The following is a 72,089-nucleotide window of genomic DNA, read 5'->3' as shown; positions in this document are numbered from 1 at the left end:
GGTACATTTTGTGAAAACCGAAAATGGAACATGTAACAAATTAAGAAAGATTTTGAATGTTAATAACTCAGCTGTCCCTGGTCCAATTTCAATAATTTTATCACCAATCGATCAGAAATATGGCTACGCATCGATAACAATGCTTTCGAATGTTGATTTTCAACAAGAAACTATTGAAAAACTGGTAAATGTCCAGCATTGTCCAAAAACGTGGAATTAACTAACAAATCCACCAAATACCTACATGCATATGCTGCTTCCCCTCATAGCCTAGTCAGTAAAGATACGGTATTACCAAGCCGGAGGCGGCGGGATCGATTCCCGGTCCGGTCGAGGGAATCTTTCGTGTTGGAAATTTTCTCGACTTCCCTGGGCATAGAGTAGCATTGTGCTTGCCACACAATATACAAATTCATGCATTGGTATTGGCATCGAAAGCTCTCAATTAATAACTGTGGAAGTGCATTTAGAACACTAAGTTGAGAGCACGCAATAAGCTAATATGCGCTAAGCAATAAGCTTGAAATGCGAACAAGAAGAAGAAGTGGTCTCTCGTTATCGAGAGTGGCGCATAAGCCACTGTGTTTGCAGTAGTTCTTATAGAGGACGTTCTACGACGGTAACAAAATAAATAAAATTAGCTAAATTAAACAGTAGGGAAACAGTGGAAATAGACAGCACCATCTCCCATGCACTTTGGAGTACTCCTCATGCCCATATTAAATGAAAAAAAAGCCCCTCCTTAACAAGATTCCTGTGCACGCAAATGCTTGGCTTCAAGAGAAAGCTCTGTATAAATTATTGGATAACCGGGAAAAGGTTGAATAAGCTCCTTTCAAGTTCACACACAACTAAACAGCAGAATAACAGCTGTATTGGAACGTTAATAGATATGCAATAAGAACTGGCCACAACCGTCCTAACAGCCATACGTAGCTGACTAAGTTCACCAGATTTGCTTATATAGAGGTTGAGTAAAAATTGCCTCATTTCGTATAACGTTTGAATACAGCTTGAGGCTGTATACATGAAATGAGTAAAGCGTTTACATTGTGAAAATTGTTAATTGGGCGTAGTCCTACGTTACCGTTGCGTACAATCCCATAGGGCTGATCCTTGTAGTTTTTTTTTAGTCAAATACCACCCACAACCAGTGACTGACAACACTGAACTCTAGACTCTAATAACCATTACCTAAAATAGCAAACAAAGGTTATCTTCCATTTAATTCCACTTAATTAATTTTGGTATCCATGGCAGATACGTATTTCGACTACAATGCGCAGTCTTCATCAGTGTCTTCTTCTTCTTCTTCCCATTTCAAGCTTATTGCATATTTGCTTATAGCGTGCTCTCAACTTAGTGGATCTTCCACAGTTATTAATTTAGAGCTTTCGATGCCTGTACCATTTTTGCATTGGTTTAATTGTGTGGCAAGTCCAATCATACTTCTATGCCCAGGAAAGTCGAGAAATTTTCCAAACCGAAAAATTCCTAGACCGGACCGGGAATTGAACCCAGCCACCTCCAGCATGGTCTTGCTTTGTAGCTGCGCCTTTACCGACTGAGCGAAGGGAGGCCCCGTTAGTGTCATTCCCACTAAAGATCTAATCAAAATCTAACCCCCTTAAGTACTCATCCCCTAGGTAAAAAAGTCAAGATCACAGGTATAAAAATGAAACTACAATGTGTTGAATCGGATCCTACATAACTAATAAAAACCAAAGTTTCATTAAACTAAAACTCTAGTAAGGAAACCCATTAACTGCACGCCAGGTACACTGTCAACTGTCCGTTCGTGTTCCGAGGCACATATTCTTCTACTCATTATTTTTTTTTAAATTTAACACTTATTTAAAATTCAATCACTTCATTTCAAACAGCTATCTAACTCACGGAATCCAATTTACCTGCCCACAATGCTTCCGCTCGCAATTAACCTACCCGCCAAAACGCATCAATTACCCGCGCACTTGTCAACCGATTTGTGAACGGAGGGAACCACATAATTTATATCATCCAATTTCACAGAGTCATCTTGACATTCCAAGATGATTGCCTCCGAACCGGCCCGGACTGGCCCGCCCTGGCTCAATTAAATACCCATTGAATTATGTCTTATGCGAGTTGACTTGGACTATAATGTGTCCCGCTATCCGAATCTCGGCGAGAAACGATGGAATTTGTCATCATTATTATGATCTGTCTATTCAATGAAGCCACAACCTCTTCCATATGCCACCGATTAATCGCGTGCACTATATCATGTTCGTATCGTGTGCCGTGCCGGTTCAATCTAAATAGGCTCGTATCGGGCCTATTCGACGAGCGGAGATTGGGACGCAATTATGCGGTTTTGGCTCGTGCTTTTGCTGCGAGTAATTGGAGTGGATAATAATTTCGGTGAACCACAATAGCCGGTCCTCTCTTGGAATAATGCTTGATCTTGTACGTCATTGGATTGTACAAGCCCGAGTGGTTCGGAAGCGTAATATTTACATAATCAGAACATCGTAAAGTATGCATTGACCGAAAGGTATGCTTCGCCTTTATCGTTGCCATTTGAAGGGGATGCCATTTCAGTTATGTCATCACATTCATTCAGGCTCAATTCGACTCATGCTCTTCCATCTTATCATAATATTTCCAGTGTCCTCTGTTGCAGCATTGCATTGTTAGTTCAACCACTACTGGACTGCTGGGTGAAGCGGTTTTGGCGGAGTGGCCAGGGCGTGGTGAGCCAATTTATCGCTATCTATTCTTCTTCGATGATTGCCAACCGAAAGATGATAGAATAGCTGACTAAATAAAGCAACAGAATGGAATGTCGTCTCCCGGAGGAATTTTACAATTAGTTTTGATGGATGAGGCTATCCGAGATGGTTTGAGGGAGAAAATTAATGTACACTATTGTTTCGAACGTCGGTTACCATATTGTTTCCCGGGAAGGACTGAAATCTGGAAGGAATTCTTCTAACGTGCCGAGTTTTGCGTTGCGGTTCAAGCTCTATACAAATTGAATTGCGGTCCCATCGATGCACTTAAAGTTAGTGAAGTAGTTCTGCTGCAATTGGACGCGAACTTTTCAAAAACCGACTCAGAAACATGTTTCTTTCCAAAGAGTAGTACCCTTTTCGATCCGTATCGAGCTTTTTGCACATCCTGGAGTGTGGAGCGTCCGGTGAGAAACAGGAGAAAAGTGAATGATTGAACTTTCCAGCAAACTTGTTTCGATATTAATTGGATGTGGGAATAGATTTTATGAATTATGAATCACACTCCCCGTGCAATGTTTGCTCGCCTAGCGTCGTTGATTCGAATTGAACCAAAGTGTACCCATCAGGGGCTGTCCGTAGGCAACGTGGATAGTTTTTTTTATAACCCCTTCTCTAAACTGTCAACGAAAGTTATGGACAATCCCTTAGTCCTACAGCGATCCCACTACCATATTAGGTATATCCATGCGATGAATCATTTCCGAATGAATGAACATTAATTGGTGATGGTTTGTTGCGCAAAATCTTAAATCATAAAAGCAGTGCTGTGTTCCTAAAATTTGAGCTACGTAGTCGTACCCAACCCACCCTGCACCCTTGAAATATAAATCTGTCTAAAATACCGATGCGTCCACCTCTGACGTTGATGCCGTTGTTTCAAATAGTTGATATGGTACTTTGCAAAACATTTGCACTTTATCATTGCTGCACGATGAGCAGCACCATACTCTACAGGTGGCGAAGTTGGCATTTGGTTCCTTAAACATCTACAAAGTCCCTCTATCCTTCTTGAAATTATTCTTAATTTCTGAAAATTCCGTCAAATTTTCCAAGCACCATCTTTTCTGTTTTCATATTTATCCCATATCATACTCGTTTTTCTCCTAATTTCAGGAAAAACTAGATTCATTTAAAAAAAAAATCCGTGGGCAAAACAAAGTTCTGAGGAAAAACAACTACGAAAATCTTTAAAATAAACTCCAGAGATGTTTGTGATGTTACCGTTGGAAACCTTAATAGGCAATACGATTACTAATTTAGTGCCAGGTTTTTCCGTTTATATCGGGTTCTTGTTTCAGACGTTCCCAAGAGCTCATGGGAGTAGCCACTGTTTGGCATTACTGCCGAAAGTGTTATTTCAGTCCAAAAAATGTATCACTTTTGGAAGTGAGTCTATTCTTGGGGGATTCAATATTATAACAACTGAACTTAAGCTTTTCCAAAGTTATTAAGTATTGTGTGAGCTGAATACACGGATACAGTATTTCAAATCTTTTCCGAAGTGATTCAACACTTTTGCAAAGTTCAGTACAGTTCAAAGTGATTCTGTAGGTGTTAAGCTTTTCTGAAATGGTTCAGTACTTTTCAAAGTGATCCTAAGCCTTTCTCAAGTTATTCAGTACTTTCTGAAGTGATTCTGAACTTTTTCAAAGTGATTCTAAACTTTCCTAATGTAATGTAATGTAATGTAAGATAGATCTCGTTTTTGGAAACACAACTACAGTGCACTCTCTACAACTCGATATTGAAGGGGCCTTCGAATTATAGAATTTTTGAAAGATTTGATACAATACTTGCCGAGGTTTTGTGAAATGATTCTGTTCTTCCCAAAATGAATCAGTTCTTACGAAAGTGATCACAAGCTTTCAAGAAAGATTCAGTATTTTCCTATGAGATTCAGAAATTTTCTTAAGTCATTCAATATTATTGGAAGAATTTCCGAGCTTTTCTGAAGTGGTTCGGTACTTTCATAAGTGATATCAGACTTTTCAAAAGTATTCAGTTCTTTCCGAAGTAATTCAGTACTTGCTAAAGTGATTACAAACTATCTGCAATGATTCAGTACTTTCCAGAGTGATTCCAAACATTCCTGAAGTGATTCAGTATTTTTTGGAGTCATTCCGAATTTTTCGAAAGTGACTCAGTACTTTCTGAAATGATTCAGTAGTTCCGCAGTGATTTCGAGCATTGATTCAAGTAATTCAGTGCATTTCTTACTGATTTAGTTATTTTCGAAATGATGCTGTTCTTGAGGAAATGATTACAACATTTCTGGGATCATTCAGTACTTTCCGAAGTGAATCCGAAATTGTCAGTACTTTCTGAATTTATTTCTAAATTTCTACTTTTTGAAGAGATTCAGAATTTTTCTGAAATGGTTCAGTACTTTTCAAAGTGGCCATGAACTTTTCTGAAGCGTTTGAGTACTTCCAAAGTGATTCCGAACATTTCAGAAGCTATTCAGGTCGGAGAGGAATCAGCCTAGGGCTGAAAGTCTCCTTAATAAAGATAAAAAAAAAAGTTATTTTGTCTCTTCCGAAGTGATTCAATTATTTTCGAAGCTAACTTTCCGCAATGATTCAGTGCTTTCCAAAGTGATTTCGAATGTTTTTGAAGTGTTTTTGGTATTTTCTTAATTTTTTTATTTTTTTTTGCTTTATTATAGAGACTTTTAGCCTTTAGCTGTTTCTTCTCTTTTCCTGAAGTGATTCAGTACTTTCTTAAATGATTCCAAATCAATTAAGTACGTTCAAAAGTGATTCAGAACATTTCTAATACGTTCCAAAGTGATTCAATTGTTTCCGAAGTGATTGAAAACATTTCTCAAGTGATTCAGCATTTTCTGAAGTAAGTTAAAACTTTTCTGAAAAAATTCAGTCCTTTTAGAAGTGATTCCGAACTTTTTTGATACAATTATGTTTTCAAGCGATTCAGTGATTCGAAGTGATTCTAAACTGTAATGAAGTGATTCAGTACGTTTCTAAGAGATTTCGAACTATTATCAAGTGATTCAGTATCCGAAGTTATTTCGAGCTTTTTTTATATGATTAAAAACTTCTTTCCTATACCTCACCATGAAATAATTTTGAAAGCATCATCATGTAAAAATTTCTATATTTCTTCGCTAAGTCCGCCAATAAAAATTTTCACCGATACCTGATCAGAAGGACATAACAAAATTATAACACAATTATATCTATGGTTGATATTTATATCAACGTGTGTTAAAGCTTGATATATTTGTGAAAAGTGGTTCGTGCGAAGTTTCTCATCATACCAGAATTATAACAAAGTCAGTATACATAAAATATGTTGTAATGATTCCACAATATAAGTTTATTCACTATTTTCTGTTTCTAAGTGACGATCATTAGCGGCATCTGTGTAGTAAGAAATGATAAGATTTTCGAATGATTGTCAAAGATTGTTTAAATCATAAACGGCTTACATCGCGAATTTCTTCAGTAATAACCGGTGTCTCGTATTCGAGATAGCTGAGTATTTCAAAAAGATTATCTGATTTGCTGCTCTATAGGAAAAGTAACAAAAAAGTTCGTTTTAATTGATCCACAGTTTTCCACAGAGCATAGAGGTTCAGGTTGTGGAGCAGATTCATATCTTAAAATAAAATAGGTTGTTAGTGTGCTGTCATTATTGAACTCGAAGGCTCATGAAAAAAGATAGGATGTTCTCAGTCTGGTCTACTTTTGAATAAATATGATAATAAATACCGATCCGGAACATCGGTCATCGTATCCTTCGAAGAATTCTGCTTATTTAAAATCTTCTGATTTTTCCGATTCGTCATCGGAAAACTTTACCGACCGCGATCCGAAATAGATTGGCTGCCTACTGCTTCTGAACCAGATGATGAATGAAATTCCATGACCATAGGAATCTCATGATTTGATGGAAGATCCTCTAACAATCCATGTGGAAGACCACGAACGACGGCAACCAAGCATCGGGCTCAACTGCCACATAACACAATTAAACGCATTCTACTTGAGCCGGTTCCGTATATGTTGCTGAGCTGGCGGCAATACATTATACGCTAGAAACTACCGCCTCACTTTTACCAGATCACTAATTTATTTTTTCGGGTAGTCCCAGTTCTGTCGAGGCTATTCGCTCCACGAGGCCGGAAAAGCACTCCTCGTATTTTTTCATGGAAATACGAGAGCTTCATAGTGCTTTATCTTTAAGATCTTTTGTCATCACCTTTGCATGGGTCCCATCTCATTGCTCGAATCCGGGCAATGAGAAGGCGGATTCGCTTGCAAAGGTGGGCGCTATGGAAGGCGATATTTACGATCGACAAATCGCCTTTAATGATTTTTTCTTCATTTATCGTCAACAGTCGCTCGCCAGCTGGCAGAATAAATGGAATGAAGGGAGTTTGGGACGATGGCCATATTCGATCATCCCTAAGGTGTCGAAGAGTCCTTGGTTCAAAGGGTTGGAGGTGCGTCGAGACTTCATTCGTGTGATGTCTCGCCTCATGGCCAATCACTTTTGGCTAAGCGCTCACTTGTTCCGTGTTGGGCTGGGGACAGCAATCTTACAAGATTACCAGGATCCGGTGGTGTAGTGGTAAGCGTGATTGCCTCTCACCCCAACAGGCCTGGGTTCAATCTCAGTGGGTGCCGCCGGGATGTTCAGAGGCGTAACATCTCTGATCAAGCCTTCCTTCGGAAGAAAAGTAAAGCCGTTGGACCTCGGTTCATGAGTGTATGGGTCGATTGGTAGAGTCCGGGTGTGGGAGCTGTCTCCCTGGCGTTGGTAGCATTGGTGCTCAGCACGGAAAACAAGATCGACGAACAAATCAAGGAAAAAAAAGGTTACCAGGGCGCAGATCACATTATTTGGTCATGTGCTTGATGTACCTTACCTGCGCATTCAATATACCTTGCGCGTTCGAACAATATCATTTGAGTTGCGCAGCGGACAGGAATACGCGGATATTTCTCGGCACCAAACATTCATTGTCCGACTGGACTGACAACTCTTTAAAGCATCAAGTCGTTCTGGTATACGACAGACCAATAGAGGAGCTTTCCGGCGTGTGGGTAATTTGGTCGACGGTCGTTTCCCGAGTCGAAACCGTAAGTAGAGTGTGCGCTACGAATGAGCATTGGAAATTAGCGAGAAAAGTTGATTTGGAGCAAATATTTCGCCATTTTGCTCTATACGTTTTAGTGATTGGAGTGTGGGTAAAAAGCCTTTTCGCCTTTTATTTGAGTCAGCAAAAGTGCTCTAGAGTGGTCCTGGAACAAATATTTCTTATAATTGCAACAACAACAACAACAAAGATAAGTGTTTCAGCTTTGTTTTATTGTAATTGCATAATAGCATTTATTAAGAGTGTTTCTTTTTTCCTTTAAAACAAAGCAGAGTCAATTCCGGCAAGCCGGTGTGGAAACTGGCAAATTACATATTGGAGATACCGATTCTGGAAGCTTCTGCGATTGATAATACGGCTCGAAGGCACTCGGCAAGTTCACGGACCGTGCAAGTGATTCGTACGCGACAAAACAAAGGGTTTTATCCGCGGACAGTGGATCCGCCATCCGCCATCCGGATGGTGTGTCACAAGGCCTCATTCCTTGGTTCAAGTCATACTTTACAAATCGAGAGCTTTGCGTGAAAGAGGAAGCAAACTCTTTCGCCAATACATACGGTGTACCTCAAGGCAGCAACTTAGGGACCGTTGCTATTTTCAATCTTCATTAACGAGGTTGGATTGATGATTCTGGTTGGCTGTCGTTCTTTCTATGCCTTGCTGACTACTTACAGTTACAGCATATGATCGAAGACTTCGAGGATTGGTATTCCAGGAACTTCGTCACGTTGAGTATTCAAAAATGTAGCATCATCTCTTTTCATCGCAAGCAGAACCCGAGCAATGCTGGAGATCAAATTGAAATCAAAATTTGCTGTTATGATGTAACTTATTTTGAATACTCCAGTTGATCTCATTTTGGTTAACTTAACGGTTAACACAGCAAAAATGAGAGCAAAATTTTACACTGTTGAATCAAACGGAAAACTAATCTTGCTTTCAATGAAATCAATTTGATTACTGATTTTGCATTCATAATGTTTAACTGAATACGGACATGGCGTAAATGTTTAGTAAACATGCTTCTCACGCTGGAAGAGTTGAGCTCAAATCTCACCGCGGCAAGTCATGAATGACCTAAAATGTGTTAAACAAAACAAATAAACAATAATCATTAGACATAAACGACATATGAACTTAAATTAATTTTTAAACAAGACGTTAACAGCAAAACTTAAAGTTAAGTTGCTTTCATTTAAAAAGTTTTGACTGCAGACATCAGACTTATGTCGCGACAATTGAAATCAAAATGAGTTTTCATTATGATAGGAACTGCAAATTTTAATATCGATTTGCTTTCATTTTGTTAACGGACTTTGCTCGGGAAGCTAATCATGTTCAACTATACGATCAACAATGAACCTTTGCAACGAGTGCGCCCAAACCAAGGCTCAATCGCGTTAGCTTTACGGAGCCGATAATTCATTGTTCTTTGTTTGTAACAAAATTCACTTAATTCTATGTCTAGTAGGAGTTAGGCCGAATACTCGAAGTTAGAGGGAAGTGTCGAAGGATAGGACAAGGGGAAGAGCTTGGGGGTAGGGTGGGAGACTCATTGAGATAGGGGACAAGACAAACAAAAACTAATAAAGAGATACACAGCAAAAAAATAATTTTGATATCACGTCAAAGTGGATGCACAACAATCATGTCGAAAATATTGTGTAATATTACTTGCTAAAAAGGACAAAATTATCATTAATACAATGCATGAACTGACATTACGCTGCTTTTACTGCATTTGTTTATTTATGTGGTCATAAAAATTACATGAAATTTTCAACATGATTGTAGTGCATCCACTTTGATGTGATATCAAAATTATTTTTTTGCTGTGTACAAAAGACAAACGAATTAAATTCTTATACTAGACATTTGCAGAAACACATAAATCGACTGCATATAGCAGAGATCGCGGGTACCCAACATGTCTCTGATAGGGATAAAGGGGTTGTCTTCCTTGGGCCTCGAGGGTATTCAAAAGTCGCTCTCTGGCGGCGTCACTATCCGTACATTACCAAACTGCGTGATCGATGTCATCGTAACTGTTTCCACACCGACAGATGTTGCTGTCCACGAGTTTTTTTTTTATTAAGATGCGCATCTAGCGAGTACTGGTTGGACATAAGTCTACTCATGAGGCGAATGAAGTCATGACCCAAGCCCAAGTCTTTAAACCACGCTCTCGAAGAAACATTAGGAATAATTGAATGTAACCACCGTCCAAGATTTCCAGAGTCCCAATCGGTTTGCCAACTGCACGAGGGATGAACTGAACTGAAAATTGGAACAACTCGACGTACATTATGCAACAGTTTGCTTCCAATGATGGACCATGCCATTAACACATTTTTATGCTTTTGACTGCTATTGACATCATGTTTGTTGAATGTTATGTTCTTAATTTGTATTTTGTATTGTGCATTGTGCAAAGATGTGGGATTTTTACGCAATTCTGACTTTTTCCCATCATTTGATAAACTTCACACCACAGTCAAATTAGAAATTTTAAATAAATAAATAAATTAAAGGTTATTCTAATACAGCGTTTAGGTAAGAAAGTGAAGTGTTAGTGCTTTTCTAAAAAGGAAACGAAAGAAATCATTTCCATTATTTCAATATCTTTTTCCAATATTTTTCGAAAAATCATACGCGTCAGTAATTTTTTTTAGCGTTAGTCTTCCGTGGTAATCTGGTTGCTTTAAAGGTATTCAATTTAAGCGAATTATGTGACTGCTGTCACAAAGCCTGATTTTTGTACAAATTCTTCTCACCAGGAAAAAAAACGAAACTCATTGTAGTATGCAATGATTAAAAAAAAAAAGTTTTCTACCATCCATTCATTCCATACCATTCAAGTAGCAGCAGCTAGTCAGATCGGTATCACCTTCAACAACTGTGAATATAGTCCAACTCCTCCTCCTGTGGAGGCAGTTGAAAAAAAAAAACATTGAATGAAAAATCGCTCCCACAAATTGGAACATGTCGCTTGTAAAGTAAACATTTTTTTCATCATCCTCGCCATCCTCATGTTCACCATCGTCACATCGGCTGGCATCGCACACCGCAACTCTGGCATCAAAAGCTTCAATCACATCGCATACAATTTTCAGCCGAACTTTTTTTTCGTTTTATTATTTTTATTATTATTTTGCCGTTTGTGATCCCTTAGTTCCAGAATCGGGAAGCGAATCCGGAATATTGTACCACATTTTGAGTACACACGGTTTGTACATACTCACTCAGCAGTGCACAAACAAATGTTCACTTCATCACAACATTAATTGACTAAAGGCAGCGAGCGTGCAGGCAATGTGGGGTGACTTACGATGTGAATTTACTCGGAAAATAAGGTGGGATATTTATTCAGCGCTGGAACTGAATAATGTTTGGATGGTTCTTGTCAGGAAACACGACTATTTGTAACACACTTTTACTAGGGCGTACTCAGCCTTGGAAATCAAGGGTGGCTAAATTTGTCTGATGATTGGTCGTGAACATTTAGGAATTGTTTTCAGATCAAACGAGAACCCAACAGTCAATTTATGCTGATTAAAGGCTGAATAAGCAATTTTTTAGCTGCAGTAGCATATTTTTGCCTGAATAAGCTCTTATTCAGCTTCCAATGTTTGTTAGGAAATTCTTTCTAGATGTCACCGGGAGTTCGTTTTGGGTTGATTCCTCAATTTTTTTAAATTCTTATTGCTCATTTAATTATCATTAAATTTACAGAAAAATTAGGGTAAACGTTCCTATAGTTGCGGTACGTTACACGCTATGTCTGAAGGCACTTTTTTGCTACTTTCATGTACCTCAGTTTATGCTTCACAGGACGTTAGCATTGATCAAATCTGCGAAGGTTTTAAAATATTTCATATTGGTTTTTTTTTTAGAAAAAAGTGTTTTGAAGTTTACTTAGTATTTACAAAGGCGAATACGGACTATTTATGATGCAAAAGTGTTAAGGATCGAAAAAAATTCTGCTGAAAATGATTCAAAAGGGGATGAAAGCTGTCAAAATCAGGGATCGACTAAAAACTCAGAGTGGTGCAAAAAACACTGGTGCTACTCTAAAATAAGGGAGCGCGTCCCTTATATTTGGAAGGAGAAAGAGACTAAGGAGAGAGAGATTTCATATTTAGGAGAGAGTACTTGGACAGCTCAGGTGCTGCTTGCGTATAGCACAATCGAATAGTGCACGGTGTTATGACGGGAGTAGCACTTTTCAATCGGGAGAGACGTGACTTATGTCGTTTTCGTTTTTGCGGTGCAGCACTGGTGTAGTGTAAGCAGCAATAAGCGCGAGTCTTTGACAGCTCAACATCATTTGTTTGTAAACAAAGGTGCATCCTATATCTACAACATATTTCGGTGTACGGCAGTGTAGCACGGTGTAGCTACACGGCAAAAACGAAAACGACATTAGAGATTTACAAGAATGGCTGCATATTTTAGGCTGGGTGCAGAATATTTTTATACTCATATAATATATCCGGAGTGATTTGAAATTTGGGCGTAATTGCTTTTGTAAACAAACACGTCAATTACTGATTTCTCTTGAATGAAAGCTCAATCTCACAAACAAACTATACCAAATGATAGTGGAATAATTCCATAGTGTTATTACTTTTCGAGATTGAGCTTTTATTCGCGAGAAATCGGTGATTGACGTGTTTGTTCACAAATGCAATTACGCCCAAATCTCAAATCACTCCGGATATGTTGCAGAAGCTTAGGAAAATGCAAATTTTGATGCTTTTCCTTAAGAGGTGCTTTTAAGATCGATGTGTAATTTTCTTCACTAGGGGGTTAGCTCTGGTCGACATTCCGGCGAAAAATGTAAGCCGATACCAACCTGACTTCTATCAAACCCCAACCCGATGTTGACCTGACATTGACCCGACATAAACCCCAAATTGACCCGACAACCACACGACATTGGGTCGACATCGACCCTAAATTAGCCTTACATTGATCCGACATCGGGCTGACTTGTCTGTTCGTGACCATTTTGCTGGGTTTCTTCCACACTCCACTGTCGTACATCAAATGATATTGGGGGACTCAATTGACAGTGACAATGAGCTTCGAATGAGAGAGGGGCTCTTCAAATGATGGGCACGAGAGATTTTTTTCCTCTGAATCGATTTAATAGTTGTATTGGTTTATTGAAGATATCGAATGATATGAAAATTAACAGCACTGAGGCTAACTATCCTACAACGCTACAGTTATAGAGAAAGTACACTGTCGGAGAAATAAAGAGAGAGAGAAAGAGACTTAACACCGTTGGAGCGGCAGCTCTCCAACACAAGAAGAATGAAATGTGCTGCACGATTTAAAATGCTCTTTCACGTCTCTTTGGAAATGAAAGTGCAGTCTCGCAACAGCGTGTGTTTTACTCGCAAAAAATTGAGTAGCACCCGATCCCTGGTCAAAATACTTAGTTTCAATGGTATAGTAAGATTCCCTCTTCGGTACGTCAGATATTGTAACCATGTCATGATCTCATAATGTTTAAATTAATAAAAATAATTGAACAATGGTTTTAGCCTCTAAATTTACTATTATTGTGTCATTCCATTGCAAAACGATATAGTGGTTCTCAAAATTTTGTAAAAAATTGTATTAGGTTTCCTTATCACAAAATATTTTCTTTATTTTGTCATAGTTAGGGTAGTCCAAAAATCGTTTTTTTTTTCAAAATGACTTTTTTCCAAAATATTAAATGATATATGGATTGTATTAATGTATTATGGTTTTCTTGATTTGTAGATAGAGGGCGCAATGTGTTTTTATCTTTTTCCTTTTTACACGGGCTTTTTTTACACACCATATAGAAAAATCAGCGATGTGTTGTTTTTCATTAGCTGATGATCAAAATTTCATTCTTAAAAAACTACACGTTTATCAGGCAAAAGCGTTTATCAAGCACATACAATGGCAACCAGCCACCACATTGCGGTATTGGGGCCACTATCTTGGATTCAAAAATGGCGTAAGCCATCGATTTTTGGGACGTACGTCTCGTTCTTGTTACGAAAATACCCATATTGTAAGGTATTTGATAGTTTTTCCGAATCTGAGAGCCACCACCTTGGATTCCAAAATGGCACCACACATCGATTTTCGGCTTCTACATGTTATTCCGGTCTGAAAGTATCCATATCTTAAGACTCAACAGTTTTTCAGAAATCAATGGTCGCCATCTTGTATTATGAAATGCCGTCAGACATCTTTTTTTCGGGATGTACACGTCGAATCTGTTCCGAAAATAACCATATTTTAGGATATTGACAGTTTGTCTGAAACCCATAGCAGACACCTAGGATTCCAAAATGGCGTCGGACAACGATTTTCGACATCGTCGTCTCCGTTCCGAAAATACCCATCACTTGAAACGAAGAAATCATATCAAGAAGACTGACAACTTTAAGGAATCCAAGCGACAGATACAGTAACGCCAACCGGTGGACAGACAGACAGACAGACAGACAGACAGACAGACAGACAGACAGACAGACAGACAGACAGACAGACAGACAGACAGACAGACAGACAGACAGACAGACAGACAGACAGACAGACAGACAGACAGACAGACAGACAGACAGACAGACAGACAGACAGACAGACAGACAGACAGACAGACAGACAGACAGACAGACAGACAGACAGACAGACAGACAGACAGACAGACAGACAGACAGACAGACAGACAGACAGACAGACAGACAGACAGACAGACAGACAGACAGACAGACAGACAGACAGACAGACAGACAGACAGACAGACAGACAGACAGACAGACAGACAGACAGACAGACAGACAGACAGACAGACAGACAGACAGACAGACAGACAGACAGACAGACAGACAGACAGACAGACAGACAGACAGACAGACAGACAGACAGACAGACAGACAGACAGACAGACAGACAGACAGACAGACAGACAGACAGACAGACAGACAGACAGACAGACAGACAGACAGACAGACAGACAGACAGACAGACAGACAGACAGACAGACAGACAGACAGACAGACAGACAGACAGACAGACAGACAGACAGACAGACAGACAGACAGACAGACAGACAGACAGACAGACAGACAGACAGACAGACAGACAGACAGACAGACAGACAGACAGACAGACAGACAGACAGACAGACAGACAGACAGACAGACAGACAGACAGACAGACAGACAGACAGACAGACAGACAGACAGACAGACAGACAGACAGACAGACAGACAGACAGACAGACAGACAGACAGACAGACAGACAGACAGACAGACAGACAGACAGACAGACAGACAGACAGACAGACAGACAGACAGACAGACAGACAGACAGACAGACAGACAGACAGACAGACAGACAGACAGACAGACAGACAGACAGACAGACAGACAGACAGACAGACAGACAGACAGACAGACAGACAGACAGACAGACAGACAGACAGACAGACAGACAGACAGACTGGCCAAAGTTGACCGAATCGTTAGCGCGGGCATGCGACACAACCATGCTGAGGAAATCGGAGCCAAGGAACAGACGGTGCCCAGCTTACTGGTGGAACGAGGCACTTAGCACCCTCCGCACTAGTTGTCTCCGAACCAGAAGGCGCGTTCAGAGAGCAAGAACTGATGCAGACAGAGCGGAGCAAAGGGTGGTGTTTCGAGCAGCCAGGGCCGCTCTAAAACAGGAGATAAAGCTGAGCAAGTCAAATTGCTTCAAGGAACTATGCCGAGACCCTGGGGTGACGCATACCGAGTCGCGATGGCGAAGATTAGAGGTCCAACGACGCCCGTTGAATGTGCCCAGACAAACTGAAAGTCATCGTGGAGGGACTTTTCACGACCAAATGACCTGGCCACCCACACCGTACGACCAGGCAGAGGCAGACAACACCGAAGGTAGACAAGTCTCCAACGAGGAGCTCGTAGCAGTGTCTAAAGGGCTGAAGACGAAGAAGCTCCCGGTCCGAATAAAACAGCCGGAAAGCTATTGGAGAAGATCATCCTCAACAGGCTAACGAAATGCACGGAGAGTGAACACGGAGAGTGAACACGGATTATCGGTGAGGCAGTTCGGATTCCGGAAAGGGAGATCAACGGTGGATGCAATTCGGACAGTGGTCGAGAGTGCCGAGAAAGCGTCCAAACAGAAGCGGAGAGGAGATCGATGCTGCACCGTGATAACGATCGACGTGAAGAACGCATTCAACAGCGCCAGCTGGGAGGCCATCGCCAAAGCACTGCATGGAATGAGGGTTCCTGATTACCTGTGTAGCATTATAAGGAGTTACTTCCAGATCCGGATTCTAGTCTACGCGACGGACATGGGAGATAAATCAATCCTGATCACGGCGGGTGTGCCACAAGGCTCCATCCTTGGTCCAACGCTCTGGAACGCGATGTACAACGGCGTGCTGAAGCTGCCCAAAGGAGTCGAGATCGTAGGATTTACGGACGACGTCGTCTTGGCGGTAGTAGGTGAGACGTTGGAAGAGGTGGAAATGCTGGCTACCGAGGCGATCGACACGGTTTCCAACTGAATGCAAGGAGCGGAGCTGCAGATAGCCCACCACAAAACGGAAGAGCTATTGGTCAGTAACTGTAAAGCTGCTCAGCGGGCAGAAATTACCGTCGGGGAGAACGCCATAGCGTCAAAGCGCGTGCTGAAGTATCTTGGAGTGATACTCGATGACCGGCTAAACTTCAATAGCCACGTCGACTACGCATGTGAGAAGGCGGCGAAGGCCATCAATGCGATAGCTAGAATCATGCCAAACAACTCTGACTTGGACTTTGTTGTTTATTGTTGCCATATATCAACAGGCTGCAACGAAGCGCATCACGTGTGAGGTGAAAGTCGAATACATATGCGACTCTGTTGAACACACGCTGTAGTCCGCAAATCACACCATATGCCCCGTAATTCGTGCGACGCAGTGGCAGTCTCAGCATGAGGTTGTTACGGAGTGGTCGGGGTTGCACGTTTAGGTCAATTTGCCTTAGGATAGCCTCACAATCTATTCGTCCCTGTAGAGTGTCGGCGATAATCAAAGCTCTGTTGGTGTCCCTTCTAATCCGGAGAGGTTCAAGGTTTATCAGTTGGCAGCGACTCTCGTAGCTGGGCAGCCGAAGCGGATCTCTCCAGGGCAGTCTACGAAGCGCAAAACGAAGAAAGCGACGTTGAACAGATTCGATTCTCTCGGCACCATTGTTGTAATTCGGATTCCAAACCGCAGAACAATACTCAAGCGTCGATCGTACGAGGGAGCAGTAAAGAGATTTTAAGCAGTAGACATCGGTGAAATTCTTAGCTATCCTGAAGATGAATCCTAAAGTCCTAGACGACTTATTGATGACATAAGAAATGTGTTGCCTGAATGTTAGCTGTGAATCCAACACTCTGGACCAAGTAGCAGCAAGAGGCGTCTTCTGGCCAGTGTATCGTCGTCGATACTGAAGTATGGAGGTCCAGCCTGCGATACAGCGCTGAAACGAAGAAGAACCAAAGGAAATTGAGCAGTACGTTCCGGCTCATGGCCATGCGAGTCGGGAGTGCGTACAGAACTATTTCGACGGAAGCAGTATGCGTTATCGCCGGTATAATACCCATCATCATCACCTTGGCGGAGGACACCGAGTGCTATATGCAAAGAGATACCAGAGAAGTACGAAAAATGGTGAGAACGGTGTCGATGGCTAAGTGGCAGCAGGAGTGGGATGCAGCGGAGAGCTGTAGATCAACACACAGGTCGACGAAATACTCTAGGGAAGTTCCGGGGGGATAGTGGCTAGAGGCGAGTAAGGTTTTAGTGGCTAAGAGTCACACACTGTGCCAGAAGGAGAAACACACACGCAACACAGTGACAGGCCGGGCTTTTGAAGCTTTCCTTACTATAAAAAAAAGCCGGCAGACAAATAGACAGACAGACAGATAGACAGATAGGTAGAAATGGATAGATATAGATTGAATAAACTAAAAATTCCGTGCGTTTAGTGCACGAAAATACTTAATTCTGTCATCAGTAAACGAGGTGTTTTTGTGCTGGAAAAAGTGCTTTCCCTAACACAGTCGCCGAATATTGATACCGAGCACGTAATCCTTCGTCAAATCAACGGTCGTGCCTTGGATAGGATTGGGCGATCTTCAAAGACAGATCGATCTTGACGGATCGATCTTATATTTATCTCTAGAATCGATCCACTGATTAAATCGGTACCAAAGGATTTATCTTTGGTAGATCGATGTTTTGATTTTTTTTAATACGCTTGATTACGTTGTAACCCCGAACAAATCTTTTCTTTATAATATTTAACTAAATGTTGTCGTTTTAAATATTTGATTTTTATGTTCTCGGCTTGAACAAAAGGTTTGATTGTGTATTAAAAGAAGTATTTGAGAAATACCGTAGCTGGGGAAACAAATTAAACCGTAATAAACAAATACCATAAGCGAACGATAACCCAAATTGTCGAACTTTTCCACAAATGGTTTGGATTATACCCCAAACACGTCGTTAAGCAAAATAACCATACACATGTTATAAGGGAAACCTTAAGAAAAAATCCTTATTATTGTAAAGAGTGCTGGACTAATTAAAATTAAATTCAGTACGAAATATCGAAAACAACAACTGGTACTTGCCAAATACTCGAAACTGATAAATCATTAATGATTCAAATCTACACAACAATAGTTAAAATGTATTCTTCATTATGAGTTGTTCCGTTTTTCTCGAAAATGATTCAACTTGAATCATTAATGTATCATTCCGTTTCTCCGTGTAGACAAAATGTGACAGCAAGGAGCAATGAGCACAGGAGGGAGGTAGCGCAAACCTTCAAATATTGCTGTATTCGTAAATATCGGAAACGCAAATAGTAACATCTATCTTTTTTTTGACGTAGACTACGTATTACGGGAAGGTACTGGGGGTAAATCGAAAATCTAAAATTGCGACCGCCACGAAAAGGTGTAAGATTTTGAACGCTTATAACTTTGTCATTTATAGATGAAATTAAAATGCAAATACAACAATCGATAGGAAATAACTCTCGTAAGCCAATTAACCCCCCTTCTTTCTCGAAGCGTGTTTTGCAACACATCTAATACATGGCCGGTCCCAACTTCTGAAACCCCTCTCCTCCCTCAACTACTACGTTATTTATGAAAGTTCCCTAATCATTGGGCAACACTGAAAATCAGCAGCACACCACACAACACGGGTTGGACATTTATGTGACATTTCGGTATTGATCGTCAATATTTCGCTATCAGAACATTTTAGCTTGAAATCCCTCCATTTAATTCTCGGTACATCTTTAATCTATTGATTGAATTAAGAAAAATCTTAATATGGTTTTTTTTAGATTTCGTGCGTTTTGTGAACGCACATCCATTATTTAGCATAAGAAAATGGGAACGGGGTGTTTTTTTTAGTGATAAAAAGGATTTTCCTACACAGATTACAATTTTCTGTACCAAGCACTGACATTATCAGACGGTGCCTCTATTTATGCTTTTAGATTAGCTATGAAAGTCCTCCTACTTGGAAAATTTGGCTATAGAACAGTTTATACAACCCCAGTTTTTTTGTTGATGGGGGTGAGGCATAGCAAGCCGTTCGATTGGATAATTTTTCAAGTAGGAGGGACTTGCAATGCTTATCTCTTAGCATAAATAGAGGTGCAGTCGATTTTTTTTTCAGTGCTAGGTTCTGTAATTCTGTTTTCTGTTTACATCGCTACAGTTAAGCGAAACAATTCAAGCTGAACATTGCATTAGGTCCTAAGTAACACTGACAAGATTCTCTTCGTCGACCTTCTCCTTGAATCCACTCGGCCCAGGTATTTTCAGCACACATATCGATAAAAGAAGTTGAATATGTATTTGCATTTTTATGAGGTCCAGAATTTAACCAAGTTTTACTAAGTAGGAAATCCAAAATATGTACATAGGACCGAAATCATAGGTTATTTCTACTGTATTTTAAATCAATATCTAGAAAAAATGCACGAGAATTTTATTACACAGCTTATCGTAATCTACGTCAACCATGCGGTCGTGTCTTGTACACAACCCCATCATTTTTTTTTACCAGGGGGGCGGCTACGAGATTTCGAGCTCCCAGTTGAAGCCAGCGAGTCATCAGTTTCGTTACCATTGGAATGGTTGTCCTTGACCCACCCTTAGATTGTTGTGTGGGCAAAGTGGGGACTCTGGTTGGTTTTTTTGAAATTCCCTGGAGGTAACGGTTGTAGTACAACAATTGGTTGCTTGGGTACCACTACTGCTGCTGCCGCTGCTTTGGTTGCTGCTTGAGCTCGCGTGTTTGGAGCCGATGCACCAGAGATAGAAGTCGTTGACTTAGTGGCAGAGGTTGACGAAACTGACTGCTGGTGCTGCCAAGCTTGAATCCTTCTTTTGTCCAAGTTTGGGCTTTTGTTTGGTGGCTTTGGCATAGGATTGATGATTGGACTTGTCTGCAGACAGTTTTTGGATGAGCAGCTTCTTATTCTGCACGCAAGACGCCCCATTGTGAACGAACTTTTCGCAGTAACGACATGTCTGGTGTTGCCCATAGTAGGGAACGTACACACTTAGATTTTTTCGCCGAGATGGGCACCACCGAGCAGCTCGGCATTTTATTTTGCTGGTTCTCAGTGAAAAACTTGCCGAGATTCAGCTAACAAACGGGAATTTTGCCGAGATCTCAGCTAACAAACATATTTTTTGCTGAATTTTCAGCGAAATAAAATGCCGAGCTGCTCGGTGGTGCCCATCTCGGCAAAAAAATCTAAGTGTGTATGTGGTTTCTCCGTCAATCTTAATGTAAGACGGAACGTTTTCTTTGACTAACATTCGAGAGATCCAGACTCTCGTTGGTTTCCCTGGGAATCTGTATTTCCCGTCCCACGTTTGTTCATAGGTGTGCAGTATTTCACCATATGCACTGAGAAAATCCTCGATTTGTTGCTTTGCGATATTCTCGGTGAGGTCGTACAGCTTCACTTCCACTGCAACATCTTCCATACGAATTGGCAGTTTGTATGTCTTCCCATCGAGCACTATCTCATGCTGATTGTCGTGTTCTTCAACCACTCTTTGGGCCAGTTCAAGATCACACACTTTCACAAAGGCACAACTAGAGGTTCTGCTGCATTGAATACGCAAAACTTGTTCTTCGGTTAGGCCGAGTTGTTCTGCAATAAAAATATCCCTTTTCTTTTGCACTTAGGCGCCATGGCGGTAATAATTTTTTTTTTATCCAAATCGACTTCGAAGCAGATTACAGATTACTATCAGAATCTGAAGGATCGAAGAGGAATTTTCCAAGAAGGATTACCTCGGGTAGGGTCCAAACAAGTATCGAAAAGGAATAAGAGTCGAAAAAGGTAGTAAATTTACAGGTATATAGTAGCACTTCGTTCAGCAAAAAGAAAAATTGATCCGCACGGCAAGGGAGCACGATGCGGACTGATTCCTACATCAATAATGCGGTCATGTTTGGGACTCAACCCTTATTTTTTTTTAATCTGATCTTGAACAATTTTCAAAATCTGTCCACTTGAATATTCCTTTATGCTTAGCTTTTCTTAGCTTAGACTAACTAAGAATCAGTGAAATCTCACAATGAACCAAATTAATGGTGACCGTAAATTTAATCACCGCGAATGCAACGTGCCCACACATCATTTGTTCATCGATTTCAAATCCGCATACGACACAATCGATCGAGATCAGCTATGGCAGATTATGCACGAGTACGGAATTCCGGATAAACTGACGTGATGTGCGTTGTTCGAGTATCGGGGACACTCTCGAGTCGAGTGTCTACTGTTCAACATCGCGTTAGAAGGTGTGATCAGAAGAGCTGGGATAGACACGAGTGGCACGATATTCAGGAAGTCCATCCAGCTCCTTGGCTTCGCCGATGAAATTGACATTACGGCACGGAACTTTGAGATGATGGCAGAAACGTTCATCAGACTGAAGGCTGAAGCTAGGCGGATTGGACTTGCCATCAACGCATCAAAGACAAAATACATGAAAGATAGAGGTTCTAGGGAAGACAATGTTAGCCTACCACCCCGAGTTCAAATTGACGGGGACGAAATCGAGCTGGTCCATGAGTTCGTGTATTTGGGCTCACTGGTGTCTGCCGAAAATGATACCAGCAGAGAAATTCAAAGACGCATTATGGCAGGGAATCGTGCCTACTTTGGACTCCGGAGGACGCTCCGGTCGAATAAAATTCGCCGCCGCACGAAATTGACTGTCTACAAGACGCTGATTAGACCGGTGGTCCTCTACGGCCACGAGACCTGGACTATGCTCGTGGAGGACCAACGCGCCCTTGGTGTTTTCGCACGGAAGGTGTTGTGTACCATCTGCGGTGGAGTGCAGGTCGATGACGGAACGTGGAGGAGGCGAATGAACCACGAATTGCTCCAGCTACTGGGAGAAGCGTCCACCGTCCACATTGCAAAAATTGGTCGACTACGGTGGGCTGGGCACGTCGTAAAAATGCCGCACGACGACCCAGTGAAAATGGTTCTCGAAAGCGACCCAACAGGAACAAGAAGAAGAGGCGCACAGCGGGCAAGGTGGATCGACCAAGTAGAAGGCGACCTGCGGACCCTTCGCAGACTACGAGGCTGGCTAAGTGTGGCCATGGATCGAGTAGAGTGGAGACGACTTCTTCGGACAGCAGAGGACAACAAGGCCTTAGCCTGAATGGGATTGGATGGTCATATTAAATTAATAGTGACCGCCCATTCGCAATGTACAATTTTTTAAGAATGAGAGTAAATTTTAATGAAGCCATATCTTATGCTATAAACAATAATTTGATGGTTCTATTAGAAATATAAATGGTTTTCAGTTAAATTGTCGTAAATACATTTACTTTGATTAAAATTATTATTGTATTGAATCGCTGTTGCTCCATATATTTTCATCCTTTTGTCCCTTTCTACCTTTTTTTTCCTTTGGACCTATTGTCGTTTGCGACCTTTTGTCCCTTTCAACATTTTGTAATTTCGATCTTTTTGAATATTGACCTTCTAACCTTTAGACCTTTTGTCGCTAAGTAAAGTCGAAGGACAAAAAAAAAAGTGTGTTTTAGATACAACCTCTTCCTTTTTTTACATAGTTTATCGTCATGAGATTGACAATTCCCAAGCGGTGGATCCTAGAAAAGTTTGGTATTTGCCACTAGGTGTGCTCATCAATCCTTTAAAGCAAGGCAAACTCCGCATCTTCTATGACGCAGCCACAAAAGTGAATGCTCGATGGACATTTCAAAAGGTCCTATCTGCCTTGATCGATTCTCTTCATCGACTTCCTCTTTTGATAACCACGCCTACGCAAACGTATGCCGTGCTCTTTTTGCCACACAGCTTAGAACTTTGAACACAGCAAGGAATGCTTTTGAAATTGAGTTATTAACGAAAGAGATAGTCGATGAAGAGAACCGATGAATGCAGATAGAACCTTTTGAAATGTTTATCTAGAATGGTTTGAGCTTGAACACGATGCTGATTAAGGGGCCTGACCCGAGATGGGAAATGACAGGTGGGCAGGAACTCACGGTCTCCCAGTGTTGGTGAGTTCTTTGCCGTTAATGTTCACGAAAAGTTCACTATTTTGCCATACAGAAATTCAAAACAAAAATTTTCATCTGCGGATTTGGACAGTTTTTGACCTGTTTCATACGACCGGAAGATGTATGCTGGTCACAAATGCTGTGCCAAACTGATTTCCTACGCAATTAATCAATCTTTGGTGTGAATTTCGCTAATAAACACGAGGAGCATTTCTTATAGCAAACATGCCATAACAAAATGGGCATGGTTCATTTTAGTAAACAAACTAACACTTCTTCCGACTGTGTCACCTCTCTTACTTGCCTAGGGCCTGACCTGCTTGTACCCTTGAAGTCGGTTCTTACTGGTTTTAGAGAACGAAGAATAAAGGCCCACGCACATTAGATCCGGATCGGACGGGTTGCGGCAAAGTGACAGCTAAATCTATTGTCTAACTGTCAAATTTACGTCAAAGCAACGCAAACGGATCTAATGTGGGTGGCCCTTAACTGTTTGTACGGACGTGAAAGGAATGTTTCACCAGATGCTCATGCGAAGCGTAGATAAATAGGTCCAGTGAGATTTTACACCTTCTTTAAATCATCTCGTGAAGGTTTTATACGAAATAATGCATTTCGTACAGAACTATTTGTGCGGTGTACACGGCGAATGAGATCGACTCAAGTTTCAGTTCAGTTTACTCTTTCCAGGTTTATACAGGAAAAACATTCTGAATACAGGAAAAGTAAAGATTGGATTCTCTCAGCCTATTGGTACTACTCCAAGACTGAGTAAAGTTTTCGTCAATTTTCCTCATTTTCCGCCAGATTTTTTAGGTTTTCCACAGGCATGAGGCAAATTTACTCATCGCTGAGTTCCTGCACCTTTTACGATTATAATTCAACTGAACTCAAATTTGGGTTGAACTCATCGGCCGTGTAGTCTATTGTAATATCTACTATTAAATTAGTAGTATGAAACATAAGCAGAGGATGTAAGGTTGGACACCTTACGTTGGATGTAAGAGAAATTTGTTTTGCGTGTACCTTTCCAAACGCAGTTTTGCTGGCGAAAAATCTTTTCTCCGAGAAATCTAAAGCGTGTACCTTCTTGCAGTCCTTACTTTTACTAGTTTACCCCTAACCTGCTTTACAAGGTTGCTACTGCTGATGAATAGCCATCAGCAAATGGGTAAATATAACGCTGGCATCGGATTTCATCTCACGCACAGCAAATAATCAAGTCAACGGACTGCCACTGCTGCTGCTCCCGTTCCAACACGGCAGGTTGACACCAGGCTCTACTACCTAGCAGCTAGTATATCATCAAGACGAGAACGACACGAAACACCAACAACTTGGTTTGCTCGTTTCGTTTTGACGATGCCGTCGTTTGCAGAACCAACTCGAGCGAGTTAACCTTTTTCACTCTTTCTCGCGTCGCCTGGAAGCTGAACCAGAACCAGAACCAGAACCAGAAGTAGAACGTTCCGCTCGTCACAGTCTAACTTGCAATCATCGTACGACACGGCGATGACGGCGATGGCACCGTTAGTGCTGGGTGGATGGCTGGCTCGCGATCTTACGCTGGCTTCCCACGATGATACAATGTGGTGGTGGGTGGAAATTTCTCGGAAAATGAGTAGAACTTTCTTGAGTGCGTGTGTGAGTGTGTTGTGCGGATGGATATAATGGATAACGATACGGCTGGTTTCGACTGTTCGCTCGTTCGGTGACTTGGCGTGTATCAAAGTACGGCGACAAAGTTTCGGATGAAGTGGAGTCCTACCTACAAAGGGTTTCACATTGGCTGCTGCTGACTGGCTGACGGGTAGAGTGACGAGTGTAGCATGAAGTGATATACTCTTACGATTACGGATCACGGCAAGTTTTTCGAGCTGGTTGGGGCGTACGGGGGTTATGTATGGGGTGTTAATAAGAAATTACTTGGGATATTTATTATCTGGTTTATCATGATGAGCTGTTATTTTTTATATGCGTGATGGATCGTTTTTTGTCACGACTAAATCGTGTTAGCTTTACGGAACCGTAATTAAAATGATTTCTTGAGGTTTATTCGAGGAATTAAAAAAAAATCCAACCTCAATTTAAAATTATTGGAAAATTGGATGACCGCAGAGCTTCTTTTTTCCGCTTGACACAAACCAATTTGATCAAAATTTCATTTCACCCACTGACCGCACTTCCTGTCGACCGCTCTTACCAAAATGCCGCAAGCCATCCCGTTCAGTCCACCCTGATATCGAAATGCAAAATCATATATCTTCTTAAAGCTTGAAATTGAATTGCAAACACTGATAGCCGCTCGGTTAGAAAAGTGAAGATTTTCTTAAAGTCAACGACTGACTTGCGCTAATCAGATCGATGCTGTTTGCATGTGATAGAGCAATCGTTTCGCTCCGCTTCCTCCAGATGTCATCGATCGACCAGCAGCATACATTCACACGAGTGCGGTTACCGTTCAATTAGGCAGCGTGACACGTTCCATTTTAACAGTTCGGCAGACATCAACGTTTATCGCCCCCCCCCCTTCTGGACCACAACCAAAGCATGCACCAACTTTCTTTCAATCGAAAATCGTCTGCAGGTCTGTCATTGATGGGTGAAAAAAGAACATAGTGAGCAGCAATTTGGAGATTGTACGTGTCAGACGAGTTTAATGGGATTGCGAAATTGGTCGATAGGAACTTTAATCTACCTCTAAAGGTTCGTCGGTGACAAGATGAAATGACTTGAAAAAAGTGCGTCACATTTCGGTTAGTGGTTTTTCTGGGCAAATTAATTTCACAAATTGAAACCCGCCCGTCGTTTGCATTGATTGTGTTTGCTTTTTTTTTATCGGTACATTATGTTCACCAACGAAAGGTGCATCGGCAGCTTCCGAAAGCGAGGGAGCGAGTGGCAAAAACTGAAATTGGAAATGTAATTTTTTATATTATGAAAAGCTTCCGTGATCCGATGCGAATGGTGCATGGAATCAGGGATGCCAGGTGTATTAAAAAAAGCTTTGACATGTCTTTACCACTACTTTTATTATTTTTAGAGTAGGAGGAGAAGGTGTTTAATATTTCAGAACGATGTCTTTACTGACTTTCAGGGAATTTATTAGAAGTCATGAGTAATTTGTATAAGTTATGTAGCGTTTACATTTGGATGCCAAACTATGAGCATGGACATTATTTGTATAATAATTATGAGCACTATACAACAACTTTACAAAAACTTTACAAGTGTGACCAGGAATGTGCTCGTAATTTATTATACCGATAATGCTCATGTTCATAAATTGTCATACAAGTTTGTCAGCGGTGGCGTGAAAATGTTAATATCCTTCAGCGACGGTGCAAAGAAGTCGGAGATGGCAAAATCGCGAACTTAATTGAATTTTGTATAAACTATTTACTTAATCCAATCAGTGTCTTCAGAGGAATTGTTCACATAGGGTAGAGCACTACTTCGTCGTAATCGCCCATTTCCGTTCTATCGATCAGAAAAGATCAATAATATCAATGATTTCACCATGCACAAATCAATAAAAAGTTTGTTCCGATGCGCTAGTTCATTAGCTACAACATAAATCCTGTTAGAGCGCATTGTATGAATATTTACGCTCATTGCTCTCAAAACAAAAGAAGCGCTCCTAGCGAATTCCCTTTTTCTACGTTTATCCGTACGACGAAGAAAATCTAATGGCGTTTCAATGCGTTAGGACGGAATTGGAAACTCGTAGAACGAATTCAGAATCAAGAAGCAGTATTAGATTAATTACAATATCTCATCAATTTGTGACTCTTTATTAAATCCAACGGTACGTATGGAAAGGTGAATAAATTTAGAAGTAATCTTTGACAGAAATATTCCATTTTTCGTTCAAACTCGTTCAGAAAAGAGAGGTAAAGCGTGGGTTGTGCTTAGTACGATGGAAGTTAGATCAAAAACCATATAAGTATCGCCTACAATCCTACAATTGAAAAAAAATCCCTTGATTTGTTTTCCGTCGATCTTGTTTCTCATGCTGAGCACTAATGCTACCAACGCCAGGGAGGCAGCAGCTCCTACACCTGGACTCTACATATCGACCCATCAACTCATGAACCGGGGCTTTACTTCCCTTCCGAAGGAAGGCGTGATCAGAGATGTTATATGCCTCAGAACATCCCGGCGGCGCCGACTGGGATTGAACCCAGACCTGCTGGGGTGTGAGGCAATCACGCTTACCACTACACCACCGGCGCCGCTAATTTCATAAAGTTATCATGGCCTACTGATGATATGATAATGATGATATTGGTTTACCACCCATTGTAGCACGGAAACTAAGTCAGATAGCAGTGGGCTCTCTTCTCTGTTTGTCTTGATCAAGATTAATAACCTCTGATTGCCTTCAACATGTCGCTGTATGAAGGGCCAAAAAAGGATTGGGTGGATCGATAGGCATAATCGCCTTTACGCATCTACGGGACAATAAAGAATCTCCTTCCAGCAGCATGATCGCACAATTGGTCAAAAAAATGAGCCCCCACTTACTCTCTTGCCTGGACTTTCGTGTGCCAAGCAGATTTCAACGCTCATCGTTCCTATTGCGTTAAGACTCACTCCGCTCTTCTATTGGACAACATGAACCTATTACGAGTATGGGTGGCACGTTCCCTACAGTTGAAGAGTTGTTCGAGTTTGGGGAAACCGCGGATCGTATTATCAATTCCATATACATTTAGTATTTGTAATGGCTGCTAGTCAATTAAGACTTATTGTCAGATGAACGCATTAAATAAATAAATAAATAAATGAATAGATAGATAGATAGATAGATAGATAGATAGATAGATAGATAGATAGATAGATAGATAGATAGATAGATAGATAGATAGATAGATAGATAGATAGATAGATAGATAGATAGATAGATAGATAGATAGATAGATAGATAGATAGATAGATAGATAGATAGATAGATAGATAGATAGATAGATAGATAGATAGATAGATAGATAGATAGATAGATAGATAGATAGATAGATAGATAGATAGATAGATAGATAGATAGATAGATAGATAGATAGATAGATAGATAGATAGATAGATAGATAGATAGATAGATAGATAGATAGATAGATAGATAGATAGATAGATAGATAGATAGATAGATAGATAGATAGATAGATAGATAGATAGATAGATAGATAGAGGAAAAAAAACAAAAAAGACGAAAACGAAAAAACCAAAAAAAAATATGAAGGACGACGGCAAGACGCCAGATAGTGAAAACGGAGGAGCGAACGTGTTCGCAAGAAGCGGAAAGCTGCAGAGATCACCAGCGTCAAACCAGGTGACCACAGCGAGTTCCAGTAGTAGCATACCCCAAGTGAAACAGCATGGACCCTAAGGAGAGCAGCTAGGTGCGGTGCCATGCCAAATATTCACACCGAAATCCAGCAGTGGCAAACAGCAAGAATTGCAGCTTGGGAGAACCAAAATGACGGAGGTTAGGAGGAAGATCGAAGAACTCTATGTGTTCGTGAAGGATAAGAACAACATACACAAGGAGGTCAAGCTACTAGTGACGGTCAAAAGCTGTGGCAGATCGGGAACTGCAAGAATGGAGAAGAAGAGCCGAAGCGGCCGAAAAGGCTCTGCTTGAGGCCAAGGAGAATGCAATGCTGGCTGTAGCGCAGGAGACGCCGAAGGGACCAACGAACCCACGTCCGGAAAAAATAGATAGGGAAACGCCAGGAGACGAAGAGGACCCCAAAAAACACAAGGACGACGAATACGGGGACAAGGAGCAAGAAGATGGAGAAGACAATGATTGGCGTAAAGGCGAAAACCAGAAGGAGAAGAGGAAAAAACTGAAGGAAGAGGAAAAAAGGAAGAAGGAACAGAAGAAGAAGGAGGAGAAGGAAAAGAAGAATGAAGAGAAAGAGAAGAAGAAGAAGACGGAAGAGAGGAAGAAGGAAGTCAAGAAGAAGGAAAACCCCAGGCATCGTAGGGAGAGAAGTAAGGGCGACGCTCTGGTTATCGAGGCGAAAGATAAAACGACATACGCAGCACTCCTCCGGAAAGTGAGAGAAGATCCGGAGTTGAAGCAACTGGGCGAGAACGTGGTGAAAACCAGGCGCACCCAGAAAGGCGAGATGCTCTTCGAGCTGAAGAAGGACCCGTCGGTGAGGAGTTCAGCCTTCAAGGAACTCGTCGAAAAATCTCTTGGCGAGGACGCGAACGTAAGAGCCTTATCGCAGGAGTCAGTGGTCGAGTGCAAGGATCTGGATGAGATCACAACGGAAGACGAGGTACGATGTGCGCTGAAGGTGCAAGGCAATCTAGGAGATGTGCCTATGACAATCCGGTTGAGGAAGGCGTACGGTGGTACACAAACGGCGTCGATACGACTTGCGACGGACGCAGCTAACGAGTTGCTGAAGACAGGACGAGTCAAAGTTGGGTGGTCAGTATGCCCCCTGAAAGCTATCCCTCGGGTTACCAAGCAAATGGAGAGATGCTTTAAGTGCATGAACTTTGGTCACCAGGCGAGAAACTGTAAAGGCCCTGATAGATCGGATCTGTGCAGGAAATGCGGAGAGAAGGGACACGTTGCTAAAGACTGTATGAAGCAACCGAGGTGCATGCTATGCAGAAAGGAGGACGGAAACGGTCATATGACGGGAAGTTTCAGGTGCCCAGCTTACAAAAAGGCGATAGCGGGCCAATAGTAATGGAGATAACCCAAATAAATCTCAATCATTGTGACACAGCACAGCAACTGTTGTGGCAGTCGACAACAGAAGAAAAAGTGCGACGTTGCTATCATTGCAGAGTCATATCGAGTCCGTCTCGATAATGGTAACTGGGTGGCGGATAGAGCAGGAATGGCGGCCATACAAGTCATGGGCAGGTATCCCATTCAACAAGTGTTGACGGGCTCATACGAAGGTTTCGTGATCGCCAAAATCAATGGAATCTATGTATGTAGTTGCTTGCACCCGAGATGGACAATTGAGCAGTTTCACCAGATCCTAGATGGGCTCACCGGAGAGCTCATTGGACGGAGACCAGTCGTCATCGCAGGAGATTTCAATGCTTGGGCAGTGGATTGGGAGAACAGGTGTAGCAACGCAAGAGGGCATAGCCTGCTGGAAGCTCTGGCAAAGTTGAACGTCAGTCTGGCCAACTTAGGAACCATCAGCACCTTCTGCAAAGATGGTAGGGAATCCATTATCGACGTCACTTTCTGTAGTACGTCGCTAATGGCAAATATGAACTGGAAAGTGTGCGAAGAGTACACCCATAGTGACCATCAGGCGATCCGGTACAGTATCGGCGAACGGACACCGGTGGAAATGCGGAGGACAAAAGTAAGCGAGCGGAAGTGGAAGACGAAGGCATTCAATAAGGATCTCTTCATCGAAGCTCTAAGGGTAGACAGCAGCGTCCCGGGCGAGTGCGAACGAGTTGACCGAATCATTAGCAAGGGCATGTGACACAACCGAGAAAACTGGAGCCAACGAAAAGGCGGCGTCCAGCTTACTGGTGGAACGAGGAAATTAGCACCCTCCGTGCTACTTGTCTTCTACCCAGAAGGTGTGCTCAGAGAGCAAGAACAGAACCAGACAGAGAGGAGCGCAGGGTGGTGTTCTGAGAGGCTAGGGCTGCACTGAAACGAAAGATAAAGCTGAGCCAGTCAAATAGTTTCAAGGAGCTGTGCCGCGACGCCGATGCCCACCCCTGGGGCAACGCATACCGAGTCGCGATGGCGAAGATCAGAGGTCCAACGATGCCGGTTGAAATGTGTCCCAACAAGCTAGAAGTCATCGTGGGGGGACTTTTTCATCAGCATGACCTAACGACCTGGCCACCTACACCATATGGCGAGGAAGATGAAGACAACGTTGAACAAGTCTCCAACGAGGAAAACCGCCGGGGGATCTTGCATCGTATAGGCCAATATGCTTGCTGGATACTGTCGGAAAGCTCTTGGAGAGGATCATCCTGAACAGACTGACGAAATGCACGGAAAGTGAACACGGATTGTCGGAGAGGCAGTTTGGATTCCGGAAAGGGAGATCGACGGTGGATGCAATTCGGACAGTGATTGACAGAGCCGAGAAAGCTTCCAAACAGAAGCGGAGAGGAAATCGATACTGCGCCGTGATTACGATTGATGTGATATATCGTTATAGTTTACCACCACATGTTAGTTTTTGTTTTATTTTTCAATGCTCCATGAATTCGAGGGGCAAATTCTCCATCACTATATTAATCACTAACTAACGTAACATTTGAAGAACCTATCATCTTGTATAAACAAAACGTGTATGGCCCTTTTTGCGCTAACCGAAGTAGGAGGAATTGCAAAACTTAACTAATCCCAGCTGAACATTGCATTAGGTTCTAAGTAATATTGATCGATTCTCTTAGTCGACTTTCTATTTCGTTAATAACTTGAGCACATAGCCATTTCTTGTTGTGTTTGTCGTTTTATATGCTGGATAAAAGCTTCTTTTATCGATCTGTGTGCTGAAAATACTTGGGAATGTATTTACATGGCCGTGGAGATACAAAGAGAATGTCAATGTTACTTAGGACCTAATGCAATGTTCAGCTTGAATTCTCGTTTTTAACAAAAGGCTATCTCTTTCGACTGAAGTGCTATAAAAAATATCCGTCAAACACTTTCGGAAACATTTTTTGATACAAAACAAAATTCATAGTCCCCTGGGTAGTGAACTTGAATTCTAGATAGAGCTGGAAGTAGGGCGTAACAGCTTTTGTAAACAATGACTTCTCTCGATGGTTTCTAGAAAGCCAAGACTCGCTCATTCAAAGCAATGTCCCCACCGGGTAGGGGAAGACTTCCTCTTCCCGTTGGTTATGTTGGTTTGCGTGGGCGTGCCTTGAGTTTCGAGAAATTATCGAGAGAAGTCATTGTTTACAAAAGCTGTTACGCCCTAATTCCAGCTCTATCAAGAATTAATCAGCTCTTTATTCATCAGAGCAACACTACCAGAATGAACCAGGGGAAGCTCATAAGCAGGGATGGAAAAGCATTTATATTCATTTCGTGCATTCATTTACATTCATTTGCCTCTAAGTTTTTTCATCAACAGAATACCGTTAAATGATGTATCAAGATTTTGTAGCTTTTGATAATAACAAAAATCTGAATCTCTTATGCATGATGAAATAGAGCTGGCAGAATATGTTATTGTTTTTCAGTGAATGCAATTTACATTCACCGAAAAACAATGGTGGATTCTGATCGCTCTGATTCATCATGCATAAGAGATACAGATTTGAGTTGTTTAAAAAAGATGTAGCTAATATAAAACCTACAAAAGCTTCAGACACTATTTTACGGAATTTTGTTGATGAAGAGGCAAATGAATGTAAATGAATGCACGAAATGAATGCAAATGATTTTTCATCCTTGCTCAAAAATTTTGACAGGCGCACCGGCGCAACTATCGGTAATTGAGAGATTCACATCTGACAAGAGAGTAAGAGCCGGCTTTTGCGCTCTCTTTCTCCATTACTCTCTTTGTCTGCAATCAGATATCCAAGTGCACAGCGAGGAATACACACTTTGGGCACCCATGCATCACAAAGCTTGAATTACAACCAGTGGTGCAAACCGCCATGTATTGTGGAAAATTTGTGGTATGTTTCAAGAGGTGATAAAAGGTCTGCTTGGCTTACATCAGGCATTTGGCCATTCACAAACTTGCCACCCGCCACCCAAAAAACCAACTCGCTTTTAGGTGCACTATTTAACGAGTTTTGTCATGGTAGTGATATCGACATGCTTAGAAATCAATGCATTAGGGATTATGCAGAGCATCCCAACTGAATTTAAACCTTTTTGTGGTCTGGAGTAAAGAAGTACAGCTATAACATAGAGGTAACTCTAAGACCAGAAGGTCCCGAAGAAACGAGTTCAACTTTTTGGCTCAGCTCTGGTACTATCTTCGGTCCCAAGCTAATCGATGCACCCCTCGAAACATTGGAAAATCCACGAACCCCTCATTTTATCTGTCAAACTTTCATAGCAAATCAAAACAAATATAGTGTAGTACTAGAATTGCAGCTATAATGGGATACGTTCATCGATTTGCTTGGGACCAATGGACTAGTCAAGTAGTGAGCCAATTTAAAATCGTTAGTTTCCACCGGTTGGCTATAATGTGATCATAAAATCTTTAAAAATCTAAAGGCATTTTTTTTTAATTGTTTACACCTGTGTCGTGCACAGGTTGCACATGTGGACGCGACGCCAGTGATATGTTATATTCATTGAAAAAACACGGCATACATTTAGACGCAGTACGAACATGTAAATAGGTCCAACCAAAATCCATTACCTTACTAATCCTTCTTTCTTTCCTTACACAAGTATTCCACAAAAGACGCCAATATTCACCAGGACACTAAGCTTACTTTACTAAGAACGAAAGATTTTGCAATTTTCCCGAAATCTAACTCTTGCAGTATAGTTACAGCGAGATTGTTAAAGCTATATAGAAATGTTCATCATTTATTCCTTGTTTGGCTCGAATCCAATGAATATTGAATTACCTTACCAAGAATCATCCTTGTCAGTTAAAATGATAAGTTGACTTACGAACCTTTCTTCGATGTGATGTGCTGCAGCAAGTCCCACACATGCTGCTACATCTGCTGGCTGACTCCTTTGTGGAAAGCTCGATCCTTTCATCTTGACGGTCCCCCATGGAGACTGTGGAGGAAACTGTTGGAAACCCGCCCCGGATGGACAAATTATTCCCGTCTGCTACTCCGGGAGCTTCTCCTGTTATTGTCGTTACTTTGAATGACGACCTGCAGCATCCCCCGGACCCCGAGCATTATGGTGTGTCGTAAAAGTGTCCCGAACACAGGAAAGCTTTAACTGAAGCCATGTGAGACCACATACATCTTCCAGTCTTTCAAAGGATGCCTCCTGCTGAGCCAAGTGACTCCCCTTCCTTATGGCATACTATTCGCTTGAATGCAATATCTACCGACGCCGGTGCTTCCAGCCCATGCAAAATGTTGATTTCTCAACCTCAATCGTTTACCTTTGCAAAAGTTTTTTTTTTTATTTCTCCCATTGTGAAAATTCTACAATTATCATAACGATTTCTTTTGAAATCCGAAACCAACCCTGACGGGTGCAGTCCCTGGTGGTTTGATGAGCTGGGTTCTCTGCCCCAAAGGGAATCCTGTTCATCGAGCTGTTGCCCGTAATCGAATCAAAGGTATTTGATTCATCCGGAGGTGAGCTGCCATGAGGTGGAATCTGATCCGGACCGGTCGAGTTTTGTGAGGTGTAATTGAGTCAAAACATGCGAGATTCGGTGAGCGGGGTAAATTCTGAATCAAAAGCTTTTGTTTATGACAGTCGAAAAATTTCGTGTTGCGAAGAAAAGTTAGTCCTTCGTTTTAATGATTTTAATGAACGCTGATCAGCAGTCTTGATCGAAAGATGAAAGGCACTATGGCGGGTATGTGTATAGGAAATAGGATTTTCGGAATCACTAACGTTGAAATAATAGCTATTTCAGGGATGCAGAATTGGAGAAAGGTCGGTTCCTTGTTGTTCCTAGAAGATAATAGCATGATTTTTACCAGAGTGCTATATTCAATAAGGAATGCCATCAAAAGCCTGGAGCTCGTATCTGGTTAGATTTCTACTTTGCAGTGAATAAATTATTTTAAATATCATTAGAAGACATTGTGGTTGTCAAAGAACATCTGCTCCATTTGCATTCATATTAAGCGCATAAATTTTGCAGCATAAGGGAATTGAGCTGAATGGATTGAATTAAAACAAAAAAAAACCTACAAGCGTCATGACAATTCAGAAAATAGCAACTAGCGGCCAAAGCACAGGTGTAGCAATCCAAATAAAACCCTCCGATCTTGCTTCCACCGCCTTGCTTTGGATGACGGCACCAGATGGCTGTTCCTAAATCAATTTCGACAAACTGCTTGCTCATCACTTCTATTCTGGCGCTGTTAGCGAAAGACGTAAAGGTTCCATTTTCGAAGCAAAACAAAATTCTAGGAAGTTAGCAAAACTATCGACTGTAGTTTGCCAATTAAGTTGGAGATCCACTGTGTCGTGTAAGTTGTTCATCAGCAAAACTCCTGGATGGGAGTGCATCTTAAATGCACCAAATCGAGCCAATCTACAACGCCCATATTTTTCACAAACACTTACTGAGAAGTTTAGAAACAATTTACCTACTGCCTATCGTTGTGTCTGACAAAATAACAACTCCAACTGTGAAATTGTTTTTCCGTAAAGGCTTGCAAAACACCCGCATGCACCCTCTTCCAACCAAATCCCATCGCCGCCGACTATTGCAGGGTGAGCTGCGAAGCGGAAAGAGAAACGCTACGAAGGATGAAAAAACCGACTACCGCTTTATGCACACAGCAGTAACATCGAGTGAGCAACATCACCTCATCACGATGAAAAACAGTGGAACTAATTAGAAACACCTTGAGCATTTTTGCTCTTACTATCTGTGGATGCTGCCAACTTTCCCTGACTTCTTCCTGCTTAATGTGTTTTTCTTTTCTTCTGTTACATCTATACCGCAATGTTTTCCCGGTGTATCGGCAACATCAGAAAAACCCTTTTGCCCTAACTGTTTTGTTCCGGCACGAACGAAAGTCAGCAGCCGACCGAACAAGTACAAAACTTTAATAATTTAAGTGGAAAACTTGAGTTTTTACCCTCGATGTCTTTCCACCTCCAGCTTCCGCGGTGTGGTATTGTGAGGCGTCGAAGCTTCAGCATCCAGAGGGGTGCGTCGGGGACCGGAACGGGGGTGTGCTTTGTTGTTGTTGCTGCTGAGGATATTAATGTTGATTGCAGAAACAATACCGATAAGCTGGAACTCACTGACATTGGACATTTGAAAGTATTGTTGTGACACTAGTGGACATAGCAGGTTAAATCTTCCAGTGGACATTTAAAGTTCTACGAAGGGAAGTATGCAGGAATTCTGAGAATTAAAATCAAAGCTCAGATAATCTTTAAAGGCACTTGATCTAAAACAATTTTTCGAAGTTCAGGTCTTCATGGTTAATTTTAATGGTGTTATGATAGTTCACCATTAATGCATTTTTTGATGCTGTTTTCAAGTGATCAAGGAAAGGAAATTTTTCAATGACAGATGAAAAAGTCTCACTCCGTTTTTTTATAAACTCAAAATCATAATAAATGTTTATTTTTAGAAATAATGAACGGTAAAATTCACCTATTTCTGGATTTAAGTACTGGTTTACTAGCAACTCAAGATATTTTTTTAGTCTTAGTGCATTGGAAAAAATAAGCTTGAAAATTTAGCAAAATTAAACATTACAACAGAATTAAAAAAAAAAAAAACATTCTGACAACCACATTACAAAGTTGGGCTATGCGGTGAAACATCACAAATGCTGTTGATTTCTTATACAAATCTGTCATAGAATCCTACGTTTCCCTGTTGGTTGACCATGTCCGAAATGTATCTGTGCTGATCGAACAACTGTTACTTTTACTAGCCGAGTAAAATTTGGAAAATTTCTGGTGAATTTCCATGATTTATTTTAAAAAAAAAACCGACCACTTCGAGTATGCAATCAAGACTGAATTCATTTTATCAAACAAATTATATCTGAACCAAACCAATAACTTGGCCACGGTTTCCAAAGTCCTGAGTCGGCAAAATGTGTCCCACGGTGGTTGAGTCCGTCACTTAGCAAGCAGAACGATCGCTTCGTCATTGTTGCCAACAACGGTGGCACACGGTAGTTCCACATGAAATGTGATTGGGGGCGTCGGTCGTTAACTCGCGCAATAAAAGAAAACCCCCACAAATGCATTAATTGAGCTTCGTTAACAACATGACTAAGTACTCACGATTTGTGAGTACTTAGCAGTGCCGCAAATTTTCAAATCATTCATTTGAATCCGAGCAAACATGAACAATCAGTCGATTCTGATAACTCTTCTATTCATCAGAACCATCAATGTCAATGAATCGATTTGACAGATGGGTGTGCTTCATTCATGCGGGTTGCTTGTCGCTGTCATTATTTTGTTCAATTGAATGAACCCTCATTCATTCGAACCACCATTCATACAGTTCATCGAGTTTTACTCTTCTCAAATGAAAAGGCAAGTCTATCAATTGACTTACTGATCACGATTCAATTGATCTTCGCGTGGTAGTGCTAAACGTTAAGATTTGGCTCAAAGTAGAATCCCGAAATGGAAAGCCAAAAAAGAAAAACTGAAAATTCTAAAAGTTTTGCCAAAATCACAGCCCAATTCGTGCAAAAAGACGCAGAACGGGTGTACTACCGGATTGAAGGTAACAACAAGTGCACATATCTCCAATCAAAATACGATGCCGGAAACTTTATCCGTCATTTTCGGACTCATCACACAAACCTGGCTAAAGAGCACGGTTTGATAAGTGAACATGCAACGCCGGAGAAAAAACCTCGAATTATCCCTAAAAAATCAGTTCCAATTGACAAACAGTTGCTCGTGGATTCAGCCATAAAACTCGTAACCTACCATAATCTTCCACTGTCGTGTTTCCAGTGGGAAGGCCTTAGACAGCTACTGGATCCCTTAGAAGCAGCTGTGGGAATCAAGCTGAACCGATCAAACGCAACAGTACACATTGAGCAAGCAGCATCTAAAATCCGGACAACCATGGCAATCGAAAGGAAACGTCTTTTCAAACAACGGACTGAGGAAAACAGGCGATTATTTCACGATATGGATGAGCACTACACCAGCCGGTTGAACACAGTTTTTCATGAATATGTATTGCGCATTGAGTCGGAGGCAAAGCGGGATCCATCGTCTTTTTGGACCTACGTGAAGAAACTTAGGCGGAATGGCGGTATACCACTCGATGTGTCCTATTAAGAAGCTCGTGCTGACTCCGCGGAAGAAGCTTCTGATCTCTTCGCAAAATTCTTCAAGGATGTTTTTTCGACTACCCCTCCCGCTCATTCTCCAGATGATCGTCGTGACTGGATGAGCAGCATAGTTCATTACAACTTGCATTTGCCGCAGTTGGATGTATCTGTTGAAGGGGTGATGAAAGTTCTTTCATCTGTAGATCGTTCTAAAGGCCCTGGTCCAGACTGTTTGCCGCCATCGTTCATTAAGAAATTTTCTGCATCTCTCGCTTCACCTGTGTCGATTATCTTCAATCGTTCGCTAGTTAGTGTTGTTTTCCCCACAATGTGGAAGGTTGCGTCCATCACAAAGCTCTGGAGAAGATCGTATATGAGGTCGTATATCAAGCGGTTAGGCCAATAATTACCAAACATCAGCACGGCTTCGTGAGGAAACGCTCTACAACAACCAACTTAATGGTGTTTGTCAACTCGCTGATCAACTCCATTGAAAAACGACGACAAGTTGATGCGATCTACGTGGACTTCAGTAAGGCGTTCGATAGGGTTCCACATGTGCTTGCAGTGGACAAAATGAGGTGTATGGGATTACCTAATTGGGCCACGAAGTGGCTACAGTCTTACTTAACTGACCGCTCAGCCTATGTGAGCATTAACGGTTTAATTCGCCTAGTTTCGAGATACCCTCTGGTGTTCCCCAAGGTAGCCATTTGGGGCTGTCGTGACCTGGCCGAGGTTTCAAGCCTCAGCCATGTGTCTTAACAAAGACCAGTGAGGTGCACATCCGTGCGCTACAACATTAGTTAAATGACTGATTCGATCATGCCAAGCGATGCACACAAGGCTCAATTCGTTTCGTTCACGCATGCATATGTGTGGGTTTATTTAGACCATCGAATCAACGGTACACGCTAACTGAATCCAACTCAAATTGAGTATATCAAAACTTGAGGGGCCAAACTTTACTCTTTATTGTATTATATATACAAATGTAAATTGTAATCTTTCATTATCATTATTATTATTATTATTATTCCACGCCAACTATGTATACCACATTCTTCCCCTCCTCCACTCTCATAAGTACTAATAAAAGTCCTTTTTATTATTATTATGGGGGTTTTGACTATGCAGGATGGCATTTACAGACTAAAACAAGCTCAACAGATTCAAGTGCAAAGTTTTATAATCTAGTTTTATAATCCTTATTATTTATTTTTTAAATTTACTTCATCTTTTTCACCAATTTTGACAATATCCTTTACTTCAACATATCTACTAGTCTCAGCACAGCCATATACTTCCATGAACATACACAATTACATTTATGACAACTTCTACAATATTATCAAGTTAACCATTAACACCGACTTCAACATCATAAATATCACCAACTATAATAACTACATGAACTTTTAATATCATCAGATAAGTATTACCATCGTCCAGTAACTAAGATAGTATTCGGCTATCGTATCTAATTACATTTTCTTTAAAGTAACTCCCACTTAGAAACTCTCATTTCTCCAGTCACCATTTGATTTATATAAGAATAATTCTCAAAATACTTTCAGCTCCTAATTGTATAAGCTTAATAGACTCTTAGTGCAAAAAATATATCCAGAACTAAATAAACATCATAAAATTACTAATTCATCTTAGATTGAAGCATCTCCGACTTCAAAATAATAATAATAATAATAATGATAATGAAAGATTACAATTTACATTTGTATATATAATACAATAAAGAGTAAAGTTTGGCCGCTCAAGTTTTGATATACTCAATTTGAGTTGGATTCAGTTAGCGTGTACCGTTGATTCGATGGTCTAAATAAACCCACACATATGCATGCGTGAACGAAACGAATTGAGCCTTGTGTGCATCGCTTGGCATGATCGAATCAGTCATTTAACTAATGTTGTAGCGCACGGATGTGCACCTCACTGGTCTTTGTTAAGACACATGGCTGAGGCTTGAAACCTCGGCCAGGTCACGACAGTTATGTTTAACGTATACAGAACGTTTTCAACGAGGTTTTCATTTGAAACGATAATATTAATTCCAACACTCAAAATAATCTACACTATCTAACTATCATCGGACTTTGGTTGTATATGAAATGAAGCGCCAGTTACTTTTACTGCAGTTGCCCCATCTCTCTTACGTGAAAATCACGTACTTTTTTAAATTCATTTTGCCAGCTGCATTCCGCGATCATTCTGTGTAGGGGAAACGCTCCTATAGTTGCGGTACGTTGGAGGCGTTATGTTCCTATAGTTGTGTACGGAGTCTCCATACACAACTATAGGAACCTAACGCTTCTAACGTACCACAACTATAGGAGCGTTTACCCTACGAAGAATAAGCAAAATGGCGTCTGTTGAAAACAAACTGCAAGAGCTGCTAGTCACGCAACATTTGTTAGAAATATTTGATGGTAAGAACGGTTTAATGTGAGCTTGGATCCTATATTGATGTGTATTTTTTTTTTCATTTGAATAGAATGTGGAGTCGATTTTGTCGATTTGCTCAGGATTACGACTGATCAACTTCGCAAGTCTTTAGAACCAACAAAAATACCTTGGAAATATCCAGTGTTGCATGAATTGATTTCCTCTTGGCGAACACGAAATGTAAGATAATCTAAATATTCTAAAAAACAACAATTCATCCGTTAACTGTTTTCCTATTTTATACAGGATTCCAAAATCGTTAGTTTACTAACGTCGCTGAAACCAGGGTACCACCTGCGACTTACCGGAGCAATTAATATTGCTTCTTCATCGGTTGCATCTACCGAGATCACAAGCGAGAGTAATCAGTTCGATCAAAATTTCTCTCAGTTCTCATCTAACGAGGCTTCCAAAGGAAGCGATTCGGATTATGGACATGGTTTAACCTCAACATCAACAACTCCGGAATATGTATTAACAACATTGCCTGTTCGTTTGAATAAACCAGCAGCAGTTTTTTCTACTTCAATTCAAGCCACATCATCAGCCGTTCACAGTAAAACGGATGCGCTTGATGAACCCCCATCGGATGTTACCTGTAGGTCTGTGGAAACCAATGAAAACAAACACGAAAAGCAAACGCAAAACGTAAGTTTATAAATCCCTATTTTGCATGTAAATAAAAATTCATCCGCTTTTTTGTTTACTTTTCTGTAGGAGTCCCAAATTGAATGTTTAATAACGTCACTGGAGCCAGGATACCGTCTGCGGCTTTCCGGTGAAGCAAATGTTGTTCGGTCCTCGGTTGTGTCGACTAAGATCACAAGAGGGAGTAATCTGGTCAATCAACGGATCTACCAGGTTTCCTCTAATGAGGCTGCAAACCTAAACGAACCAAACCATCAACTTCCTTCAACTTCTACGAATGATAAATCCGGTTACTTTGCCCAAGGCTTTGTCATAGTAACGTCATCTGCTCATGTAAATCAACCAGGAACTGGTTATTCTGATGCCATCGGAACCACATCGTCAGCCACTGACAGTTATACGGATGCGCTCATTGTATCGTTAGCAGACGATACAATTCGGTCTTCAGAATCTGGAAACAGTTTGAACGAAGCAGAGCAATTCAGCAGAAAAGTGCTCTTCCATCATTTAAACAGACCAATCCCAACAAATTCGCCGAATCCTCTTCGACCGCTTTAGCAATAACGGTTTCACATCATGAGAGCAATGTTTTTACAACAAAATCCTTAGAAGAGTTGCTGAGATACTCCGAAGAAGGAAAGGAAATTCTAGAGTACGCCGCCAAAACTGAACTTTCCGAGGCCAAGCAGCTAGAGTTTTCCAGCATTATTGCAAAGTACCATTTAATCACCAGAAGCAAGCTACTAACTGATGACCTCCGAACATACGCTCTGGCAGTAACATCTCTTTTTAAGTTTGAACGTATGGTAAGTCACAATCATAGAATATAAGAACAACCAAAACGAATGTTTGTTTTTCTAGGAGAATTATTTTATCCCAAGGAGCGGGGATCGAAAAAACCACGGTGGAAAGATAGATAAGATAAAAAGATAGAAACAAGATAGGCAACCTGAAACAAAGGAAACGGAAGCGTGGAACAAGAGAGAACCAATACCAAGCATCCAAGCCATCAACAGTCGATTCCCAGCCTAATCGAAACGTAGTTGCCGAAGAAGCAGCTAAATGGTTAACGCTAAATAGTGAACCATGGTCAGTTGTCCTTGAAAGGTGGAAAATTAGCTACGAAGCCCGCAAAATTGACTTGCTATCCAGAAAACGTATTCCCCAATCTATTAAGAAAAAATAGTGCCCTGTAGTCACTGTTGAAACATTTTTTTGCATCAGAACACTAGCGCTGTTCGTCCTCTATCGCTAAAAAAAAAAAAAAAAAAAAATAAAAAAAAAAAAAAAAAAAAAAAAAAAAAAAAAAAAAAAAAAAAAAAAAAAAAGGAAAAAGAGATACAACCAGGATTAGTTTTTTAAAGTAATAGTTTCATCTGAATACCCAACTAACCATATCTCAGTGACATTGTACCACACTGAACCCACAACTAAAGCTATTTTGTGATTATATGGTTACTTTGGTATTCACATGAAATGTTGTGCAAGTACCAGAAGTTCAACAACGCCCAACTATGGACAGCTCAATGTTAATACCATTTACTCTTTGAATCAGCTTACACCAACATGATAATCTACTAAGAAACATCTAATAATGTATAGAGATAAAGTTCAAAAATACAGTTTTAACTGATGGTACTTTATAAACGTCAAACTGTCCAATATTGGACCCTGCCAACACACGGCGCCTGCACGGCAATGTGGGCCGTCAGAATGGTTCATCGGTTGCGAAGTGAAGTGCTTCTTAAACTGAAGCGATACATTTCTCAATGTTTCAACGTTATCCTAACGTAAACTTAATATTATCACCCATATGCCTGTCCACGCCCGAAACCCATCCACCACACAAAATCAAATAAAAATGTTTCTGTATGGCAAAAAAAAAAAAAAAAAAAAAAAAATAGTAGTTTATTGAAATTAAAACACTACAGTAATGCCATCTAGTCCTTGCATGACCCAGTGTGTTCATTAGATAGAATTTTCGTCTCGATGGTTTTGATCGTTTAATGTTTGAAGTATGCGGCTGTTTATCTGTGGTGGAGGGACTAATTCAATTTACTGAAAATAGCTTGTATTAAGTATTTGTTTCCAATTTAATTTTAGATCGATATTGATTTTCACGAAGCTTTTCCGAATGCTGAAAACGGATTGATGAAATTACCACACTTGGTACCGCAGATTACAGAATACATTTCCAAGAAGGCAGGGGACCCATCGGCTGGATCATTAATCGAGCGATTGACTGATGAAGGAGCAAGTAATGGTAAAACATCCCAGCTGTTGATGTTAATAAGTAATACATATTCATTTTAATGTCCTTATTTTTTATAGATACGAAAATCTGTACACTGTTGCTAGCGCTAAGTACCGTTCTGCCACCAATTCCGGTTGCATCTCGTTTCAAACCTACCATGTTGGTTGGACAAGAGGATACGCTGATTTTCGTAGATTCTTTAGAGAAAGCTCAATCAAAAATTCAAGAAACCTACCGGAGCTACACAGAGCTGAATCTTCCAATCGTACCAAAATTAGTTGCAGTGGGAGAAAACTTGGACCAGTTGCAAGGAACTTTTTTTTGTCTGGTACGGCGATGTGTGCTATGAGCTTCAATCGGCATCAAGAGCAGTTGACGTATTAATTAAACAGAGTGCCGTCCTTGGACTTCCGTTTTCAAAAATTTCGAAATTGGTTTGGCACTTTCTCAGTGGTTATATTTACGGCATAAAACAACGAGAATCCTGCGCTTCCATAAACAAACTCCAGGCTTATCTCGAGACGAAAAAAGTGGACAGTGATGCACCTGGATGCACAATCCTTTCTGCAACTCCAAGTGAATACCTTACACATCTTAAAGCCTACCATCATGTTCCGTCCGTATATAAATATAGATGTACAATATCCGGATGCCGCCAAATTTTCTCTAAGGTATATCCATTCAAAAAACATGTTATTCATCATTCTGAACGACAGCAAAACCGACCTTGCAAACAGCAGTATAAGTCAGCATGATCAGTCTTCGCTGTATCTAAATATTCCGACAAATATGAAAGGTTCTTTATCATACCATTCCGAAGGTAGTTCGTCGAAAATAAGGTGTATTGAAAGCGGTGATGACCAGCCAGTTCATGTGGACCAAGATCCAATCAATATACTCGACCAAATGGCGCTAAAACTTACTCTTTTTATGCATAAACATAACAATTTCACGCGAAGGATGTCTATCAAACTCAAAATGAAATAAGCCTCATGTTTTCAGAAATAGCAGATAAGTTAAAAAAAATCAAACAACACATACCTGATTCAGAAAATAGTTTTAACTTTCAAAAACAAATTGATAAGATGAAAACCATATTGTTATTGTTATTATTGTTATTGTGTCATGCTGGAGGGGGCATTGAGCCTGGTCACCAGTGTAATTTTGGTGACCAATTATACACCTTCCATGCAGCAATCAGATAGATAAAGATGAGATGGCTCTTAGATAATGACTTATGCGAGTCGATTGAAATCAGCCGAATATTGAATGAGGGTTTAGGTGATCCTTAACATAGAAGCGTAGATGCATAGATGAAGGATAAGAGAAAGGAGAGAAAAAGGTATTGAAAAACAGAATTGGTAGAGAATGAGTGCTGATGAATATGCATTTATGTTTCATTTAGTTATAATGATTATCAATAATACTTACAGTCTGATGATGATGTTGCCTGTTGCCTGCCTACTTTACCTGTTATGTGATACTTATCATCACAGAGTCCAACCTTGAATCGCAGACCAGGTCCACTAACAAAACACTCGTTCCTAGAAGGGGTTTATGGTCTTCTTCTTCTTCTTCAGGTTCGCTCACCACCCGGAATGAAGGCTCGGTGCGGTTAGTAATATCAAACAGTGTTACATGCAAACGAAAAAACGAAAAAGAGATACAACCAGGATTAGTTTTTTAAAGTAATAGTTTCATCTGAATACCCAACTAACCATATCTCAGTGACATTGTACCACACTGAACCCACAACTAAAGCTATTTTGTGATTATATGGTTACTTTGGTATTCACATGAAATGTTGTGCAAGTACCAGAAGTTCAACAACGCCAACTATGTATACCACAGGGGCCTTTAATTTTCATCCTGTTCGTGAACGATCTGTGTAGTCGACTGTGTTCTTCGAAACTTATGTTCGCCGATGACTTAAAGATCTTTCGTACAATTAAGTCAAGACTTGACTATTGCGCACTCCAGAAGGATATTGATTCCCTTTTGCGCTGGTGTACATTGAACGGTATGCAGGTTAATGTCACAAAATGCTGCGCAATATCTTTTAGCCGTTCACGCGAGCCCTTACGACATGACTATAGGATAGGACTCAGTAGTTTGCTCTTCGTTTCTTCAGTTAAGGATTTGGGTGTTATCATCGACTCTAAAGTCAGATTCAATGAGCACATCTCCATGATAACTGCTAAAGCATTCGCCACATTAGGTTTCTTGAAACGAAACACAAACGCATTCCAGGACATCTACGCGCTGAAATCACTATACTGTGCTCTCGTCCGCAGTCTTATAGAGTATGCTGTTGTTGTGTGGGCACCCTTTCACGCTATTCAAGCTAACAGAATCGAAGCCATTCAGCGAAACTTCGTAAGATATGCTTTACGTGTTCTGCCCTGGAACGATTCGGTAAATTTGCCGCCATACGAAGAACGGTGCAGGCTGATTGACCTGGACACGTTGGCAGCAAGGAGGAAACTACTTCAGCGACTCTTCGTGTTTGGATTGCTTAACGGTGACGTGGATTGCAACTCTATTGTGAGCCAAATCTACATCAATGCTCCTCAAAGAGTTCTACGTAGTTACACGCTTCTGTGGCAACCTACCCATCTATGGATTCAACGAACCGTGGACTTTGTGCTGCCGTGTGTTTAATGAAACGTTTGATGTATATGATTTTAACATTAGTAAGTCTACTTACAGACATAGAATTCGACACCTAGCCTAGAAAATATCTGTACAACATTATGTTGAAGATTTAATTAAATAAATAAATAAAAAAAAACCAGACTGACTCAGCCTCTCGACTCAACCATCATGTTTAGGGGATTGGAGTGCAACTCGCTGTGGGTGACATAATTGTAACCAGAACACTAGGTGAAAAGATGTATAATTATTTTTGACACTTTTTTTTGAGAACATATTTGTTATAGGTATGATCGAGGTCAAGGACCGTCAAACTGCTGGTTTTTTTAAATCAAAAGTTCTCGAAATACTGGCTCGATATGGTCTCAAGCTTGATCACATTTTTGCGATAACGGTCGACAATGGAGCCAACATGCTTGCTTGTGTCAGGCAGCTCAAGGATGAGTTTGAGACATCATTGATTCATATGTTGCCTGAAGAAGACGACGAAGCATCAAACAGCATTGCTGAGGAAATGGCCGAGAAGATTGCAAATGACCAGGCACGAGAGAACTTAAACCTGGTGAGATGTGCTGTACACACCCTACAGCTGGCCATCCTCGATGTCGTGGATAAAAGCCACCCTAACGTGAAGCAAGTTCACCATTGACGAAAAGGAACTTATACAGGTAACAACAAATAAAACGGTACAGTGTATACCAGGCACATCAGAGTTCATCAATTTTTTTTCCCTAAGTACACAGAGATTTATTTTCCAAACATGGGAACGCATCAAACGGCTGCACGCAAACCAAAGATCTATAACAATGAATGTTAGTTCCGTTTCCTATCATCCTCTGTTCATGAACATCGCAACGAATGTTAGAAATTGACCATGCAGGCGATGTAATGGTTTTTTGTCTTTTTTATTTCGTATTCTATCTACGCTTTCGACTATACCAGTAAGCTTGTAGAACTACGCACATTGTAGAATGTCACTAATTTACCTCACTAATACACTCTACATTTTTCGGTCTCCAATTTTCTTGCATTGGACCGCAGCTAGGTATATCGCATCCTCGGTTCATGCGGTCTCCACTAACATCCTCTGATGATGAATCCCACATAATTGTAAGCGAATCTTACATCCCCCGGTTTGGTGTGGAGTAGGGATTATTTGTTCATAAACCTCCCGGTTTAGCTTTATCAGTAGGATGTAGTAGTGCTCTACCCTACTTGCTTCGGGGTATGCTTGATCCATTTTCATGAGATGCGTAGTCAATGCGTAGTGTGTCAAATGCTAAAAAGTTTTGTTTATTTCTGTAGAACTGGAAAAAGGGCCTAACAGTTTTTGAAAACAATGCCTTCTCTAGATGATTTCCAGAAACTAAAAACTCACCCACGTAAACCCACATAACCATTGGGTAGGGAAAGACTGCCCCTAACCCAGGTGTTATGTTGGTTTGCGTGGGAGTGTCTCGAATTCCTAGGCATCATCGAGAGAAGTCTTTGTTTACAAAAGCTTCTAGGCCATTATTCTAGCTGAATCTAGATTTGAGCTAGTTGGATTGTGTTACTGCATACACCAGATTTACAAAGCACCATCATGAGCGTCAAGTCTCCCCTCGAATTAAGTATGGACACTCTCCTTTACTGTTATCTCCTCAATTTATCCGCGTTGTCCAACAGTCAGTGTAGAGCAAGAAAACAGGATCCGTAACACTGCATGTATTTCTGGCTGGATGAAATCTTCGCAACACTCGCAATGTCAGATGCATGGTTTTATCGCTTTTAATGGTGCTCTGCATGCAAATCCTGGAGTGATCCACAAGTTCCACATCATACCTTCGGTAATTTTGGAGCACTACAGTACGCAGTATCATTTGGGATGAATGTGTGCAAAACTTTGCCAGACGAAACGAAACGGATTTATAATTGCTCTCTGCCGTAATTTGAAAATGTGAGGAGAATTAATAGATGAATCAGTATTGTATTACATTGCAGAAAATACCTCTCAAAATACAACTAAATTGCAAAACTTTCATCTGCTTGCAAATCGACATTTTGTTTTGATGCGATTGTTTTTGTTTTCGTTTCTTGTGCCTACTGCTTTGCGTCAATGAATGAAAGACAGGTTTGACAAAATGTATTTCATGTTTCTTTCATTATTCGGATTTACTTACACAGTAGCACATATGACGTCAAACTCGAAGCTTCTTTTGACGACATAGGGATGAAAGAGATGACAGTTTACATAGTCGGATCTGTTGTCAACCATCGTGGCGCTGTTCGTTTATGTAAATTTTACAGCGAATGAACCGATTTCATGGTTCACTACCACAAGCTGAGTCAATGGAGTCAATGAAGGAGGCGGGTTTGTTTTCAATTGCATGTAAATGACTAATGAATCAAACGACAAGAAGGGGTGTCTCGTTTGACAATGAACCTTTCATGACTCAATTGAAGATGCTAACGAAGCTCAAATGATTAATCCATGGTGTGTTGATAATGAAAGGTTGCCTTTCTCATTTTCGTGGTTTATTTTCGTTTGAGTTTGAAGTTTTACCGCACTGCTCACGAAGAATGACTCTTGCTGGGGCAGCGAACGCGGTAGCGTGGACAAAACGTCTAGCGCCGTGGGTATGCTGCCTACCGGTTTGCAGTCTTGACAGGCCCACTAAAGACCTCAACCGTTTGAACAAAATCATCCAAGCCAGGATGGTGGATCTCAGAAATATCGATTTTGCAAACAAGATTCGCTCTCTCCCAGCTTGTGCTAAGCTATTCTGGAAAATAGCAAAGTCGAGGCCCATCCCTCCCCTTTCCCATCTTAATCAGAATTCAAATCAATCCTTACTCTTAACCTCAGTTGAAAATACCAATGCTCTTGTTTAATACTTTGTGAATTCACATAACCTTGGCCAAGCCATGGTGAGTCCCTACGAGCCTGCTGTATCGGAGGCAATGTCAACCAAGAACATCAAGGGGCTAGTGGTGGCTATGAAGTGGTCAACCTCGAGTTGAAAAACTTGAGTGTTGACTTCTTCGAGCATCTTGCAGCAGTCTTCAATAAGTGTTTGGTGCTTGGCTACTTCCCTGCATGCTGGAAGTTAGCCAATATCATTCCAATCCGTTAGCCTGGCAAAGACCCTACCAGTGCCAAAAGCTATCGTCCCATCAGCCTCTTGTCCTTGAGTAATGCTGAGCTATTAGGGTGTTCAACACAGATGAGACTGGCAAGCAGTATGTTGTTTGGAACGAGGATGACGTGCGACTCACGAAGAGCTACTGAATCCGATTAGTAGCGATGCGGCTTCTTCATCCTTCTTCGGTGAATGGACGCTCATGTGGACTGCCACTCGCTGCTTGCGGACAGCTTTTCGCATGGTGATCGATCAGGCACCGTTCGGTGAGACCGGATGGAATTCGAATTTGAAATCTATGTTAGGGAAAGCACTTTTTGCACGTAATAATTATGATCACCATTGCAACAGTTGGACATTTGTGTAATTTTCAATAGTGACCTATTGAAAATTGATAAAGTCATCATTTAAGCAGATTTGATGAAAAATTTCCAATCAATTGGCTTGCTTAAAATTAAAATCCATTCGCTATTGAAAGTGTTATATGTGGTCAAAACCTACCCACTTTTCGTAACACGGTCGATTTTGATTTCTTTAAATTTCACTTCCAATATGTTGCCGAAAGACGGAATCTTACGTCAAGAAAAGGGGATTTGCTTAGTCTTAAGGATAAAGTTAAATACTTCATCAGCTTGAGGACAAAGCGATCACGATGGGAAGTATTGCAAGGAAGTACAACATCTATTCTAAGACCATCAAATTCATTTCAACGTAAACATGTTGAAGATGCTTTGTTACTTTGGTTCCTCAATCAAAGGCGCGTGATCAAAACAGTATCGCAGCTGAAGGGTGCTCATAACTTCAAAGTGCAGTATGGAATTAGAAAACTAAAAATGTGCGGAGAAGTATTATCCAGTGACACAGAAAGTATTGTGGGTTTTCTGTAACAATTTCATGACGAAATTTGTCGTCATGAGCTTACACCTCAAATGATATACAATGCGGGCGAATCGGGATTTCATTTTAATGTTTCCGTCATAATCGTTTGTTGGTTCTTTTATCTTCCTTTATTTAACGTCGGTCTCTGTTCCGCAATCTAGAGCCAATCACCGACGGACATCGACTGCCATCCATTGACGGCAATCGAATGTGCAGGAAGGCAGCTTCCACACCTGCGTAGGATATCTCACCCATTCACCACACATGGGCCGGGACCAACGCCTTTACTTCCCTTCCGAAGGAAGACGTGATCAGAGATTTTTATGCCTCAGAAAAATCCCACCGACCTCGGCTGGGATTGAACCCAGACCCATCGGGGTGTTGGAAAGCAGTCACGCTTACCACTACACTACTGGCGCCGGCTGTTTGTTGGTTCGATCGACTCGATAATGCAGACTTGGTCTAAACACTGTTCGGTGTGGCTCCGTGGCAGCCTACTCATGTATGCACGGCACTGGCTTTCTTTGTTAAAGCAGCCGGTGTCGATGGAGCATCACCCGGAAGACCTCATTAAACTATATAAAACGACTATTCTTTCAGTTCTTGAGTATGGCTCTTTTTGCTTCCTCTCGGCAAGAAAAAGCCACCTAATCAAATTGGAACGTATTCAATATCGTTGTTTACGTATTGCCCTTGGCTGTATGCAGGTCCTAGTGGGCGTAAAACCCCTGCAGAACCGTTTCTGGGAGCTCTCATTAAGAATATTGATTAAATGTAGTGTCAGTAACAACCTTGTGACTGAAAACTTCGAAGAAATGCTCGAATTGAGCATCCAGTCTAGATTCGTGCGAATCTATCTTAATTATATGTCATCGGATATAAGCCTTCCTTGCTATAACCCCTCTCGTGTATGCTTTACTAACTACAGTTCCCCCATTGACTATGATCTCTCCATGAAACAGGCTATTCAAGGAGTTCCAGATCAACTTCGACCTATCTCAATTCCCCGCATTTTTGCTGAAAAGTACCAACAAGTCAATTGCAATAGAAGATTTTTCCCTGATGGATCACGCATTGATGGATCCACTGGCTTCGGCGTCTTCAATGAATACTCAACCGCCTTTCGGAAACTTCAGGAACCTTGTTCCGTTTATGTTGCTGAGCTAGCAGCAATCAACTTCGCATTGGGGATGATTTCCGATATGCCCATAGACCATTACTTCATCTTCTCGGATAGTCTCAGTTCGATTGAGGCTATTCGGTCGATGAAACAAGGTAGGCACTCATTTTATTTCCTTTCAAAGGTAAGGGAGCAGATGAGTTTGCTGGTCGAAAGATCATATATGATTACCTTTGTATGGGTCCCGTCACATTGCTCAATCACAGGCAATGAGAAGGCAGACTCTCTCGCAAAGGTGGGCGCACAACAAGGCGAAATTTATGATAGAAGAATTTCACATGATGAATTTTTCCTATTAGAACATCAGAGTTCTCTTTTAAGTTGGCAAAACGATTGGACAAATAATTCTCTTGGGCGGTGGTTACATTCCATTATTCCAAATGTTTCTTCGAGAGCTTGGTTCAAAGGTCTGGATGTAAGTCGGGGATTCATTCGAGTGATGTCAAGACTTATGTCCAACCACTACTCGCTAGACGCACATCTCTATAGAATAAACCTCGTTGACAGCAATATATGTAGGTGCAGAACCGGTTATGATGACATCCATCACGCAGTTTGGTATTGCCCGGGTAATGACGCCTCCAGAGCACGACTATTGGATACCCTAGTGGCCCGAGGTAGACAACCCTTCCGTGAAGTAAGAGATGTATTGGGAACACGTGATCTTCCCTACATGCAAGCGATCTACGAATTCCTTTGTTTGTCTGATGTTAGAGTTTGATGTGACTATCCCCTCCTTTCCAAACAATTTCCCGCCATTGTGTCCCAGTCTTATTATCCTCCTGTTCCTGTGCTACTTGCCCCTGCCCAGTCAGGATTTGGTCAACCGTCCGAGAGTAGTATCTGAAGGAGGCTTCAGAAACCAGTTTCCTACCTAGATCCTTCCAATTGAAATTGTTACCCATTAACCTCGAGCTCGCCACGAGTAATTGGTACCCAATACTAACCTAGAAATACTGCTATTTAAAATGTAAATCAAACATTACTGATTTTGGCTCCGCAAAGTGTCACACACGACTGAGCCTAGTAAATAAACGAACTAGTTAAAAAAAAAAAGATGTATTGTATAGTGACCAAGAATCCTCGGCTGTGTAAAGTGAATTAGTTTGAGCTAGAAAGACACACTATTTTTAGACTTACATGAACATTTGGAGTAAATCCGTTTCAAACGTATTCTTCGAAGTTATTGCCGATGATTTTCAGATAAAAAATAATTGCAATGAAAAAATGTTCTTGACTTCTAAATGAAAATTCTTTCACAATAACCTTTTACCCGAATACACTTTTCTGAAATTCTGACCAGAATTTGCTTTTGAGTTTCAGTCGGCAAAATTTGGATAAAATTGATGCAATCGTTTGTTGGAAAACTGATATAAAATGTAATAATTGCTCAAAGCAATTCCAATGGTAATATTCTGTTTGATGATTGTTCTGCAGGTTATTTCACTATTCAATATACAAACAGCCCAACATGCTTTTCTTCAGCAAGCAAACCCTCAACTATTAATTTGGTCCTAGCTGATTCATGTCAATTTTGTAGCCAATTTGTTACCCATGCTGACTTCGGTTCTGATCACCTTCCAGTAACTTTTGAAATATCCCAAGAAATAATTTCTAATCCCAACAGCTCTACTTTCAATTACCATAGAGCTGATTGGGAGCAATATCGATCATTTATGGAACATAACTTCGATCCAAACATTCCTTTGCAAACCAAAGATGAAATTAATTATGCTCTTGAATCTCTGACTTCTTCTATAGATGAAGCAAGAGCTGCCTCAGTACCAAAATGCGAGGTTAAATTTGATTCAATTATAATAGACGACGATCTTCAGCAGAATTCCAAACCCTTTTGGAAACTTACAAAAAATTTGAAAAAAAAACCTCAAAAGCCTATTCCAGCGCATAAAGAAGTTGGTAAAATTTTGATCACAAATTTGAAAAAAGCTCAGAAACTTGCTAAGCAATTCGAGAGTTCCCATAATTTCAGTATGGGTCTTACTAGTCCTATTGAGAAGCAGATTGCTCGGGATTATCTGAATATTTTCTCTCGGGAAAATATTTTTGATGATTCCTGGGGGACTGATTTGGACGAAGTAAGGTCTAAAACTAAAAAGTTTCATAATATGAAAGCTCCAGGTGATGATGGAATTTTCTATATCCTCATCAAAAAACTCCCAGAGAGTACCTTGTCTTTTTTGGTAAAATTATTTAACAGATGTTTCCATTTGGCATAGTTTCCTGATAAATAGAAAAATGCAAAAGTTGTTTCAAATTTGAAGACGGATAAAGATCCAGCTGAAGTTTGTTGCCACCTGGACGGTGGACTTATTGGACCCAACTTATGTAAACTTTTTGAAAAGATTATTTTTACTAGCATGATGCTTCACATCAATACGAACTAAATTTTCAGATGACTAGTTTGGATTTCCCCATGGGCATTCAACTTCTCATCAACTCTTAAGAGTTACCAATTTAATTAGTTCAAAAAAATCTGAAGGCTGCTCACTGGAGTTGCTCTTCTAGACATAGAAAAAGCATTCGAGTGGTGGGCATGATGGTTTGATAACTAAACTGAAAAAGTTTAATTCTACGCTCCATATTCTGAAAATAGTTCAAAATTATTTAACTGACAAAAATCTGCAGGTAAATTATCAAAATTCCAAATCTGAACGACTACTTTTCAGATTAGGAGTTCTTCAGGGAAGCATTCTTGCGCCTATATTGTATAACATTTTCACTTCGGACCTCCCTTATTTGCCCCAGGGCTGCCACAAATCTTTGTTCGCCGATGACACAGGCATTTCCGCTAAAGGAAGAAGTCTTCGTGTTATTTGCAGCAGACTGCAGAAAAGTTTAGATATTTTCTCTTCTTATTTACAAAAATGGAAGATTTCTCCCAACGCTTCCAAAACTCAACTTTTAATATTCCCACATAAGCCTAGAGCTTCGTTCTTGAAACCTAGTAGTAGTCACATAGTCACTATGAACGGAGTTTCAATTTCATGGTCAATCCAAGTGAAATATCTTGGATTAGTACTTAGCTAAACATTAACTTTAAAAGATCGCATTGAGGGCATTCAAGGAAAATTTAATAAATATATTATGTGTTTGTATCCTCTTATATACAGAAAATCCATACTTTGTCTGAAGAATAGACTTCTAATATAAAAACAAGATTTTAGACCGGCCATGCTTTATGCTTTATGCGCCAATATGGTCTAATTGTTGCACTACCAGGAAAAAAAGCACTTCAAAGGATTTAGAGCAAAATTTGTAGTTGTCTCCCTGGTACACTACTATCAAAGAGTTTCAATTGTTGGGACTTTAGAACAAATGTCCAACAAAATAATTAATAATTTCAGACAAAAATCGTTGCAATACTCAATCCCCGAAAACGATACGATTCTTTCCTACGTGGACAGTACGGATAACTATGGTTTTCTCCGAGAATTCCGAGAAAAGTTCCGTTAAAGAATCTTAGCAGTTGCCACCAACGTTGGTGGACATATCGAGTACCTACCGTATGCGTGATAATGTTTGCACCATCGTACAAAGAAGGTTCCCGTTTCACCTGTGCATACAATGCGTTGGTTTTCTTTGCATGCACGTAACCAGTTCATACCGTAGTAGGCTATGTATGAAATAAAATTATTTCCTTAGTTTGACAGTTGCACCATGACGAAGTGGCAGCGTATTCGTGATTTGTCCCACGCGCAAATGTCGCAAAAAGACATTTCAATCGCCGTGGGAGTGTCTTGGTGGACTGTCAAAAGGGTTTTAGATCGAGAGAAGAAACGACAACTATCCGCGAAGGTGGCCACAGGTCGTCCGAGGTCAGCTCGGGTTCCGAGGGTTATCGCTGCTATCAAAAGGAAGATTCGGGTGAATCCAGTGCGTTCAATAAGGAAAATGGCAAAGGAACACGGGATCAGTGACTTTACGGCACGCAAGATCTTAAAGGAAGATTGCGGAGCGAAATCGAGGGCACGGAAAAAACTCACGAAAATCTTGAACTTCCTTAAGCGAAAAAATCCGGTAATCCTGTTCTCCGACGAGAGCATGTTTACCGTCGATCCCGTATCAAATTCCAGAACTGACGGGTATACTAGTTCTCTTCCGGTAAAAGACGTGGCCGACGAGCACAAGAACTTTTATCTGACCAACATCCTGCTAGCGTTATGGTGTTTGGATTGGGGGCTTCCGATGGCAAAAAAATGGAATTGGTGGTCATTCCAGAAGGCGACAAGGTCAACACGGAGGTCTACATCGGGATTTTAAGTAAGTATGTTCTTCCGTGGATCAAAGAACAGTACGGTCCGAAGCCAAATGTTGTATTTCAACAAGATGGGGCTCCGTGCCACACCTCGAACCGCACTCAGAAGTGGTTGCAGGAACATCTTCCGTTCTGGGCGAAGGATATGTGGCCGCCATCCAGCCCCGATCTTAATCCGCTGGATTACTCAATATGGCGCGTCATGAAGGCCAAGTTCTGTTCTAAACGCCACCCGAGTACAGCAAGCCTCAGACAAACATTGACCCGTACCTGGAGAGAAATGGATCCAGACTACATTATTAGAACCTGCCGTGTATTCCGGAAGCGTTTGGAGGCCGTAATTGCAGCAAGTGGAAACTCGATCGATGATTAACATTGTTAAGACTCTGAGAAACATCCCCCCTTTGAACAAATAAAAAAAACTCAAAAACGAAATTTTTGAGAATTTTTTTAATTTTGACTTTGCTTAATGGTGCAAACATTATCACGCATACGGTAGGTTCACATTGGATACAACTGAACCTGTTCGGGGTGCCTTTGGAACAGTGACCAAACCAATCCCCAATCTGCAAACGTCCATGGTCAAGGTGAACCTTGTTCACCCTTCAACGCAACTTCCTACAGCATTCGACAAACTTACTGCTGGTTTCATTATGCTAATTTTAGACCACCCACCACCTATGAACCAACGAACGGCAACTTTAACCGATTATATTCGGTGCCTGTCGGTGCTCCCCGTGTACTTTAAAAACAAAGGGTTACCCAATTGAGCTGACTTTCGGTTTGCTCGCTAATGTCTTCTCACGACAGAGCTGTCTTGTTTTTGTCTCTACAATCATTATTTATCGTTTTGGAGCTCGTGACTAAAAAATCGGTAGTTCGAGGGGGGGTGTTACTTATGTTGAGTTACTTATTTGATGGTTTAATTTATGATGATTGCTTCGATATCGGGTGGTGTAAGTAGATACGTTAAAGATTTTTTCCCCCGTGATTTGAGTGAATGAAACGCGACAATTTGTAGCTACAAAATATATTAACAGCCTTATCTTACAACTTCTAGTGCTTATGTCTGATGTGCTTGATCTTAATCGATACCGGTATCGTCTTGGTGATGTACACTGGGACCTTCTTTTCGATCACAACCGGGACCTTCTTCTCGACCGGATAGGGAACGTGAACTGTCTTGTGAACGGTGATTTCCTTGATGGTGCCATGGTCTTCATCCCACGCGCTGCTCCTGGCCACCCGGTTTGCCCTTTCCAGATCGGCGGACCCGCTAATGTCCGCAGCCGGGAAACTGGCCACCAAAGCAATGGCCATCGCTAGCAGAACTACAATGAACGCCTGCCGGGAGGGAAAAGAAATTAATTAGTGTTGGCATGGCAGGTGCAGAAAAGTTTTACCTTCATGATTGAGCTCGTTCAACAAATTTGCGTGGGATAAACAAACAGGTGCTTCGAAGCAGTGCACTGAATTCGAACGGTGGCTGATGACTGATAACCAACCACCGCGGTGGAGTTGGTTTTATACTATGTTATGATGCCTTCCAACTTGTGTATGCATTGATCAACATGCGATATGCTGCTGAAGCTCATCCATATTTGCACGATTGTCGATAGCAAGGGGTGGAAGTTGTTGTTGGTAAACAAGCGTGCTCGGTGGGTAATTATATCATTTCGTTCTCTGTGTTTGCAAAGCATTTCTTTTGGGCAGTGAAATGCATGCGAGTTTCATTTCAAAATCAGCGTGCTTTCACGCCACACCGGCGACCAAACGAAAGGGCAAGTGCAAATTTCTCGTAGAATGTGTATGCTCTTTTTTCCGAGCCGCTTCTGCTGTTGAGTATGCTGCGGGGCTTCGGAATTTATAGGTTAATTATGGGTTTGGTTGCCCATCGATCTCTACAGGGTTTGGTTTGAGGTATGCATTGAAGATCTAGTTCAAGTTGCTTAAGCAATAGTAATAAAAGGCACCACTTGGTACATCTGCATAAGTCGGTACAGGCTATAATAGCAAATGAACAAATCTGCTCAAGCCTGACGACGCTGATCAGAGAGTCAAGACAATTTTGAACGATCTTTTCGTGAGTTCAACTCGGGTCAACCGCTCTACTTTATTTCCGGTATTTCCCATATGCTGATCGACTACGAAGTTGACTGCGGCGGAAAATGGTTAAAGCGATTAATTGATCACATTCGTTCGAACGGTCATCTAATGTTTGAAGCATCCGAAGCGGAAGAGTCAAGTCAGCAGGACGTGTCACGACGATGTATAACCATAGAGGTGACTCTAAGACCAGAAGGTCTCAAAGAAACGTGCTCAACTTTTTGGCTCAGCTCTGGTACTCTGTTCGGTCCCAAGCTAATCGATGCATCTTCGGGACCTTCTGGTCTTAGAGTTACCTCTATGGTATAACTGTCAATTTTTAAGACAATGGGGTGACAGTTCCGATCAGAGCACATAACTATACTGGCCACATCCACCCATTTTTCATTCGGCTCCAGTTTCTAGCTAATTAGGGCAAAAATCCATCATGCGTTCCCTTTAATCACATGAGCATTCATCTGTATTTTCTTATCGTATGAGCACTTTAGACATAATTTCTGTTAGTAAGAGGGATGAGATTTTACCAATGGAGGATTATTTCAGGTTATGAACTATGTTCTCTGTAAAACCGTGAAGGGGACCCTAGACGATTGCTTTTATTGACAATAATCGTATTGTCAATACATTCAATATTGACGTCAATACATCGGCATTGACAATATTTCTGTATTCACATCATCAATATTATTGTCAATAATTCCCCTTCGCGTCAATATATTGATACGTGTGGGGTTCGCTTGAGTGGGACAAAGCTTTGACTGTCCCACACAGGTAAAGGGTGTCCGAATGCAATCCGTACAGCGAAATGGTGTTGAAATTATCTTTGATTGACCACTTAAAAATCAAAATACGGGAAATGAATGTAATGTTGGCCTAAATGCTTCTTATTTGGGCCCATAGCAATCAACTAAATTTTCAATAGCGACCAAAAATATCCATTAGTACCGTCCCAATGACGAGTTCATCTAGCTAAAATTAATAAATAACAGATTTTTAGCGATGGGTCAAATCTTAGATCCATAGACCAACATTAGAGCCATTCCCCCTACATTGTTTATTATAACAATATTTATAGAAAAAAAACAGTCTTATTTGTTCATTTCAAAATGCTGAGAGACAGGCTTTCAAACGTTTCGGAAAGTATCCACGGTGGTCGCAAGTTCTTAAGATATTTCTTCCCAAACCTTTAGAAGAGATGCTTTCAAATGTTCCAGTAATTTATGCGGGGTTCTGCAGGCTCTTGACTCTAAGATAGACCATTGGATTCAAACCCGGTGAGTTGGAAGGCCATTCCTCTTTCGTCAAAAAGCTCGGAAAAAAAGGCGTTCGCAGAGACAAATAGTATTTTTTGCCCCATGAACCGGCGCCCAGTCTTGCTGTAAAATCCAATCTTTCTTGCCGAAATGCTGTGATCAGCATTGGGTGATCTTGATGTAAGAATCGATCTTAGTGAATCGATTATTTTTTTGAAAATAATCGATTTACCTATTTAAGCAATCATTTTGAATCGATCTTTCGAATCGATTCATTTTTCAAAATGGCCCAGAAATGTTTCAAATATAGTGGATGATAGGAAAGTTGGTGCAGATTAATGCCAAGTTCAGTCAAGTTGATATTACGTTACATAAGCCATCTTGTTATGACATTTCACTTATAATAGTCATTTAGTGTGATGATTGATATCATTTAAAAATAAATTGTGTAACATACATACATGAGAATATAGTAAATGACTATTCTCGCGTAACATTTGGAAAAGGCCTATCCTCGTTGATCGATGTTCTTCATCGACTTTCTCTTTGGTTTATCACGGTAATATAAACGAATTTTTCACTAAGGCCGCGGCCAGGGTAGATGCGACACGCGACGCGACGCGATGCGACTCACGCAAGGAATAATAATAAATAATAAGACTATTTTGAATTGGTCGCGTCGCATCGTGAAACGCGTCTACCCTGGCCGCGGCCTAAGCTCGCAGCACAGTTCGACAGTAGATGATGTTAGCTTGCGCCTGAATCAACACACTGAATAGGAAGTTCATTTGCAGTCGGGTTATTCGTGAAAGAGATAATCGATGAAAAGAATCGATCAACAATGACAGGTCCTTTTCGCGTGTTGCGCGAGTATTTTGATTTACTTTGACATGTGGAAGTTTTTGCTCAGGATACTTGGTTAGGTGAGTGATTTAACAGGTTATAATATTTGGTTTATTGATTTTAAATGACCGACTGAAAAAAACCAATGATTAACATATGAAACAAAACGATTAGATGGTCACTTGTTACTAGTGATAAATAGTGAGGTGTTCATGGGATATTCACTACGGATTTCTTCCACACTTGAAAAGGATGAAGAACGTGTGAAAGTGTGCTGATGCCAGAAATTTTGTAATTCTGCCGATGGCCAATGGCCCCAATGCGATCCAGTTCTGACATAGCAGAGGATGATGAACCTGAAATATGTTATAAGAAGTGAATGTTTGTACATATGTAGATTAACAACTTTCTTAACCATTTCGTCGTGAATATCTCACAGGCCTCTGGTTGGTTTTGGTGGGGGACCAGATGTGTGCATATTATCGTATACTTTTTACTCTTTCGGTACTATAGATCTGATCAGACACAATGTTAACTGCCCGAGCGTGAGCTGAAGACTCCAGTTACAGTGTCTTGAAACGGGGATCAAGGAGCGTTGCAATAGCAAATGTATTCACTAGAGTCGGTGTATAATGAGTCACGCCAAGAGAAAAACAGTTGAACTCGCATCACGGTTTTCGAAAGATTCCAATTCTTTTCACTTGGCAACAGAGGACTTCTACAACAACTTCAACTGACTTCTAGCGAGAGAAAAAATACTGCAGCTGTAGTAAATCATTATATCAGTGATTTTGTCAAATTATCTTAACAAAAAATAGTAGAAATTCTCATTACTAATCATTACCGAGCGTATCCCATGACAATTTAACGCTCACTGCGTGTTTATGCTCATTTCTTCGATTATATTTTATATTTTATTGCAATACCTTTCGTGAACCTTTCATAGCATCGTAATGTTTATTTACTTTGCACGATAGGTATCCGCTTTGACAGTTCAATAGGTAGACTTGGCTTCACTCTTGGCGTGACTCATTATACACCGACTCTAGTATTCACCAGCTCAACGTCCATGTTCAAGGAAAGTGATGTGCAATGGTGAATACAAACAAAATCAATATTAAATTGCAAATGCAAATGCACTGCATTTTTTTATCGAAACAAAAATCGAATGAAAAGGATCGATCCGATCGATTTTTGTCGTGTTTGAGATCGATTAAAAAATCGATTAATCGAACCAAAAAAATCGATCTTTTGTGTTTCGATCCAAAATCGCCCATTGCTGTGATGCCCAGGGAGCTACCATAGAGGTAACTCTAAGACTAGAAGGTCGCGAAGAAACTTGCTCAACTTTTTGGCTCAGCTCTGGTGCTCTCCTCGGTCCCAAGCTAATCGATTCACCCCTCGAAACATAGGAAAATCCACTAACCCCTCATTTTATCTGTCAAAATTTCATAGTGAATCAAAAAAATCATTGTGTAGTACTAGAATTTCGACTAGAATGGGGTACGTTAATTGTTTGCTTGGGACCAACAGGGTAGTCAAGTAGTGAGCCAATGTAAAACCGTTAGTTTCGTATTGATTGTTGGAGCTACTGAGTCAGTCAACAGCTTTTGATACACTGCTTGGTTCACTTTTACTCCTTTGTCTATGAATATCAACGGGGTTTTGCCGGTGTGAGTTATTCCAGCCCAAACCATGACGGAAGCGGGATGATGACTCCTTGAAATACTTTCTCGATTTTTAAAACTAACAGGAAGCAACTTTCGATCATTCTGGTGGTTGTGATGCTGCTCGATATAGTAGTGAAAATTGTTTCATCGGTAAACAGCACTGACTGATGGCGGCCCTCGAACAACCGGTTCAAAAGAACCTTAACTTTTCAGAACCGATTTATTTTCATGGTGTCATTCAAGTAGTGGTTTTTGTATAGTTTATATGATTTAAGCTTCAAGTCATCATGAACTATGGCAGCAGCGGAAGATTTCGGCATTTCCAGTGATTTCGCCAACTTTCGGATGGAAATTGTTGAATTTCGCTTGATCCGCCGGATTGTCTCGCGCATTTGTGGAGTCCGAACGGTGCGTTTTTTCCCTCTCCCTAGGCGGTCCTCTAGCGTTCCAAGTTCCTGGAATCGTTTCATTGAGACACTCACAGTAGATTTCCCCATATTCAGAGTTTTGCAATCTCTGACACAGATTTTCCTTGACGAAAAAGTTTAACAACAGCTCCGCGCAAACTATTAAGCTTGAATTTGCAAGAATTTGACATCACAACTTTACCAAACTTACTGCGTATATAGACAATAGATAATAAACCATACAGGTTTGTCCTAGTAACCAAAAGTTCTGATAAAAGACTATTTGTGGCTTAAGCAGCTTGGTTGAAGGTGGTCGATAGAATTCTAAGCAACCTCATTTTTAAGTCGTTATAAGAACTTGGAAGTTCTGGTGTCATAATTTAAGAGCATTCTAAGCAGCTTCTTGTGGAACTTGAACGGAACTTTTAGAAAATAAGTCAAAAAAGGTTTTTGTCTTCTACACAAATTTTATATTTAGTTCGCACTTTTATGAAACTGAATTCTAAAGCCAGGTCATAATGAAAGTTATTTCTGGGCAGGTATGAATGTGTATTGATTTATCAGCATTAGTTGCAGTATTGGAGCTGTTTGAAGAATTACCCAGGTAACAATATGATTATTATTATTATTATTATTATTATTATTTAATTTTATTCATCGGACTATTGTCTACATGAAACAACCTTAAAGCTAAAACAATTCAAGTGTTTCTAATCCGTGCCAAAAAGCGAGATGAAGATTCCCCAAATTCGAATAATTCTTCGACAGCCGTAAACGTACGCATCATAGTTGTTAGTGGTTCGTTGTAACCGAACGCCGTTCGATGGTACCGCGGTTGGAGAAGGGTACCACTTCGTAATGTTCTCGGTGGTACTCGGATATCCAACAGCGAGAGAAGCCTCGAGCAGTCGACCTCACCATTCAATAGCTTGGCAACAAAAACTGCTTGCTGATTTTTCCGTCGGCATTCCAGAGTATCCAAGCTCAGCAGATTGCTGCGATCAGAATACGGCGGGTCACGCCATGGTAGATTACGTAATGCTATCCTGATAAACTTGCGCTGAACACTTTCGATCCTCAAGCTCCAAGTCAACTGACGAGGAAACCAGACCAAGGAGGCATTTTCCAGGATTGGTCGCACAAGTGAGCAATAGAGAGCTTTCAGGCAGTGTGGGTCAATGAAGTCCTTCGATATTTTCGACACAAAACCTAGCTGGCGATTCGCCTTTGTGATCAGAGCAGAGCGGTGGAGGTTGAACGTCAACTTATGGTCCAGTAGAACACCAAGATCGCTGAACTGGTCGGTTCTTTGAAGAACCACACCGTTGCTGGCATAGTCAAAAACAATCGGCTGCCTGATGCGGTAATACGACATTACCATACATTTAGGAATGCTGAGGGTAAGCTTATTCCGATGACACCAATCAACGAACAGATCCAATACCGATTGAAGACGAATGCAATCCTCAGCAGTCCGCACCACGAAGTACAGCTTTAGGTCATCGGCATACGCAAGCTTACAGCCATCTACAAGTAGAAGAAGTGCGTCGTTGATGTACAACACAAACAGCAACGGGCCAAGATTGCTACCCTGTGGTACACCTGACGAGTTCGTGAAATACGAGGAAGTACTGGAATCGAGTTTCACTCGCAGAGACCTGTCAGTCAAGTAGGAGCACGGTCAAACGTCAAACGGTCCGACGCACCGAGTTTGGATAGCTTTGCCAACATAATGTCATGGTTGATCGTATCAAACGCTGCTTTTAGATCAGTGTAGATGACGTATATTTGTGCCCCATTTTCCAGTTGCTCAAAACATGTCGTGGTAAAATCTAGAAGATTTGTGGTGACCGATCGTCGAGGCAAGAAGCCATGTTGGTCACTAGAGATATAGCATTTGGTGTACTCAAGAATGAAACCACTCACAATTATCTCAAACAGTTTTGATGTTGCAGAGAGATTAGTAATTCCTCTGTAGTTTTTAACGTCACGTTTATCTCCTTTCTTGTGTACCGGAACCATAAATGACTCTTTCCAGATTGCAGGAAATTTCGACTCTACAAAAGATTTGTTGAAGATTCTGCAAAGCGGTTCAACAAGCGCTCCAATGGTACGACAATACACTGCAGAAGGAATGCCATCTGGTCCAGGCGAGAAGGTACATTTCATTTTATTGGCGGCATTAGTTATCATAACGGGCGTTTCTTCAAAAGTGTTTATGTGTTTATGGCACATCCGAAACAGCCGAGACAAGTTCAGTCGAGGTGATGGATTCTGCGGCAAAAACCGACGAAAAATGAGCAGCAAAAAGCTCACATTTCTCCCCGCCTATCGACGATTCAACGTCATTGAAAAAAAAAACGCTTGCAGGCATTGTTGAATTTTTCCTCTTCGAGTTTACATAGCTCCAAAAGCTCTTGGGGTTTCGCCTTAAATTAGTTTGCACTCGTAAAACGTACGATTTGTAGAGCGAAGAGTTTAGATTACGGTACTCGTTACACGCCAAGTGAAAACTACGCTTATTCGCCAGGGAACGGTATCGCCGAAGTCTACGTTGCGAAGCATTTCTTTTTCGTTTTAGTTTTCGTAGCAAAGCGGTGCTCCACGCAGGAGAAACAGCAGGCCGACGAATCGGTACGTTTGTATCCATCCAATTATTTAGCACAGCACACAACGTTTCAGCCATTTCATCAGCATTCAGTTCATCGAAAAGAAGATCCCAGTCAGTGACGGAAAGGAAGTCCATTAGAACATCGAAATCAGCTATAGTCTAACGCAAGCTCATCACTCGCATTCAGCAGCAGTGCACTGTCATCAACTAGAGATGGTAAGCAGACGACTAGTGGCGGATGATGAAGATCAACTGGCAAGAGTGGTGAAACAGATCTCGAGATTTCCACAGGAAAGTCCGTATGGCAAAAGAACAAATCCAGGATGCGTCCTAAGTGGTTGCGCTCGAGATTTCTCTGATGCAGGTTGTGGAAATCCATGCCATCAATCAAGAATGAGCTAGCAACTGGTAAAGGAACAGAGTTCACAGGTCGAATCTCGCCATCAGCCCAACTCCAGGATATCCCAGGTTGATTGTAGTCACCGCATACCAGCAAGCAATCGCTGTCAGAGCCACTGTTACAAAGCTCTTGGATCGATTCAATATGCCCATTCAAAACACTGAGATCCTTGCTCTTGTCTGGATGAACGTAAATTGCACACAGCAATAGTCGCTTGGATCCAATCCTCGTCGATACACACACTTGTTCTATCGTTTCTCCGCTCGTTGCAACGACACTGCTACTGATGAAACGATGATGTACGGCAATTAGAACCCCTCCGAAACGAGATTTGCTGCTGTTTATATGGCTTCGGTCACATCGGTACACATTGTAGTTGCTTCCGAAAAGCTGCGTCGAATTGATAGCCTCGTTAAGCCCCGTCTCGATTAAAATGATGACGTCAAAAAGCACTGATGCTTAACAAGTGTTGTTTAATCGATTTTAATTCAGCCTTAAATTGAATAATTACTGTATATATACCACGGTAACCTTTTTTTAGCATTTAAACACCTAAATCTGGTGATTTTAATCAGCCAAAAGCTTAACAGTAACATACATTATAAGCTTTTTAAGGCATTAAATAGCAGTCTTTTCCAACCCTTGTTCAGCTTTCTAGTTTTATTTAAAAAAATATAATGTAAGATCGCTTCATATCTTATGCATTTATATGGAGCTGCTTTAAGGTGTTTCGCTGTGAGATCTTTATTCTCGTAACCACTTCGAAACTTTAAGTGCACAAATATCAGCTTCTACGATACGTACCACAATGAAACTGTTATTCTAAGTTTGCTGCACTGCAGCATACATGACGTAGCAATTTCAGGTGGAATAGGGCATTAATTTCCGAGATGTGTGCAATTGAAAATTCTAAGCGGAAGTGCATGTATAGCCTACGTGGTGGCCATTTGTGGACTCTGCAAGAAATCACCTTAACATGTTGCTGAATAATTGGATTTACATATTAATATTGTTAATATAAGTCTAAACATGACCTTTGCTTTTCGGGATTCGAATCGGCAGTTGCTTATTCACAGGCGTCAACCATACCTACTGGATCACTTAAGCATATGTGTGGCAAAAGGTATGATCATTGACTTGAAGCACGTCAAATTTAAGTTGAATAACAGTAACCGGAAGAGTATTATACAGCAATGCAAGTTGCAAATTCAAGTACAGTTAATACAATGTGGACACAAGTACGTGATTTATTTCGATGGTCATTTGGATCCTTTTTTAGTGCCATAATTGAGTAATATTTTTTGGAATGCGGTCTTAAAATTCAGTGCAAAATAACTGACAAAACACGGGAATACAAATGTTAATACTTCCGACGTCGTCGCAGCTCACATCTACCTGGAGCTATTCCTCAAAATATCCTCTTCCTTGTCTCTACTGCTGCCACTGCTTGTAAGTAGAAAGGTTGACAGTGAATTTAGAAGAACTAAAATGCCGGAAATGCAACGAGACACAGATACTGACGACATTTAATAAATCAAGATATCAAAATATGTGTAACGCATTGCTGATTTGTGGAGTTGTGTTAAGCTTAAATAAGGCTTGTTCAATATTGATCAGCTACCTTATTGAGGTTGAATTATGGGGAAACAATTCGCTTCATGCACTACTAATCAACTATTTATTCAGTCTAATGTTAATCAGCTTTGTACACCTTTAATCAACCAATAATTAGCTTCTGTTCTTACTGTTCAGCTTGAATTGTTACTTGGGTAAACCCAGTCCTTCTGCGTGAGAGCCCCAGCACGAACCGCTACGTCATCTGAGATATTTTAAAGTGAGCTGTTGTCCCGCCTACTGCTGGAATTTTCAGCTGACTGATTTGAATATGAATTGGTGTTTACCCGCACGATATTCCAGCACACTTGTGGCGCAGTGGTTAGCGTTCGTAGATCGCATGCCAAATACACGGGTTCGAATCCACTGCATAAATATAAGAATTATGATTTATTTGAGCCACTGATCATTTCATATTTACGTACATTAAATTTTGTTAATAATAAAGACTTGCTTCATGTGGGCTATGACGGATCTTTTAAGAAACTTTCAAGTTGCCAAGAAGTTCCGCAGGGAACTTTCAAGATACCTTAAAGTTGCTAAGAAGTTCCACTGGGAACTTGTTCGGAACTTTATTGTGGCCATGTTTTCAGCCTTGCCTGAAGTTCCTTGTGCTTAGTGCCAAGTGGTGTTGAGTACTTGGCACTGATGAAGTCTGCAAGTAGTAGGCGAAATACGCGTATCTGTCAAAAGATAAGCAATTATAAGGGTAGAAGTAGTTTAGAGTGTATTGTTTACACTGTATTTTTATCCCTGTCAGTGTTTCGAAAGCTGGAAAAAACGGCGTCACCCAAAAAGCAACGTCGCGATTTGATTTTGCGCAAGCACCTGGAAAATCCTCAACTCTCTCATCGGGACATCGGAAAACAACTCGGAATCGTGCAGTCAACGGTGAGTCGTGTGATTAAACGTTACTAAGAAACTCAAACGACCCCGAGGACATGAATCCACCGAACTGTCCAGAACTACGCCCAATCGAAACCTATTGGGCCATGATGAAGCCAAGGAGAAAGTAAAGGATGCAAATGACGTACGGAGGAAATGGATAAAAAACGAGAAAAAGGTACCGGATACGACTGAACAAGCTCTTATGGATGGCGTGAAGCAAAAGTGTTAGGCATTTTACCAAACAAACCCCAAAAATTTATCCAATATATGTATACTGAGCTAAATATATGTATAGAACCACCCTACAAATTTGGGTTTTATTTGATAAATATGTGAAATTTATTATTTATTTATTTATTTGATAAAGCTCAACCGAATTAACTTTACAGAGCCGAGGATTCTTGTTCACTATACAATACATCTTAAAACTATAATCAAAAGGTACAACACAATAAACCTAAGCCAATAAGCCTCCTCCACCAGAACGGGAGCCGCTGTATGGCAGATTTGCCAACGGAGGTCAGAGCGCTTCCATTGCAGCAATTGACGCAAAACGGCGTCAGCACTCAACATTGATCACGAAACAGTTGCTTTCCAAAGTCGCTTGCCCTGGAGCGGTTGGCTCCTCTGTTTACATGTTTTCCGTTGTAATCGACTCTCGTTAATCCATTCCCTTTTTTTCCCAATTTCCTCCGCACTTCCAACTTGATGCATTCTATCTTGGCAGTTGTGAGCAAATTGTGTGATAGTTCAGTATTTAATCTAGAATTCCTACACACTAAAAAAATCTGAATTTTACTGGTGATGTAAACATCCATGCATGCAAACATTCATGCATGTAAACTTCCTTTTCACGTAAACTAGCAGCTTGAAAGAAATGTTGCAAACAAAGGTGGAATGTTGCATACAATATATGGGATATTGCATGACATGTCTCATAAATTTACACGATTTATAATGTAAATTTGTATGATTTATGACGCTCCATTTATGTGCATCATAGTAACGGAAATTTACACTACTTATTTTAGCTGTGTATATGAAACAATTTTGAAATAGGAACTGGGACTACCCAGAGGCAGCTTTGCTCTAATCCACGTTGCCATCACTGTAGCACATAGCTCGTACTCCTATGCAGCTAACTGTGGAGGCGAATTCAGATCATTCGACAGAGCCTCCGCAGCAGGCATGGAAAATAATTTACATTCATTTCGTTCATTCATTTAATGTATGCTTCTAACTTTTTTCATCAACAGATTTCCGTAAAATTACGAATAAAAGTTTTGTAGGTTTTGGTAAAAGCTACAACTTATGTCCACAACTCAAATTTGTATCGCTTAAGCAGGACAAACCAGAGTGTGCAGAGCTTTTTACTATTGTTCAGTGAATGTAATTTACATTCACAGAAAAACAATGGTGGGTTCTGTTCGCCCTGGTTCATCATGCATACCAGATACAGATTTTAGTTATTTGCAAACAATTTAGTCAATATCAAAACCTACAAAAGCTACCTACATCATATTACGGAATTCAGTTGATGAAAACAGTTAGAGGTAAATGAATGTATATAAATGCACGAAATTAATGTAAATGATTTGCCATGTCTGCTCCGCAGTTAAGAAGGCAAGTTCATTCCAGATCCTTGACATTTAGCCCAGCTTGCTTCTACGAAATATAAATTTTATCCTTTCTCACTCGTGCCGCAGTTCATGTAATTTTTATAGATACTAAAGATTCCATAGGTAAGCGGAGCCACAAAATGTGAAAAATAAATGCTCTTACTGGCATCCGTGAAAAATGTCCATGCCAACAAAGAGCTCCTTGTTGTGCAGTTTTGTTTTGTTTTGATTCGTGCGCAAAAGTTAAAAATGAAGTGCAAAGTAAATCTTTGCAACAATTAATCGAGGAGTGGTTTGCGTAATATTTCCTTCTACCATCGTATTTGAAGCATGACTGAAGCATCATTGCGATTTTTACTTTAGTCAATTTATTAACTCAGAACAAAAATTAGAATAAAATGAAAATAAATAATAATTTCATCACAATACTTCCTCCGTAAAAAACACCATGATGATGGATTCTATAGTATCTATAGTACTTTAACGATTTTGAAGACTGCACCAAAGTAAATTACTCAAACATGTAGAAGAAGACATTTGATTTTTTTTCGATAGTCTCTCTTGGAAACTGAAATATAAAAGAGATAAAGGAACAGATCGATATTAAATATTATCGTTAATATCTGCCAAAGTGGAAAGCATTTTTTGACAATGTTTAACTAGCATCCGAAAATATCCATTTGTACATTGCTCTAAGAAAAATTAAAGAACTGTATATTTTTATCAATGGGCCCAATATTATGATCCATAGCCCAACATTAGAGCTTAATTAATCGCAAACGAAACTTACATTTTTTTTCTTAAAGGTGTCCATGTTTCTTAGAGGTATGGTAATCCTAGGTCCAATTTCTAAATCTTAAAAAAAAAATCATCCAATGCTATCTACTTGTCAACTAGGCTCCTTAGTCGATTCAGATCAGATCGAAATCAATCCCCATTTAAATCGATCCCAAAGTGTCCACTACAAGAGCTCCAATCAATGCTGAAACGGATCCCATCGAATACGAGCACACCGATTGATCGAAAAACCACCAAGTCTTTGTTCCGAGTTTGGAGCCCCATCTGTTCGTGGCACAGCATTGGTTTACTTTGGAAAATCAAAGCATGATCCCACCCACCCTCGCCCCCCTCGCACACACAGAAACGTGAGAGAATTTCTTCCATTCCACCACCCCTTCTCAATTTCACAGCGCACCAGCAGAAGATGAAAAAGACACAAAATCTTTTCCAGAAGCAGCAGCAACTGTGGAGAAAAAGAACCAAGTAACTTGTATCGTTCCGGTCCGCATCATTTTGCCATTGGCCACGTCTTGGCGCCACGCATCACGGAAGTGAGCTCCGCGTCCTTTGAAGAATGAAAACCCAAAAGCGTAGGTAACGACAGAGAACTGTTCAGGTCTTATGACGCGGAACGGATTCCCTTTGACACTCTGGTTACCTTTTGACTTTCCGTGCCCTTTGGTTGCCTCTTTGACGTCGGAAGCAGATTGTGCACCACCTTCGGAATGGCAGTGCTTAGTTACATTAAAATGGCTTAAAGCTTTGTTTGAGAGCGGAGATGGCGCGTGTAGTTTTTCAGTTCTTCCGTTTATTAAAATTGGAGATGTTCGGCCATGAAATCTGACGTCAAATATTTAGCGAGCGCTGTTTGGATAGGGCGAACGAGAACGACGGAAACCACCATACGATTTTAATTAATTGGTCCAACACACGTAAGTACAAACACCGCAAGTTTGATGCAACTCGGTGTATGGTGTCACCAACCGAATGGCATAATTTGGTGATTTCGGAAAAGGCTGGCGAGGTGGTGTCAAGCGGCCGATACATAATGGCTGAATAATTACTCCCCGGGGCTGTTGGCTATTAATCGAGGGCGCAAAATGTAGACATCAATAATTGGAGAGTGCAATCACGTGTAATTTTTCAAAGGCTTCAGGGCGATAATTTGCGATGATAGGATATTATGTGGTGTAGTGTTTGTGCGTGTGGTCATCGTTATCTGAGGTTGAATAGACTCATCTCATGCAAATATAGTTTAAAATAGTGGACTTGACCAGAACGTTCCACCAGTCAGGGAGAACTGGACTCTAATGAGTTCAACAGTCCAGTTGTTGCCGAGTCTCAAAAACAATCATCATATGCAAAACGTGGAAGACCTTAGCAGTTTCACGGCAACAGCCAACAAAAAATTGAAATTTTGAATCGACCTTTTCCAATTTACATGAAACTTTGCATTATTTTTAACAGGAATATGAATGACATGACACATTTATGCTAAAATTCGGTCATTTAGAAGTTTGATTTTATTAATGGCATATAGGGTATATGTCCCGGGACCTCCCTTAGCTCAGTCGGTAAAGGCACAGCTACAAAGCAAGACCATGCTGGAGGTGGCTGGGTTCGATTCCCGGTCCGGTTTAGGAATTTTTCGGGTTGGAAAACTTATCGACTTCTCTGGGCATATATTTAGAGTAAGATTGTACTTGCCACACAATTATACCAATGCAAAAATGGTACAGGCATCGAAAGCTCTCAATTAATAACTGAGGAAGTGCAACTATAGAACACTAAGTTGAGAGCACGCAAAAAGCTAATATGCCATACGCAAAAAGCTTGAAAGGCGATAAAGAAGAAGAAGAAGAAGAAGGTATATGTCTCTAACCTTGGTCTAATATGAATTGAAGGCTTCATTTTAGACCAAGGTTAGGTACATTACATATTATGCCGTATCTTATGTAATAGTTTAGC

The 72,089-nt window shown here is 40.8% G+C and overlaps 1 protein-coding gene and 1 pseudogene across 1 annotated transcript; one reads left to right on the top strand and one right to left on the bottom strand.

Moving 5' to 3' along the window:
• The first annotated feature begins 29,194 nt into the window (after positions 1 to 29,194).
• LOC135702923 (uncharacterized) lies at positions 29,195 to 49,744 on the top strand (annotated as a pseudogene).
• Positions 49,745 to 56,952: 7,208 nt separating this feature from the next.
• LOC135702889 (uncharacterized) lies at positions 56,953 to 57,418 on the bottom strand. The gene is made up of 2 exons (XM_065223945.1): positions 57,334 to 57,418; positions 56,953 to 57,274 (listed from the first exon to the last, which is right to left on the bottom strand). Exons 1-2 carry the CDS (start codon positions 57,337 to 57,339, stop codon positions 56,987 to 56,989), a joined length of 294 nt encoding a protein of 97 aa, XP_065080017.1. The 5' UTR covers positions 57,340 to 57,418; the 3' UTR covers positions 56,953 to 56,986.
• Between the last annotated feature and the right edge of the window lie 14,671 nt (positions 57,419 to 72,089).

This window comes from Ochlerotatus camptorhynchus, unplaced genomic scaffold (genome assembly GCF_037179485.1).
Source record: "Ochlerotatus camptorhynchus isolate MF236.1 unplaced genomic scaffold, CSIRO-AGI_Acam_v1.1 ptg000203l, whole genome shotgun sequence".
Taxonomy (NCBI): domain Eukaryota; kingdom Metazoa; phylum Arthropoda; class Insecta; order Diptera; family Culicidae; genus Ochlerotatus; species Ochlerotatus camptorhynchus.
The sequence above is the reverse complement of the archived record's forward strand: the minus strand, read 5'-3'. Positions and strand labels throughout refer to the sequence as shown.